The sequence below is a fragment of the Pleurodeles waltl genome, chromosome 7 (genome assembly GCF_031143425.1).
Source record: "Pleurodeles waltl isolate 20211129_DDA chromosome 7, aPleWal1.hap1.20221129, whole genome shotgun sequence".
NCBI lineage: Eukaryota > Metazoa > Chordata > Amphibia > Caudata > Salamandridae > Pleurodeles > Pleurodeles waltl.
In genome coordinates this window covers 490099026-490171114 of record NC_090446.1, presented here as the reverse complement: position 1 = coordinate 490171114, position 72089 = coordinate 490099026, and the positions used below count along the sequence as shown (strand labels likewise).

At 46.8% G+C, this 72089-nt stretch overlaps 1 long non-coding RNA gene across 1 annotated transcript; it reads right to left on the bottom strand.

Moving 5' to 3' along the window:
- Positions 1 to 14249: 14249 nt before the first annotated feature.
- Positions 14250 to 41758, bottom strand: LOC138247268 (uncharacterized). The gene is made up of 3 exons (XR_011194396.1): positions 41630 to 41758; positions 36986 to 37109; positions 14250 to 14792 (listed from the first exon to the last, which is right to left on the bottom strand). It is a non-coding gene; the product is annotated as an uncharacterized lncRNA (long non-coding RNA).
- Between the last annotated feature and the right edge of the window lie 30331 nt (positions 41759 to 72089).

The following is a 72089-nucleotide window of genomic DNA, read 5'->3' as shown; positions in this document are numbered from 1 at the left end:
GTCCACTAACTTTAGTAGAACTGGGCAGCAACACATCTAAGCTGATGATGATCCAGCTATTGAAAGACTCTAGCATGTCCCTAGTATTGTCTTACGTGGATGGTCTCAACCGGTCCAGCGTATTAGTCCAGGCCGTGGCTTTTAGATTACGCCAGCGTCTGATAGGTAGGGCTATGTTATGGAGGAGTTTTCTGGTGCTAGGAATAGCTAGTTCCAGGGTTACCAGGAAGTGATCGGACCAGGCCAAAGGACGGGGACATAAGGGTAATTTCTGTAATAGTAGAGAAAACTAAATCAATAGTATGGCCCCTAACGTGTGTCGGGCCCTTAATCAGTTGTACCAAGTTTAGGGCATCCATGTCAGAGAGAAGGGATATGATGACAGAGATCTCTGCCTCATCCGCATGGATGTTAAAATCACCCAGCAGTGTGAAATTAGGTTTAGAGCATACTAGCTCGGCAATATTATCTGTAAGGGATTGTAGGAAATTTTCCAGGGGACCCGTAGGTCGATAAACCAGGGCACCTGAGAGAGTATATTGTGGACTCAAAGTAATAGAAAAGTGCATACTTTCACAACCTATTAGCTGCATAGGATGTGAATTGACAGTTAGGTTGTCCCTATATATGATCGCAATGCCCCCACCTCTGGCGGAAGCTTGATCAAGCCTATTTATCAAATAACCTTTGGGTAGAGCCAGGTCAACATCAGGGGCCAAACCCTCATGGAGCCAGGTCTCCATCAAAAACAAGACCATAGGTGAGAGCTATTCAAGGAGCAGATGTATATCTAATTTATGTTCTACCAGGGAGCAACAGTTTGCTAATAAGAGGAGACGCTTGCTTCCCTCCTGGGCCACTAAGTCATGTTTATCCAGGACTAGTCGTGGAGACCAAGAGACTCATTGCAATGATCCTTCAGGTATGTGAGATCAAAACTATGAGCGCAGGCTCTCTAAGCGACCGGCCTCATGGAAAGGAGGAGGTCGGAGTGATACTTGATTCTTTCCCTTTTTTCAGGGACATGGAGGCCGGACCCTAGATCCATCCTGGTGCAGACGGGCGCAGATGGGCTTGCCATAGGTGTGCTCACTGCGCACGTCTGCTGCACGTAGCCTGCATCAGGGCTAAATATAGGCCAGAAAGACTGGGCGAGCGGCAACTAGACCGCTAACCCACTTAAGATGGCAGCTAGTGGTGTGGTCTAAGTGGAGAGGAAAAATGGCGGCCAGAGGCCAAGGTCAAAAATCCCTACCCCGAGGTCACTAAACACCGACCGGGGGGAGGGGAGCAAAGATTAGATCCTGATAGAGAGAGTAGCGTATGTAATAGTCCCTGCACTAGTCACCCAATATGGGTAGCAGAGGACAAACAGATTAAAACAATTTAAACACTCTAAATATAAAAGTATAAAATTCACATAGTATTAAGCAATATAAAAGATTTTAAAAAGCTTTCCAGAGCGCTTGTAGCGAAGCCGCTGTCGACTTACTAAAAGTGTCGTCCGCTGCTCGTAGCCTGCATCAGGGCTAAATATAGGCCAGACAGACTGGGCGAGCAGCAACTAAACATCAAACCCACTAAAGATGGCGGCTAGTGGTGTGCTCTAAATTGGAGGAAAAATGGCGGCCAGAGGTCGAGGTCAAAAATTCCTACCCCCGAGGCCACTGAACACGGACCAAGGGGGTGAGGGGAGCAAAGATTAGATCCTGACAGAGGGAGTAGCGTATGTAATAGTCCCTGCGCTAGTACACCCAATATGGATAGCAGAGGACAAACAGACTAAAACAATTTAAACACTCTAAATATAAAAGTATAAAATTCACACAGTATTAAGCAATATAAAAGAGCTTTCCAGAGCGCTAGTAGCGAAACTGCTGTCGACTTACTAAAAGTGTCATCTGCTCCACGTAGCCTGCATTAGGGCTAAATATAGGCCAGACAGACTGGGTGAATCGCAACTAGACCGCTAATCCACTTACGATGGCGGCTAGTGGTGTGCTCGATGCGGGGAGGAAAAATTGCAGCCAGAGGCCGAGGTCAAAAATCCCTACCCCCGAGGCCAATGAACACGGACCAAGGAGGGGAGGTGAATAAAGCTTAGATCCTCACAAAGGGAGTAGCATATGTAATAGTCCCTGCGCTAGTCACCCAATAGGGGTAGCAGAGGACAAACAGACTAAAACAATTTAAACAATCTTAGTATAGCGGTATAGAATTCAAACAGTATTAAGCAATATAAAAGATTTTAGAAAGCTTTCCAGGGTGCTAGTAGCAAAGCCGCTGTCTACTTACTAAAAGTGTCATCCTCTGCGCGTAGCCTGCATCAGGGCTAAATGTAGGCCAGAAAGACTGGGCGAGCGGCAACTAGACCGCTAACCCACTTAGGATGGTAGCTAGTGGTGTGCTCTAAGCGAGGAGGAAAAATGGCGGCCAGAGGCCAAGGTCAAAAATCCTTAACCCTGAGGCCACTGAACACGGACCAAGGGGGAGGGGAGCAAAGATTAGATCCTGACAGAGGGAGTAGCATATGGTATAGTCCCTCCGCTAGTCACCCATAATGGGTAGCAGATGACAAACAGACTAAAACAATTTAAACACTCTAAATATAAATGTATAAAAATTCATACAGTAAAGCAATATAAAAGATTTTAAAAAGCTTTCCAGAGCGCTAGTAGCGAAGCCGCTGTCGAATTACTAAAAGTGTCGTCCGCTGCGCGTAGCCTGCATCAGGGCTAAATATAGGCCAGACAGACTGGGGGAGCGGCAACTAGACCGCAAACCCACTTAAGATGACGGCTAGTGGTGTGCTCTAAGGGGGGAGGAAAAATGGCAGCCAGAGGCAGAGGTAAAAAATCCCTACCCCCGAGGCCACTGAACGCGGCCCTGGGGGTTGGGGGAGGGGAGCAAAGATTAGATCCTGACAGAGGGAGTAGCGTATGTAATAGTCCCTGCGCTAGTCACCCAATATGGGTAGCAGAGGACAAACAGACTAAAACAATTTAAACACTCTAAATATAAAAGTATAAAATTCACACTTTCAAGCACTATAAAAGATTTTAAATATAAAAAAATTTAAAAAGCTTTCCAGAGCGCTAGTAGCAAAGCCGCTGTTGACTTACTAAGTGTTGTCCTCTGCGCGTTGCCTGCATCAGGGCTAAATATAGGCCAGAAAGACTGGGCGAGCGGCAACTAGACTGCTAACCCCCTTACGATGGCCGCTTGTCGTCTGCTCTAAGCTGGGAGGAAAAATGGCGGCCAGAGGCCGAGGTCAAATATCCCTACCCTGAGGCCACTGAACACGGATCAAGGGGGAGGGGAGCAAAGATTAGATCCTGACAGAGGGAGTAGCATATGGTATAGTCCCTGCGCTAGTCCCCCATAATGGGTAGCAGACGACAAACAGACTAAAACCATTTAAACAATCTAAATATAAATGTAAAAAAATTCACAAAGTATTAAGCAATATAAAAGATTTGAAAAAGCTTTCCAGAGCGCTAGTAGCGAAGCCGCTGTCAATTTACTAAAAGTGTCATCCACAGCACGTAGCCTGCATCAGGGCTAAATATAGGCCAGACAGACTGGGCGAGCGGCAACTAGACCGCTAACCCACTTAGGATGGAGGCTAGTGGTGTGCTCTAAGCGGGGAGGAAAAATGGCGGCCAGAGGCCGAGGTCAAAAATCCCTACCCCGAGGCCACTGATCACGGGCCAAGAGGGGGGAGGGGAGCAAAGATTAGATCCTGACAGAGGGAGTAGCAAATGTAATAGTCCCTGCGCTAGTCACCCATAGTGGGTAGCAGACGACAAACAGACTAAAACAATTTAAACACTCTAAATATAAATGTATAAATATTCACACAGTATTAAGCAATATAAAAGAATTTAAAAAGCTTCCCAGAGCACTAGTAGCGAAGCCGCTGTCAACTTGCTAAAAGTGTCATCCGCTGTGCGCAGCCTGCATCAGGGCTAAATATAGGCCAGACAGATTGGCTGAGCAGCAACTAGACCGCAAACCCACTTAAGATGGCGGCTAGTGGTGTGCTCTAAGCAGGGAGGAAAAATGGCGGCCAGAGGCAGAGGTCAAAAATCCTTACCCCGAGGCCACGGAACACGGCCCAGGGGGTTGGGGGGAGGGGAGCAAAGATTAGATCTTGACAGAGGGAGTAGGTATGTAATAGTCTCTGCGCTAGTCTCCCAATATGGGTGGCAGAGGACAAACAGACTAAAACAATGTAAACACTCTAAATATAAAAGTATAACATTCACACAGTATTAAGCAATATAAAAGATTTTAAAAAGCTTTCCAGAGCGCTAGTAGTGAAGCCGCTGTCAACTTACTAAAAGTGTTGTCTGGTCCACGTAGCCTGCATCAGGGCTAAATATAGGCCAGACAGACTGGGTGAGTGGCAACTAGACCGCTAATCCATTTAAGATGGTGGCTAGTGGTGTGCTCTAAGCGGGGAGGAAAAATTGTGGCCAGAGTCCGAGGTCAAAAATCCCTACCCCTGAGGCCACTGAACACAGACCAAGGGAGGGGGCAAAGATTAGATCCTGACAGAGGAAGTAGCATATGTAATAGTCCCTGCGCTAGTCACCCAATATGGGTCGCAGAGGACAAACAGACTAAAACAATTTAAACACTCTAAATATAAAAGTATAAAATTCGCACAGTATGAAGCAATATAAAAGATTTTAAAAAGCTTTCCAGAGCGCTGGTAGCGAAGCCGCTGTCGATTTACTAAAAGTGTCATCCGCTGCGCGTAGCCTGCATCCGGGCTAAATATAGAGACTGGGTGAGCGGCAACTAGACCGCTAACCCACTTAGGATGGCGGCTAGTGGTGTGCTGTAAGCGGGGAGGAAAAATGTTGGCCAGAGGCAGAGGTCAAAAATCCCTACCCCCGAGGCCACTGATCACGGACCAAGGGGGGGAGGGGAGCAAAGATTAGATTCTGACAGAGGGATTAGCATGTATAATAGTCCCTCCGCTAGTCACACAATATGGGTAGCAGAGGACAAACAGACTAAAACAATTTAAACACTCTAAATATAAAAGTATACAAATCACACAGTATTAAGCAATATAAAAGATTTTAAAAAGCTTTCCAGAGCACTAGTAGTGAAGCCGCTGTCGATTTACTAAAAGTGTCCAAAACACACTGACATCAGGCAGAAATTGGGGGTAACATGCCAAAAAGAGGGTACTTTCCTACAACCCCTTCTTGAGAAAAACATTATTTCCAAATGGGAAAGCAATGGCTTCTGCACACTGATAGACTTTATTCATAGTGAATCCTTGAAGGTTTGGAGTGAAGTTGAGGATAATATTAGGCAATTTAAAGCTGCGTTAGAATGGTCTTATATCCAAATTTTTAATTTTTTTAAATACTTGGCGGAAGATCTGTTGTAGTCTAGAACTCGTAGGTCTCTTCGTTGATGGGTTGCTCTTTTTAGACAGCAAAAGGCCAACATATTATATCTATAACCTCGAGACAAGTGGTAGGCCAAAGAAGGTATCCAGCTCACAGCTGCTCAGTGGAATAAGATCAACAAATTTAATACCTCTTTACTGAAGGGTGCAAATCTTAGGCACATGCAGTTTTATACTAAATGGTATTTATATAGAACCCCAACTTTTATGCATAAAGTCTATCATCAAATTCCCGTCATGTTTTCACTGCTCATTAGAAGAGGCGGGTGGTTGGAGGCATACCATTTGAGGTTGATTTAAAATAAGGTCACTGTGGGACAAATTTGCCTGGTGTTGCACTGGTATGCTGGGAATAGAACAGCCGTTGAACGCTCAAACAACAGTACTTGGAGTCTCATCTGAAATTAAAACTAGCTCCTTACAAGCAAAACATCTCTTTATCTTTGCTCTAATAGCTAGGTCATTAATTTTGCAGAGCTGGCTCACAGAGGTTCTATCATCTCAACAATGGCGGTCTAAGCTAGGCAAAATTAAGGAGCGTTAGAGGAAATAACCTTTAAGATCTAGATCCTACAATAAATAAATAAAGCTTTGAGAGAGTCTCGGATGAGCAAATCATATATCGTAATGGATCCTCTCTCAACGGGGGAAATAAATTAAGTTTGATGTGTAAGGTGCAATGCTAACTTTGCAATGTTATGTGATATCTTTTTAAGGAGACAGATTGTTTTTATCTTAGATGATATTATATGCAAAATTCTGATTTAGGAATCTGTAATGAGTAATGACCAAGATGTTTTATGCATTTAGGGCCAGATGTTTTAAAAGGTTTTGCACTCGCAAACGGTGCGAATCGCAAAAATCGGCCGTTTGCGAGTGCAAAAACGTGGTCTGCGATGCATAAAAGGCATTCGCAGACCAAAAACAAGAAATCAGAAAAATTCGATTTTTTGCTTTGCGACCTGGTTTTGCGAGTCGCATTTTGCGATTCGGTATTTCCAGTAGGAAATTGCGAGGAGCAAAATGCGAATCGCAAACTCCGATTCGCAAAGAGATGCATCCAAAAATCGTAATTAGCTATTTTTCGCAGAATGGGATTTTTCACATGCAAAATACCACTAAGTGAAAGCAGGTGGTAACCAGGTGCAACCTATATAAAGAGGCCCAGAATGCCTCAGACTCCCTACCACAATGGCTGCTCTCTACGTCATGGCGAGGAGGATGAGGATCCTGGCAGGTTTGAGGAGAGGGAGGAGGAGACAGGAGCGCATTTTCAAAGTGCGCATTACACTGTTTGACCTGACAGAGGAGGAAATATATGAGAGGTATAGGTTGAACTCAGCCATGATTCTTGATCTGATAGCTGAGCTACAACCCATACTGCAGCGCAGAACACTAAGGACCCATAGCATACCCACCCATGTGCAGGTATTATGCTCCTTACACCTACTCGCCTCAGGGAGCTATCAAGGGGTTATAGCAGCGGCTGGGGGGGTCACACAGAGCACCCTCTCCAGATTTGTCAATGCATTTATCAACGCCATGCTAAGCAAACTCCAGCAGTACATAAGATTCCCCGACACCCCACAGGAAATACAGCAGACAAAAATTGACTTTTATCAGATAGCACAGTTCCCCCACGTCCTAGGTGCCATAGATGGCACTCATGTGGCAATATGGCCACCATCAGTCACAGAGTATATGTACCAAAACCGTAAACGCCAACATTCCATGAATATACAGGTGATATGCAATGCCACCTACATCATAACTGATCTCGTGGCCAGGTACCCAGGGAGCACACATGATTCATACATCTTTCGTCACAGCGGCATTCACACAAGACTGCTAGCTGGGGAGTTTGGTGAAGGATATCTACTAGGTAATGTCACTCTTTACACTGGCGCAGAGGTAACAAACCCATGTCAGATGGCTGAGGTACCCAACACACCTTCTGTTCCTTTCAGGAGACAGTGCCTATGCAGTGCGCACCTACATGATGACGCCCTACCTCAATCCCACCACACCGGCAGAACGGAGATACAATGCAGCACACAGGGCAACCCACAACGTGGTGGAGCGCACATTTGGCCTCCTGAAGAGTCGCTTCCGTTGCCTCCACAAGAGTGGAGGGGCACTACAGTACAGTCCAGAAACCACATGTAGAATAGTGGCTACTTGTGCAATCTTGCACAATATAGCTACAACCAGGGGCATACCTATAGAAATCAGTGACACTGAATCAGATGAGGATGACGATCCCATACCACCTCTACAGCCAGCAGACAGGACCAGTGCAGCAGAGGGGCGGCAAAGGCGTGCTGACATCACACACAACCATTTCAGACATGAGTATGTACAATCAAACTCTACTGACTACTGTAGCTATAGTGAGAAAAAAATATGTATTCCTTTACGGCAGGTTATGAATTGTGATGAATAAAGTAAAAGGGGGATTGTTAAAACGAAAATAAACAAATGAACTGAGTACAACACTATTACTTCATAGTGGGGACACCAGAGTCAATGAGGCAGAAGTCACTTCTTCCTCCCTCGCACACCACTGGGGTGCCCAGTTGAATCACTGGCACCCTGAATGTCAGGCTCTGTGACAGTGCTGCGCCTGGCACTGCGCCGTCTGTGGTCTGGGGCTGGTACGTGCACACTGCTGAGGCTTGAGGTGTCCTCCGTGTCCCCCAAGGCAACCTCACTGGGAGTGGCCGACCTCTGTCCCATTACTTGTTCGATCACAATGGTGATCTGGACAAGGTCCTGGACCACATCCCTACTGGTGTGTGCAGCCTCTACCTGGGCCGCCAAAGCACGACGGGCGATGAGGGCGGTGGAGTTGGCCATGCAATTGGAGGACCTGCAGTATGTCGCAAACATGGTGCGAAAACGGTGCTCATGTATGCGTCTACTCAGTCTTTCTTGTCTCAGCTCCTCGCACAGGCCACGCACTGCAGTGGTCAGCTCCCTAGTGTCCTGGGAGGCCTGTACCTGTCCCTCACGCAGCTGGTTGATGTTATCATTCAGGGTGTCCAGTCTCCGATGCAGTCCAACCGTATTCCTATTGTGGACTCTAAGGCTCCTGTCCAAACTTTGGATCCTTCTATTTTGCAGGCGCTGTTGCTGCAACATAGCAGCCTCAAGTCCACCAAAGAAGGATGTACCCTCAGCTGCCTCCTGCAGTTGCTGTAGTGACACTGGGGCACTTGGACGACGCGCTGCAGGACCCCTGTCCTCCGGTACCTTGCTGCGCATCCCAGATGCAGATGGTGTGCCTGAACTCTCCTGCTGCACATCAGAGTCACCACTGAGGTCTGGTAGTGGCAATGGCCTAGGCCTGCGGCACACAGTTGGGAGATTGCTGGACCCACTGGTGTTGTTGTCAGAGGGCAGCTGTGTGTCCGTATCCGCTACACCCGTCATTGCTGTGGCTGCTGTGCCAGGCCCACCTGCAACAACAATATGCAGCATGTCAGTTCTGTATGTTACATTATCTGTCCAGAAATGGCAATAAAACTATAGATACTGCTGTACATGGTGTAGTGTGTGTTGTGTTTCCTTGGGTGTCACTATGCTTGCTTACATTATCATGCCACTGTCTGTACTAGTTTGTGGACCACGACTCCCATAATGCATTTTTGTGCTGCTACTGAGATGTGGAGTGGACTACTTCACACACTACTTCACATTACATGCTAATTCCTAAGGGGCTTTTATGCATGCACATACAGTGTTCACACAACAAAATTTGCACTTACCTTGGCTGGTACTTGGTTGGGCCGAGGTGTCTATGTCAGTGACCCCTGTCACTGCTTCCGGTAGGAGGGTTGATTCCACCAGGTACTCCGGTGGTGTGGCAGGTGGCTCGGTTGGTGGTCCACCTCCTGTGCTCCTGGCCTCTGCAAGTCGCCTTGCCACCCTCTCCTTTGCCCGGGACCGCAGGTCATACCAGCGCTTCTTGATTTCATCAATGGAGCGCTGGGCCACTCCAATGGTGCAAATCTTGCTTTGGATCTCCAGCCAGAGTCTCCTCTTCTCACTCTCCTGGCACCTGGAGGGATGATTTGCCAAACAGGCGGTCATGGCTCCTCACCACCTCCTCTGCTAAGATCTCCAGCTCCTGCTCACTGAACTTGAGCTTGCGCTTCCTCTCCTGCTTCTCAGATCCTGGACCTTGGGGGTCCATTGTGGCTCAGATGATGCTGCTCCTTCACAGTGCTCCTCACAGTGGCTGGGCTGCTCTCACTCTGGATGCTGGCTTGGGTGTGGCTCTTGTACCTGCCCGGGATGACTCATTTCCTGCTGATGAGTCATCAGGCTCCTCCAGTTGTGCATTCTCGAACTTTCTCGCATTTTGCGATTTTTTACCGAATCGCAAAAAAATCTCAAATTGCGAGAATGCAAATTGCGATTCGGAAAATGGGCCTCGCAAACCACAAATAGCGATTTTTAAGAAATCGCTAATTCTGAATCGCTATTTTTTTACATGGCCAATTGCGACTCGGAAATTGCGATTTCTTAAAATTCGCATTTTGCGATTCACAGACCCCAGTTTTCATACATCTGGCCCCTAGTTCCTGATTTAAGTCAAATTGGTGCAGTGCAGTACTGTGCCAAAATAACAGTGCTGCGCTACTTTTAAAACACAGGGATGTGCTGTATTTACAGAAACACGGCGCAGCCTTGCGTTTCCCTCTGCGCCGGCACTAAATTAAGCAGCCTGTGCCAACGCAGGCATCCTTACACCATGGTGCAAGGGTGTCTGCGTTGAGGGGATAGATTTTTTATGTGCAGGATGATGTCCCGTTCTGCACATAAACAATCTGTTATTGCGATTTGGCACTTCTATGTGTGCTGCAAAATGCAGCACACTTAGAAGTCCCAAGCGTCATTTCGGAATGATTGTTTAAGTGCAGGAAGAGACACCTTCCTTCACATAAACAATCATCTGTGGCATTTTGCTTCTTCTACGTGTACTGCATTCTGCAGCACACATAGAAAAAGCAAAAAACAAGGTGAAATAAAAGCTTTACTCCTCGTTTTGCCATGCTAACGCCACCCCTGGAGTGGTGTTAGTTTTTGGCTCTCTCTCAGGTTTGCGACAACTCATAAATCAAAGGACAGCATCAAAAGCAATCGATGTTGCGGTGGAACGCCCACAGCAACACTTATTGCACACCCCTCTGACACAAAAAACTGCGTCGGAGGGGCCCATATTTACAAGGAGACATCATGCCACAAAAAGTGGTGTTATACTTCCTTGTAAATATGGAGAAGTGGTTAGCGCCACTGGAGCATCATGAAAAATTACACTCCAGTGGTACTAGGGGCTGTTAAATCTGCCCTTTAATGTTCTAGTGATTTATTTTTCCGAGAGTTTTCGGGAATTCTCTCAATAAAAAATATATAAAAATAAAAATCATGGTAATGCAGTAAGGCAATTTTTGTGTTTTACCAATGGAAATAAAACACTTACCTGGTGCAGCCGACCGCCTCGCACTCCTTTGCTTCCTGGTCCCAGCAGTCCCTGTGACAACATCAGAGACTCCATGTGCAATCCCCGCTCTGCTCTCATGCTATTACGAAGCATTAGTGAAGTGCAAGAATTGGCCTGAGCAGGCTGGTTTACTCCTTGCTCAGTCACAGGGAGTCTGTGCTGCTTCTTCAACCTGGCTGGGTTGGAGAAACCTAACTGTGCATGCCTGTTTGGCTGACCTAGAACAGCCGGCTAAACTGTCTTGTGCACTTAAGTGCACACCATTGCACTCTGTTGAGAAAAAAATAATATATATATATATATATATATATATATATATATATATATATATATATATATATATATATATCCATAGGTATGTACCACATAGATATCATACTTAAGTTCCAATTCTCTCCTGTATTTATCTGAATCCCACCAAGCTATCTATTCCTGTCCCTGACCAAGCTGCTTTTTCATGTGCTCCCCCTCTCATTCACATAATGATTCCCCTCCTTCACATTACTATTTCAGCACTTCCTTAATGCTTCCCTGCTGACCTCTCTGACAACTGCACCAGCTGTGCAAACAAACCTCTCTAAGCCATGTTAAGTTTAGCTCTGTCTCACACTTTAAGATCAGCCCGTCTGTTCACTTGTTTTCGCCACACTGCATTCAGTATAATTTTACTCTGTGGTCTTATAGTTTGTGTATATGCAGCATTTCTATTTTGTATATGCTTGCCCATGTTTGGACTATGTCCCCTTTTGGGGTTTTGCTGTGACAGCACTTTCAAGCATATATAACTGCTTGACTTAAATGACTGAGAGCAGAAGATGCTTCTTTGTAAGGCGTAAAACTGGGATGTGCATTTGCCTTCTGCCTTGGCCTGCCAATAAACATTGGTACCTCAACAAACATTTCATCTGTTCCGGAGCCTTGCCTGGTGTTTGTGTTCTCTTTGCGTTACTCTGAGGAGGGTTGGAAATGTTGTTTCACTAATGTACTCCTCCTCCCCCATCCCATAGCCCGTCCCAGCCCCTCCCTGCACACACAGGCTCAACCAGCAGTTGAAAAATAAAACAATAATAAACCATTGTTTTATCTTTCAGCTGCTGGCTCTGAGCCATGGGGTGACACTCCTCCACCATTGCGGAAGAGCTGCCGCTGTTATTAAATACTTAAACCCTTGAATGACACAACACTCACTTTCATTCATTAGTCAGACGTATTGGCATTGCCACTCCTTACTTAATCTCAGTATGCCCATTACGAATGTTTAATTTATGAAAGAATGATTGGTGGTGCCCAGAGTTTTGCTCAGAGGCCTGCTGCTCACGAATATGTGGGGTGCAAAATACCAAGACTGCTTTGTCTTGATGTCTTTCATGCCTGTTTCATCCATTAAAAGGCACTCCATGCCAATTATCCCAATCTTTCTGGTTCTTTTTTATCCTTGCTTTCTTTCTTTGTCACTGGTTTTTCATCTTTCTCCTCCTCCTTTCCTATTATGTTTTTTCCCCTCTCTTGCTGTGTGTCAAAGTCTAGTGAAGAAAAATAAGTTGAGATTCCTAAAAATTAATTCACCTGCAACTACCAGCTCAATGTATGCAATGCCTTTTGCCCTCATATTTTTTAGGGGGTTCTACAACAGAATGTACTATTTTTTTCAGTGTAGGCTTTTCCTTAAAGGCACATCTTGACTCACTCTCATTAATACCCAGGGCTCCTGGAATAATAATGTGCTTCTGTAATTTCTGCATAAGCATGGATATGCTGCATTTGCCACACAACCCTCAATCTGTTCATATTCTGCAGATTTTAACAAAAAATAGTTGATTCTAGCTCCAACGGATCAAATGTTACTAAAACATGGAGAAATTTGTTCCTTCGCACCAGAAGGTCCGTCTCAAAGGTTGACTAGTCATCTTTCAGTTGCTTATTGCTCTATTTGGCTGATAAACTGGTACTAAAAAGGTGAAAACTGTTCCCAAACAGTGTTACCATGTGTAAAAATGAGAAAATAATGGAATAATATAGAATGAATTCTTCTAGAACTGGGGTCTTGTTGTGACATAACTTCACAAATACCATTTTATAGAGTCCAACCTCACCACTCATTCCTAGTTCTCTACGCTCTCCCTCACCCCAGGGTCACTGTCCTTGAACGATCCTTTAAACTTCTTTCCCAGGTTTCAGAATTTGGGGGGCCAGCTCCAGCATCAACCCTACCTAACCTGTGAATATCAAGATGGTGCCCAAATACTCCACAGCAGGTGCACGCACTTCTGACCAGACCACAGAGGGGCAATAACAAAGCTTCGGCCATTTTGACTTTCAGTATGAATACCAACTATAGTCTTGGGCTATCTGGTCCGTGCACGCCTCCTCTCAGTGTGTGACATCCATATCCTTTGTAAAAGGCAGTCCTCGGGCATACATGTTAAAGCTGTGTAAAGGGTCTGAAGTTCAAAACTTTAATTCGCAAAACATGGTCACAAATTGTGCACCAAATTTTTGTAAATGGAAAGGTACTTTGCAAACTTACCTATGTACTAATGGGGCAGTTAACAAAATTCTGAATCGGAGTGGGTCGCAATCCAACGTACCTCATAAATATTCAAGACGTAAGATGCAATTTGGGACTCACTATGATAGTATGCCATCACAGGAATGGTGGCCTGCCGGGGTCAGCAGACCACCATATCTGTGATCACATTTTAAATAAAGTGAACTTTTTTAAAATGCAGTCCCATTTTCTTAAAGGAAACAGGACGGCATTAAAAAAACATATATGTTTTTATGTCTTTTGATTGACAAGTGACAGAGCTCCTGTGGACCACTGTCTGCTCACCAACAAAACTTTTTCAACATTCACAAGGGGGAATGATCCCTTTCCATTTCTGAATGGGTTTCCACCGCTTTGAGGCATTGAAAAGTGTCCTTGTATTGCGATTGAATTTTGGTCGAAAAACATTGGTACACACCTTAACAAATCTCTAATTGTAAAGGACACCTTACACACATCGCTTCAGAATAGCGATTTATAGTGGGTTTTTAAACCCATTTTGTGATTCGGTATCCTATTAGTCGCAAAATGGGTTTAGTACATAACATTTCAGGGTCGCAAGACCGGTGCTTTTATGAATTACAGGCGTTGTGACGCCCAATGGCTTTGTACATCAACCCCCATACTCATTTATTCATTCACTGTAGCTAAGGACACACACAATAACAGCCAATGCAAAGTCGCTTTCCCGCAGACACACAAGATTTTAAACAATATTTAGGCCTCGTCAAAAAACAGGAGACAAACAACGGGGAGAAAGGGCCTTTGTTTGAAGATGACCAAAACAAGGTTTATTCAAAATTAAAATTAGACTAGATATCTGCACAGTTAAAGGAGTACTAGGGGCTTAGACACGCCCGCTGAAGCAAAAAGCAAGGACAGCACTCAGCAGGATAAAGGGGGAGGCCTTGTGGCCGATGGCCTGATTTTTCGTTGTCACGGTAGTCTTTGTTGTGGTTGAAGTGGTAGTTCCAGTGGTTGTTGTGGCTGACGTGCTGTTTGTAGAGTTTGAGGCGGTGATAGTGTATGTGTTGGAATTTGCTGAATTGTTAGTTCCATTGGCTGTTGTGGGTGTGATGTTGATTGGTGCTGAAAGGTCGGTTCCAGTGGCTGACGAGCTACTTGGAGAAAGTGCGGTGGGCAGAGCGCCTGTGCTGGGAGGTGAGGCTGCTGCGGTGTCTGTTGAAGCGGTGCTTTCGCTGGCTGTATCGTTCGTAGTGACGGTGCTGTTCACGACTCGAACAGATGAGCCCACGAGCATCACAAGCACCACAAAGTACAGCATCGTGTTGGACATCATATGGTTCCTGAAAACACAAAAGTGAGATTTGTTTTTCCTTTTTGCTAGTGTCTGCAGGGCTCCGCAGCAGAACACAGTAGGTTCATGCTAAACAGTCATGCATACTTTTAAATATTCCCCAAATATAACGGTTTTATTTAGTAGGTCATTTATAGGGTGCACACAACAAATTGTAAATCACATAAAAATGCCAGGGGTGCTTTGAAACTCTATTCCACAAGTACCCGACATGCCAAAAGAAGTGAGTCGATGCGTTCAATGTGCTGTATTTCCTGAGTGATCAATGTAGTGTTAGAGCGCCACCCACGGGCCAGAAGGTAAATAAGTGAACAGGCGATTTAAATCATTATGGGGGTCATTCTGACCCCGGCCGGCGGCAGAAGCCGCCGGCCTGGCTGGTACCTCCAGAATACCGCTGCGCGGTCAAAAGACCGCCGCAGGTATTCTGGGTTTCCCGCTGGGCGGGCGGGCGACCTACAGAAGGCCGCCCGCCCGCCCAGCGGGAAACACCCTTCCATGAGGATACCGGCTCCGAATGGAGCCGGCGGAGTGGAAGGGGTACGACGGGTGCAGTTGCACCCGTCGCGATTTTCAGTGTCTGCATGGCAGACACTGAATATCTTGGTGGGGCCCTGTTACGGGGGCCCCTGCAGTGCCCATGCCATTGGCATGGGCACTGCTGGGGCCCCCAGGGGCCTCACGACACCCCTTACCGCCATCCTGTTCCTGGCGGCCAAAACTGCCAGGAACAGGATGGCGGTAAGGGGGTTCGGAATCCCCATGGAGGATTCCCCAGGGCAGTGGGAAACCGGCGGTACACCGCCGGTTTCCCGTTTCTGACCGCGGCTGTACCACCGCGGTCAGAATGCCCAGGGATGCACCGCCAGCCTGTTGGCGGTGCATCCGCGCTCCCCGGCCCTGGCGGATTTTACCGCCAGGGTCGGAATGACCCCCTATATCAGTGCGGTATTGCCCAACCCAGAGTAGTGGCCTTCTGTGAAGTGATAGTAGCATGGAATCTGTGGGGCATTAAGCAGTATTCTCTAAAGTCTGTTATTCTCTGCTGTGGTACTAGTAACAGCTTTGAACCACTTCAATAAATGTGGAAATATGTTTTAAAACAGTACTCTTGTGTAGACCTGCTGTGGTTCATCCGAAGGTCCTTGTTTATTCGCAACCTCAAAAAGACCAGAGCTGTCATGTGGCTACTTCCTGTAACCCACAATCTAACTTCATGTGCCAATAATTAAAGATAAACGCATTGACATTTGATGTAAAAAAAGAGAGAGAAAGAAATACCTATCTACTGGCTGAATTGCACAGTAAAAACCTGGAATCAATTCTGGCTTCTCACACTTGACCCAACTGGGTGAACCTAGACAAATATATTATTTCACCGAGCCTCCTTGTTTCAGGATGTGCGGTGCAAAAAACGTCTTGTGATTAATGTAACAGGATATAGGGGGTTATTCTAACTTTGGAGGAGGTGTTAATCCGTCCCAAAAGTGACGGAAAAGTGACGGATTTACCACCAGCCGTATTACGAGTCAATTATATCCTATGGAACTCGTAATACGGCTGGTGGTATATCCGTCACTTTACCGTCACTTTTGGGACGGATTAACACTCCTCCAAAGTTAGAATAACCCCCATAATGTTGCTTCATCTATAATAAGAACCTAGGCCATATTTAGGGCACATGTACTGCCTTGCTTCTGAGTTCCTGTTCACCTGGCAAGTGCCTCTTAACACAGCGAGACAATCTGATGTAGGTGAACCACTTCTGCATGCTAAGGAAGTACACTTTTTTGAAATTTTGAAGGGACTATTTTATTTTTTTCATGGTTGGTGCATGATTACATGCCTAAAGATTTAATGAGTCTGCTCGTTCGTGGGCTTTGAGAGCCAATCCAACCCCCTGGATCAGGTGTGGCTCGGCTCTACCTGTTAATCTACGGGCTCCCTCGCCTCTACTCTTGTTTTATTATGTAGCTACTTCTTTTATATGTTATTGAGTCCCTGGGTAACATTCATCTCATCACATCGCACGTTCCTAAGGTCAGCGTGCGCAAAGCCCATAGCCTGGTGGACCATAATCTCGTGTTCCCCACAAGACACAACTCGTTACCCAGACATATAGGGCTTCACTTTCCATCATGTTAACGAAGGGGAACATCCACCATTTCACACACATACAAGGTAGGCGTGGGTGAAGCCCATGCCATGACTCACCCTAACTACATGTGCTCTGAGAAGTACAGCCTCTTCCCTCGACATAAAGGGGGTTATTCTAACTTTGGAGGAGGTGTTAATCCGTCCCAAAAGTGACGGAAAAGTGACGGATTTACCACCACCCGTATTACGAGTCCATTATATCCTATGGAACTCGTAATACGGCTGGTGGTATATCCGTCACTTTACCGTCACTTTTGGGACGGATTAACACTCCTCCAAAGTTAGAATAACCCCCAAAGTGTTTCACTTTGTAACATCATAATGCTTTTGACACTGTGAATGTAATGCACACCTGAGGGCAGTCTGGAAAGAGCTGGCGTTCTGGCACTCCCTAATCACATATTCCCCGAGACAACCAACCGTTTCCCTGGGCAAATGGTGTTCCATGCAGCGACATTCGATTGATTACAAATATCTAACATTTCACAAGCACCCAAAGGACTGATCAGACACGATGAGGTGAAGCTTGCTTCGGTTCGGCTCCGCTGCTGACTGTCCTTCGAATGCCAACTCTCCTGGTTTAATGGGGGGTCCTTACACCTGAAGCCATCCTCAGAGACGTGAGTGCCTGCAGAAGCAGGTGGGAACCGGAAGGACGTACAGCGACAGGCAAGGAGGAGAAGCTAAGCCTAGATTCACAAAATGGCATCCAAGTTAGACAAGCATAATTTCATAAGATGACGGTCGCGTGCCGGCCAAGGCGAGCACCATTTTATTGCAGTGGTCTGACCCTCTGCCTTTAGTGTGCCTATGTGGTGAGAGTGCCCTTGGGTGGAGAGCTCTGAAGGTGGTCTCTGCAATGGTTTATTGAAGGAACTTCCCAGCTATTAGAAACTAAGACATGACAGAGGCTCTAATCTTGAACTCATTATCTCCAAGGGCACATGTCTGGCAGCTGAAGACCCCATTCCTGTGGAATCGCCAGACTGCCTAAATAGAAATTCCTTTCAAGCTATCCATTGCCTACCAAAAAACTTTGAGACAACTCAAGAGAGAAAAAATAAAATTCTATAACACTAAAAATATTGACCCATATTTATGGAAAGTTAGCGTTGCTTTAGCATAATTTTTTTGATGCTAAAGTGGCGCTAACTTAACTCCATATTTATATACCCGTCTAGTGTCAAAATATCAGAGTTAGGGCCATTATTAGGAAGCGCCTACCCACCTTGTGTCTCAGTGTGACAATGGGATGCAAGGTAGACGTTCCTTTCCTAAAAATGACACTAGCCCCCCCCCCCCAGCTCTACATTTACCTCCCAACACTGAAACAACGCGCACCTAGGAGGCGGACCTTAGGAGGCGGACCTTAGGAGTGGCGCTAAGCCCGATTAGCGCCATTATTTAACGCCTGGTCAGACCAGGCGTTAAAGAACTGGAAGGCCCATTTCCATGGGGAAACACCATGGAATGGGCACATAGATAACCACACCAACCCCCAGCATCACCACAACATTCCAGGTAAGTGTATGTGTGAGGTGTGCCACTGGGGGGCCCTTACATAGGGCCCCCTGGCTGGCACTGGGTATGTTGGGCATGTCCTGGGGACACTGATCCCCTGTGGTGGGCATTAGGGTTGTAGTAATGACTTCTGTCTATACTTAGACAGGAGTCACTTTTTGGCTGCTTGTGCATCAAAAAATGATGCTAGGCTGACTAGTGGCAGATATTTTGCCACTGATCAGGCTACCGTCATCTTTGACCCACTAGCGCTAACTCCCCTAACGGCATCTGTCACCGGCTAGTGTCTTTTTTTGAGCTGCTAGCCATTCTTTAGCACCATTGTGTGTCTTTTCTTAAATATGGTGCACAGATGGCATTAGGGAATGGCATTAGCTCATTCAGTTGTGCGTCATTTTTCATAAATATGGGCCACTGACTTTAATAACCTGGCTATGAGGGTTTAGGGTATTCTTCCCACCCCTGATCTTGAGTGGGACTTTAATTTTGGAATAGAAGAATACGAGAAGTGCATTGGTAATCTGATTAATGAATATGCTCCAATGAAATGCAAGAGTAAACTAGTGGTGTGCAAAATTTGTGTAATTTGCTTTTGAGTATTTCTGTGAAATTATGGCAAACCGACTCCAAGTGTAATTATGTGAAATGGAATGCCGCCATTTCGTGCTATACTCTAGCGTGAAATGCATCCTTACATCAATTTATAGTGTGAAAATGTATTTAGACAAGAGCACCGCGAACAACAGCTCTTGTTCTTGTGCATTCATGGTCAAATTTTACACAAATCCCCATAAATTGCAGCATTCTAAGTACATTTTTACCACAAAAACGCAAATTTATGCAAAATAGTGAAATGACTTAATTTGGGGAATTTTGTATTACATGCATAAAGTGAAATTCCCCAAATTAAATGAATTATACTGGTGTCATTTACATTTTGCCCAGGCCTAGAATAAACAGCCTAAGCCTTTCCTCCACTAGTTCTTGAAGGATCTGTTTACTGAAAGAAGGCATATAATGCATCTTAAGAATATCTGGAGACAAGGACCCTCGCCCTCGAATCTTACTTTTCCAATGGCAGCCAAAGAGAAACTACAAACTGAATATTGCTCAGCTAAATTTAGTCATATTAAATCCATGTTTGATACCGCTAAAATTCACATAAACCTACTTTTCAATATCATCAACCAATCAGACTCCCACACCAGCACAGCCTCCATACCAGCATCAAAGTGTGAAGAATTTGCGTTCTCCTTTCATAGAAAGTAAAGTCTATTGAGCTGTCAATGGCACCAAAATCCATTATCTAAAATGGTTGCACACTCATCCGCAAAGCCCAGTGACATGATCACACTGTAACACACTGTAACACAGTTGCTGAGTCAGAGTTATTTGATACTATAACTAAGGTCAGACCTTGCAATCACCTTCTGATGCTCTGCCTAGCTTACTGAGCAAGGAAATGGCCAAGATGCTGCTACCTTATTGGACAACCATAGAAGACTCTTCACTGAAACAAGGTATTTTCATTACAGCCTGAAAATTGCCCAAGCTTCCCCACCCTGAAATACCCCAATGCCGACACCAATGACCAGAAAAACGTTCATCAAATTTCTACGCTTCCTTTCTTAGGTAAAGTATTATAACGCTGTATAGAATAACAGCTATTGCTCCACATCCAGTCCAATAACCTCCAGTCTGGTTTCAGGCAGGATTGCAGCCCCGGAAATAGCCCTTCTTCACATTGTGAACAACTCTATCCACCTCCTCGACTCTGAGAACTCCTGTCTACTTGTGCTTCTGGACTTTTTGGAAGCTTTGATACGATTAACTGCCACACTCTGATTAGCATCCTGAAGGAATCAGTGGGCATTGATGAGACAGTCATAAAGTGGTTTGCCTCATATTTCTCTAACTGTTCACAAATAGTGAAAATAAGGAGCTCTGTCTCAGACAAAACTAACTTAAAACAAGGGGTTCCACAGAGCTCTACCCTCTCCCCAATCCTCTTTCATATATATTGTGAGAAAGTAGTCTTTTTCTAGCATGGTTACCTCCAATTTTGGCCTGTTTGTGAGTGTGTGTCAGTGTGTTTTTACTGTGTCACTGGGATCCTGCTAGCCAGGACCCCAGTTCTCATAAATAAAAACCTATATATCAGTGTGTTTTGCCTGTCTCACTGAGATCCTGCTAGCCAGGACCCCAGTGCTCATTGTTTGTGGCCTAACGTGTATGCCTGTGTAGTGCCAAACTGTGTCACTGAGGCTCTGCTCATCAGAACCTCAGTGCTTATGTTCTCTCTGCTATTAAATTTGTCTCTGTAGGCCAGTGACTTCATTTACCAATTTCAATTGGCACACTGGACCCCCCTTATAAGTCCCTAGTATATGGTACCTAGGTACCCAGGGCATTGGGGTTCCAGGAGATCCATATGGGCTGCAGCATTTATTTTGCCACCCATAGGGAGCTCAGACAAACCTTTACACAGGACTGCCATTGCAGCCTGCGTGAAATAGTGCACACACTATTTCACAGCCATTTTCACTGCACTTAAGTAATTTATAAATCACCTATATGTCTAACCTTCACTTGCTGAAGGTTAGATGCAAAGTTACTAAGTGTGAGGGCATCCTTGCACTAGCAAAGGTGCCCCCACATATTTCAGGGCCATTTCCCCAGACTTTGTGGGTGCGGGGATGCCATTACATGCATGCACTACATATAGGTCAATACCTATATGTAGCTTCACAATGGTAACTCCGAAAATGGCCATGTAACATGTCTAAGATCATGGAATTGTCCCCCATTCCAAATCTGGTATTGGGGAGCCACTTCCATGCATCCTGGGGGCTCCACCATTGACCCCCAGTACTGCCAAACCAGCTCTCTGAGGCTTGCACTACAGCTACAGCTGCTGCCACCACACAGACAGGGTTCTGCCCTCCTGGGGTCTGGGCAGCCCAGTCCCAGGAAGGCAGAACAAAGCATTTCCTCTGAGAGCAGGGTGTTACACCCTCTCCCTTTGGAAATAGGTGTTACAGGCTGGGGAGGGGTAACCTCCCCCAACCTCTGGAAATGCTTTGAAGGGCACAGATGGTGCCCTCCTTGCATAAACCAGTCTACACCAGTTCAGAGACCCCTTCTCCCCTGCTCTGGTGCGAAACTGGACAAAGGAAAGGGGAGTGACCACTCCCAAGTCCATCACAACCCCAGGGTTGGTGCCAAGAGCTCCTCCAGTGTGTCCCAGACTGCGGGCATCTTGCTTTGCGAGGTGTGGGGGCTCTCTGGAGGGCTCTGAGTGGCCAGTGTCAGCAGGTGACATCAGAGACACCACCTGATAGGTCCACACCTGATAAGGTAGCCAATCCCCCTCTCAGGGCTATTTAGGGTCTCTCCTCTGGGTTCTCTTCAGATTCTGCTTGTAAGTTTCTTTCAGGAATCCTCTGCAACAACTTCAGACCTCGGATCAACCTCAGCCTGCTCCAAGAAATGCTGTAACTGCAACAAAGTGTCTACAAGAGACACTTTTCTTCAACAACCTCAGCTCCACATCAGCAACTGCAACAGTCTCCATGGAGTGCACGCTCTGGGGACTCTCTGTCTTCATCCTGCACCAGAAGGACCGAAGAAATCTTCTGTGGAGTGAGGGAGTCACTCCCCTGCTCCAAGCAGGCCCCCGTACCCTGGGACTCGTCTCACAGTGACGAGCATGCTCCTAAAGCCACAGGGGGTGGACATCATCGACATGGACTGTCCTGGGTTCCTGCTGACACAATTTGGAGGAGGTAAGACCTTGCTTTCCCCAAAAGCGACGGTACCCCTGTGTACTGCGTCTTCTTCGCCTCCTGAGGCCTCTGTGCAGTCTTTGCAAAATTCCTGCATGCACAGCCTGGCCCAGGTCCCCAGCACTCCATCCTGCAATGCTCGACTCGCTGAGCTGTTCACCGGCGGCGTGGGACCTTCTTTTGTTGTGCTGCATTAACCGCGTTTTGCACCTCCTTTGTACCCAAGTCCTGCGGCTCCTAGGGGTGCTGGCTGGCATCCAGAGGCCACTCTAAAGTACTGAGAGCACTCTCTAAAGTACTGAGAGCCCCCTCTTCCTCCTCACACAGAGTTGAGGCCCCGAGGTCCCTCCTGGGTCCATCCAGTGTCATTTTGACGCAAAGTGCACTTTTGTCGTAGCCAAGGCTTGTTTGTGACTTCCAACACGAAATCTTGTCTGTAACGATCTTCACGCCGTGAGACATCTTTTGCATCATGCAGGAACCTGCTGGCATCTTCCTAGGGTGCATTCCTGCAGTCTTTGACTAACCGGGGACTCTTCTTTTGCACCCTCTTCTGGGTTGGCAGGGGTTTCTGTCCTTCCTGGAACCTCTTTAGACTTCTGGACTTGGTCCCCTTCCTTTGCAGGTCTTCAGGTTCAATAATCTAGCAGTTGTTCTTTGCAGACTTGGTTGGCTGCTGCAAAATCCTAACAATTAGGTGTAGTGTGTCCTAAGGAAACTTGCAGTACTTTACTCCTGCTTCTCAGGGCTCTGGGGTGGGGTAATTTACTTACCTTTACTGTATTCTTACTCTCCCAGCGATTCTGCACACACTACATTTGTCCAGGGGGGAATTTGTGATTCGCATTCCACTTTCTTAGTATATGGTTTGTGTTGCCCCTAGACCTATTTTCTCCCATTGCATTCTATAAGATTTCCTACTGTTTGCATTGTTTTATGACTTTTTACTTGTCTAATTTTGGTGTCTAGTGTATATATTGTGTATAATAGTTACCTCCAGAAGGAGTATTGTCTCTAAGACATTTTTAGTACTGTGTAACACAAATAAATACCTTTACTTTTGTTAACACTGAGTATTGGCTTTACTTGTGTATAAGTACTGTGTAACTATAAGTGGTATTGCAGGAGCTTTGCATATCTCCTAGTTCAGCCTAAGCTGCTCTGCTATAGCTACCTCTATCAGCCTAAGCTGCTAGAACACTACTACATTTCACTAATAAGAGATAACTGAACCTGGTATAAGGTGTAAGTACCCAAGGTACCCACTACAAATCAGGCCAGCCTCCTACATATATCTTGAACGTCCTGTCAAGAGTTTGAAAACAACACTAAGGGGGTGATTCTAACCCTGGCGGTCGGTGTTAAAGCGGCGGCCAACCCGCCAACAGGCTGGCGGTAAAAAATATGGGATTCTGAGCCTGGCGGGAACCGCCAACACAGACAGCCACCTTAACACTCCGACCGCCACGGCGGTACAAACAAACAGCGCGGCGGTCACCGCCAACAGACAGGCGGCAGACAATGTACCGCCCACACTATTCCAACTCACCAATCCGCCACCTTTTCCGGGGCGGGAGCACCGCCGATAAAAACACGGCGGAAACAGACTACGGACGGGAAAACGCTCACCACTACGCACTCCAGGAGGAAGGAGGACAGCATGGAACCCGAATTAAACATCCTACCTGCTCTCGTCTACCTTCTCATCTACCACGAGTACGAAGTCCGGCGCAGACGACAACGGTGAGTACTGCACCTACGACACACGGGAGGGGGAGGACGAAAGGTTACGGCCACACACATATGCGACCCCCCCCCCCAACTATGTACTCACCAATGCAGCGCACCAAGTCACAGTGACACCACCCAAACACCCCTGAAAAATGCTAGGACATAATCATATTTTGAATAAATATTTATGTACCAAAAAGCTCCAGAAAATTAGCGTACAACCATGAAAGATATCCACAACAAAACTAATGACACACACATCAGTGTATAACTGAAGTACCAAGTCCTGCACAACCTACGATTTCAGCATGTCCGTGGGCCAAAGTCTTGAGAAACAAGGGCAAAGCCCACACAGGAGACCTGAGTCCTTTGGAGAGAACACTGCAGGGGCATCAGATGTAAAAACTACAGGCACCTCAGGGGGAAGGGAAGGGGGGGGCACCACAGCCACATGAGTCCACGACGCCAGATCCACGAGGAGCCACCATGCCCACTGGACCATCCTGGGGAGTGCAAAGCCACAGTCTCTCAAGTCTCTGCAGTGGGTGGATTGCCCACTGGGCCATCCTGGGGAGTGCAAAGCCACAGTCTCTCAATGTCTCTACAGTGGGTGGGCTGCCCACTGGGCCATCCTGGGGAGTGCAAAGCCACAGTCTCTCAATGTCTCTACAGTGGGTGGGCTGCCCACTGGGCCATCCTGGGGAGTGCAAAGCCACAGTCTCTCAATGTCTCTACAGTGGGTGGGCTGCCCACTGGACCATCCTGGGGAGTGCAAAGCCACAGTCCATCAGGTGGATGACAGTCTCCACTGGTCAAGGAGGAGGCATGGTGGGCACAGTGAACCATAAACGGTGCTTGCGATGGCGGTGCCCAGCGGAGCGGTGCTTGAGAGGAAGGGCCCAGCGGAGCGGTGCTTGAGAAGAAGGGCCCAGCGGAGCGGTGCTTGAGAAGAAGGGCCCAGCGGAGCGGTGCTTGAGACGGCGGGGCCCAGCGGAGCGGTGCTTGAGAAGAAGGGCCCAGCGGAGCGGTGCTTGAGACGGCGGGGCCCAGCGGAGCGGTGCTTGAGACGGCGGGGCCCAGCGGAGCGGTGCTTGAGACGGCGGGGCCCAGCGGAGCGGTGCTTGAGAAGAAGGGCCCAGCGGAGCGGTGCTTGAGAAGAAGGGCCCAGCGGAGCGGTGCTTGAGACGGCGGGGCCCAGCGGAGCGGTGCTTGAGAAGAAGGGCCCAGCGGAGCGCTGCTTGAGACGGCGGGGCCCAGCGGAGCGGTGCTTGAGAAGAAGGGCCCAGCGGAGCGGTGCTTGAGACGGCGGGGCCCAGCGGAGCGGTGCTTGAAACGGCGGGGCCCAGCGGAGCGGTGCTTGAGACGGCGGGGCCCAGCGGAGCGGTGCTTGAGAAGAAGGGCCCAGCGGAGCGGTGCTTGAGAAGAAGGGCCCAGCGGAGCGGTGCTTGAGACGGCGGGGCCTAGCGCAGCGGTGCTTGAGAAGAAGGGCCCAGCGGAGCAGTGCTTGAGACGGCGGGGCCCAGCGGAGCGGTGCTTGAGAAGAAGGGCCCAGCGGAGCGGTGCTTGAGACGGCGGGGCCCAGCGGAGCGGTGCTTGAGACGGCGGGGCCCTGTTCAGCGGTGCTCTTCTCCACGGCGGGCCCTGTTCAGCGGTGCTCTTCTCCACCGCGGGCCCTGTTCAGCGGTGCCTATCTCCACGGCGGGGCCCTGTTCAGCGGTGCTCTTCTCCACCGCGGGCCCTGTTCAGCGGTGCCTATCTCCACGGCGGGGCCCTGTTCAGCGGTGCTCTTCCGCACCGCGGGCCCTGTTCAGCGGTGCTCTTCTCCACGGCGGGCCCTGTTCAGCGGTGCTCTTCTCCACGGCCGGCCCTGTTCAGCGGTGCTCTTCTCCACGGTGGGGCCCTGTTCAGCGGTGCTCTTCTCCACCGCGGGCCCTGTTCAGCGGTGCCTATCTCCACGGCGGGGCCCTGTTCAGCGGTGCTCTTCTGCACCGCGGGCCCTGTTCAGCGGTGCCTATCTCCACGGCGGGGCCCTGTTCAGCGGTGCTCTTCTGCACCGCGGGCCCTGTTCAGCGGTGCTCTTCTCCACGGCGGGGCCCTGTTCAGCGGTGCTCTTCTGCACCGCGGGCCCTGTTCAGCGGTGCTCATCCAGCAGGTCAAGGGAGCCAGACCTGGCCTCGACTCCCTGCTCAGTCGCCCTCGGACCGTGACGTTTCTGGACCCTTCGGGGACGGACTCCTGGCCTCCTTAGTGTCCTCCTTCCCAGCTGGGATGTGGCATGTGGGGTCCACCTTCTCCGCGCTCCTGCTGCCCTTCCGCTCCTTTGATAGGGCTCTCGGGCCCTTGCCTCCCCCAGATGGTGTGGGTGGTGAAGTGGCCGCACATTGCTCCTTGGGGGCAGCCCTGTCGGTCCTCGCACGGCGGTCCTTGGTTTTGCGGGTCCTCTTGCCGGGGGGGGGGGCTGGACGTGTCCTTGCTGCAGCTCGATGTGTCACTGCTGGCAAAGGGTGGGCTCCAGAACCCAGGCACAACAGTGACACCCGAAGCTGGGCTGGTGGTGGCTGCGGTGCTCTTGGGACTCTTTGAAGATGGATGGGGGAGGTCATCGGGGGGAAAGAGGTTAAGGTTAGCCAGGAAAAGTTTTTTAGGGCCAAGGTAAAGGGTAGGAGAAGTGGAGATGGAAGTGGAGGTAGAGGAGGTGGTTGTAGGAGAGTCAGGTGTGCTGTCATTGGGTGAAGGTGCTGGTGCTGTAGGCTGTCGTGAGGTGGATGGCTGTTGGGTGGGTGGCTGCCTGCGTTTGTGTGTCTTGGAAGAGGGGGTGACAGACACAGTGGGAGAGGACACAGGGGACGTGTACATGGCAGTGGGGGTGGTGACTGCACGAGTGTGGACTGTACTGGAGGGTGAGGTGGTGATGGAAGCACTGGCTGATGTTGGGGTGCATGCAGGTGTGAGTGTAGACATCACAGGGAGGCAGGAGGGAGACGAGGAGGAGGGGGACACAGGGGTGGCAGTGGCTGTTGGCATGTCTGCATCTGGGTGTTGCTCGGGTGAGTGTTTGCGGGATCTGTGGTGCTTGTGTTTGGATGAGCTGCTCTTGGGTGTTGAGGTGTGTGCAGGCTGGTCTGATGGTGTGGATGGGATAGGCTGAGGAACAGGAGACAGAGACAGGCTGGAGGCAGTCAGAAGAGGGAGGCTGGAAACAGGGACAATGGCTGCCGTCAGTGCTGAGGCCAGAGCAGTGAACGCTCGTTGATGGGCAGCCTGACCCGAATGAATGCCCTCCAGGTACGCATTGCTCTGTTGCACCTCCCTTTGCACACCCTGGATGGCATTCAAAAGGGTCGTCTGCCCAACAATGAGCGTCCTTACCAGGTCAATGAGCTCCGCACTGAGGGCAGCAGGGGCAACAGGGGCAGGGGCTGAGGTGCCTGGGGCGAAGGAGACGCGCGCCTTCCTGGGCGAACCGGCACGGAGCGAAGACTGAGGGGCTGCTGGGAGGGCGGGGCTGGTGCGCTGGGTGGCGGCTGTACCTGTAGAGGCGGGGGGCACGGATGTTGCCGCCACCCCTAGGGAGCTCCCATCCGAGGACGTGTCGCTTTCGCTGCTCTCACCAGCGGTCCCCGTCGTGGTGCTCCCCTCGCCCTCCGGATCACTGGTGCCCTCGGTGTCTGTTCCTGGGCCCACCGGGGCCTTGTGTCCTGCAGCTCCCTCGTGCTCCGATGCCATATCTCCTCCGCCTGATGATGCTAATGCACACATGCACAAGAAGATGAAGAGAAAGGGTGGGGGGAGAAAAAAGAAGACCAGGTTGAGTGCATGCAATGTCAACACCGTTGGCGGAGAGGACAGACACAGGTGCCTAATGCACTAAGCCGCGCATTCGGGGTACACTACTCAGTACTACTGACTAAGACAACAGGCCAAGAGACGTCAAACGCGCACATGGGAGATGCTGGACCTTCAATGGCTGTACTTGTCACCCTACCGAGGTGGGGGCCGGGGGCACAGGGCCATGCCTAAGGGAGAGGACTACACTACAGAAAGCGCCCTGGCCTAATGTCACCCACAGCCCTCCTCCCCCACCCAGACGCCTCCACTGCGCAGAAAGATAGGAGAATGTGCTGATACTCACCCCCTTGTGTCTGCTGTGATGTCTTAAAGCGCCCATCCAATTCAGGGTAGGCCACCGCCAGGATCCGGGACATCAGGGGGGTCATGGTGCGACTGGCACCCCTCCTAGGTTGGGAGGCCATCCCCAGCAGTGTTTCTGCCGTCTTCCTTGTTCCGCGGCGGATGTCCTCCCACCTCTTGCGGCAGTGGGTGCCCCGTCTGTTGTGGACCCCCAAGGTCCGGACTTCCTTGGCGATGGCACGCCAAATGTCGATCTTCTGATGGGCGCTGACCTATTAGACATGTACAGGGTGGAAAGGAGGAACTCATCAATGACCTGCATGTTAGATGTAATTGGCCCCCCCCCACCCACTTTGCCATATGGCACATGCTCTCATCTGTCGGGCGTTGCACTCCTCATTCGCCCCCCACCCCACCAACTTACATCCACCCCAATCCACACAGGCATAGCCCATTCCATTAGCACCCGGTGTACTCACTTGTTGGTCTGGAGGACCGTAGAGTAGCGCATACTGGGGGAGGACCCCATCCACGAGCTTGTCCAACTCTTCAGACGTGAAGGCAGGGGCCCTTTCCCCAGTCGCAGCAGCCATTGTATCTTCCAGACCGAGGTCACAGCAGCACTTGCAGTATAGGTCCTCTCCTGTGGATGATCAGGTCTCGAGTGATTAAGCAGATAGAAAATGGCGGTCACGTCCGCGGCGGTGCGTACCGCGGCGGTGCGTACCGCGACCGCCGGCGCACTTCGTTATTGGCTCCTGAAACCCATAGGCTTCAATGTTAACCAATGCGGCTTTGCGCCGCGGTCTGCGACCGCCTACCGCCACGGTGTCCCCGCCAGCGCATTGACCTCACATCCCATTGTCCCACTTCACAGGTCAGGCAGCCGCCATTTCAAGGGCCCACATGGCTTAATTTTGACTGCGACACACAGGCCTAGGCCTTGCATTGCCACACATACACGCCTTTCAACCCATTGCCATTCTTTAACTGTGCAAGCTGTCTGTACGTACCTGTGTTTTGGCTGACTCTGTGCTCCATGTTGTCCTTCCTAGGCACCGTCCGCTGGGACTTGCGATGAGAAGGAGGAATCCTCGCGTGTACCGACCGCTGGTGGACCTGTCGACAATGGAAGAACGCCATATAATACTTCGATACAGACTTGACTGTGCCACTATCCATGAACTGTGTGCCCAGCTGGAGCCAGCCCTGATGTCCCCCATCCGCCAACCCACAGGGATTCCCCCTCTGGTGCAGGTTTTGTCAGTCCTCCATTTTTTGGCCAGTGGGTCATTCCAGACCACAGTGGCCATGTCATCTGGAATGTCTCAGCCTATGTTTTCTAAGATTTTGAGCAGAGTGTTGTCTGCCCTGATGAAACTCATGCGGAGCTACATCATTTTCCCCGAGGAGGGTGACTTGCCTACAGTGAAGGGTGATTTCTATGCCCTTGGACACATCCCCAACATCATTGGTGCCATTGATGGGACCCATGTGGCTTTGGTACCCCCAAAAGACGATGAGCAGGTGTTCCGAAACAGAAAAAATTATCATTCGATGAATGTCCAGGTGGTCTGTTTGGCTGACCAGTACATCTCCCATGTAAATGCCAAGTTCCCAGGGTCAGTGCATGACGCGTATGTGATGCGAAATAGCAGCATCCCCTATGTGATGGAGCAGCTACAGAGACAACGTGTGTGGCTAATAGGTGACTCTGGTTACCCCAACCTGCCGTGGCTACTGACCCCAGTAAGGAATCCCCGGACAAGGGCAGAGGAACGCTACAATGAGGCCCATGGGCGTACTAGGAGGGTGATTGAGCGAACCTTTGGACTCCTGAAGGCCAGGTTTAGGTGCCTGCATATGACTGGTGGATCCCTAATGTACTCACCAAAGAAGGTGTGCCATATCATCGTGGCCTGCTGTATGCTTCACAACCTGGCTTTGCGACGCCAGGTGCCTTTCCTGCAGGAGGATGGTCCAGATGGTGGTGTTGTAAAAGCCGTGGAGCCTGTGGAGAGTGAAGAGGAGGAAGACTCAGAGGACGACACAGACAATAGGGATAGAGTGATACAACAGTATTTCCAGTGACACCCAGGTAAGAATCACCCACGCCATTTCCCAATTGCTTCTAGCCTCCTGCATCTGTACTTTCTGTAGTTCCCCACAGATGTTTTTCAGTAATTTTTGCCTTTCCCTTCCCTTCTCAGTGCTGTCTGACTCAGTACCTGACTTCTGCTTGGTTCGCCCATGAAATACAGCGTATTGACATTGGTATGTTGTCATGACTAATTGACAGAACAGAAATTGAACAGTAATATGTAATACATTTGTTAATAAGACAGCATGACTCAAAACAGATTATTGTGCAAAATGTGATTTATTTACAGTGCCAGATATCGGTACATGTGATTCTAAGGGTGATGGGTGGGGGTGGAGGAATATCCATGGCAGAGTCCAGTTCTCAGTCTCACAGGTGCATTGTTCTTTTGCCTGGGGAAGGATGGAGCATAGGCAGTTCATGGTTGGACAGGGTGGCAATGTGGGACAGTGGGAAGAGTTCAGGGGGTATGTCCTGCTGGCGGGGGTCTTGACATCCTACTCTGTCTTTTTCTTTGGTCTCAGGTTCCTCTTACGGGGTGGTTGTTCTTCAGCAGGAGGTGGGGTTCTGGGGGGCTGTCGAGGTGTTGGGACCTCCTGTCCACTAGCGCCGACGGAGGTGGTAGGCTGTTCCTGGTCCGGCCTAGTGACAGGGGCCCTGTGTGGTGCACCATGGTCCCGCAACGCGTCCTCTATCCTGTGGAGGGCCAGGACGATGGTCCCCATTGCGGTCCCGATGATTCTCAGCTCCTCCCTGAACCCCATGTAGCGTTCTTCCTGCTGTGCCTGGATCTCAGTGAACCTGGCCAGTACCGTCGCCATCGTTTCTTGGGAGTGGTGGTAGGCTGCCATGATGGTGGTGAGGGCCTCTTGGAGAGTGGGTTCCCTGGGCCTCTCCTCCCCCCCCTGTCGCACAGCAGCCCTCCGAGCTGCCCGGTTTCCCCCGGCCTCTGTCCCCTGGCCGGTGTGCCCGCTCCCACTGCCCCCAGGTCCCTGTTGTTGTTGGGGTGTTGGGTTAGCCTGGGTGCCCTGTAGTGGCGGACACACCGCTGATTGAGCTGTCCTAGAGACAGAGGCATGGGCCCGCTGGGTGGGAGCTGTGCTGGTGTCGGCAGAGGGGGTCGGGTCTGGTGTGGCCTGTAGCTGCCTGAGGGGAACCGACTGCCCAGAGGTCCCCGATGGTCCGGGCTGGTCATCAGGTTCACTGTCGACAGAGCTGCTATCCTCAGTGTGGGCCTGTTCCGGTGGTGGGATGGACACTTCTGGACCCTCCTGGCTGGTGTGTTGTCGTTCGGGTCCAGCATGGGGTAAGAGAGTTTGGTTATTGTTTCTGTGTGTGCAATAGCGTGCGTGTTATGGGTGCCCTTGTTCCCCAGTGCAGGCATTCCCTTGAGGGAGGTGTTGTGAGGGTTTTTAGTGGGGGGGAGGGGTTAGTGCAGTGGTCATGCATAGGTGATGGGTGCCCATGATTTGTGTTGGCATGCAGGAGTTGGTGTTGGGATGGGTGGGTTGTGCTGGTGAGACATTGTCAGGGAGGATATGTGCTGGGGGGTTGGGGGTGAGGGTGGGGGTGTGGGTTGGCATGCTGGTGGGGTGGGGGGGATATAGTAGTTGAGATGGGACTTACCAGAGTCCATTCCTCCGGCTACTCCAGCGAGGCCCTGAGGATGCAGGATGGTCAAGACCTCTTGCTCCCACGATGTAAATTCGGGAGGGGTGGGTGGGGGTCCGCCGCCAGTCTTCTGGACCGCGATGTTGTGCCTGGAGACCATCGATCGGACCTTCCTCCGTAGGTCGTTCCATCTTTTGCGGATGTCCTCCCTATTCCTGGGATGCTGTCCCACCGCGTTGACCCTGTCCACGATCCGCTGCCATAGCTCCGCCTTCCTGGCTATACTGGTGTGCTGCACCTGCGAGCCGAAGAGCTGGGGTTCCACTCTTAGGATTTTCTCCACCATGACCCGGAGTTCTTGGTCCGAAAAGCGTGGGTGCCTTTGGGGTGCCATGGGGTGGTGTGGGTGAGGTGTGGGGTGGTGTATGTGATGATGAGTATGTTGGTGTGTGGTCCTTTGTGCTACTATGTGGTGTGTGTGATGGTGTAGTGTGCCTCAGTGTGTCTTGCTATGGATTGTCTGCTGTGTCTCTCTCTCCTTCTCTCAGTAATTATGGTCGCAGGGGTTTGTGGGTGATGTGGGTGTGTGTTTTATAGTTGGTTGATTGTGTGGGAGTGGTGTGTGTATGTGTATCAGGTGTGTGTATTTCAAATTGTCCAATGTGGCTGTGTTTTGGTGATGTGTGTGTATTCTGACCGCGGCGGTGTGTACCGCCAATGGAATACCGCGTTTGAATGACCGCCGTGTGGATTCGTGGGTCGTAATGGCATGGGCGTATTTCTGTTGGCGTGACGGTGGAGGTTTGGTCATCTCCAGTTTATCGCTGCCCGCCGATGTGGCGGGCTGCAGTGGAGGACGGATTTTTGGAGGTTTGGCCGTTGTGGGTCAGAATGACCGTGGCGGTTGACCGCGGCCGCGGCGGTGTTATGGCGGTCTTATGACCGGCGGTAAGGGCATTTTACCGCCGAGGTCAGAATGACCCCCTAATTCTTTATCGTCACTATGATAGTGAGACGTACCTGAATATTTTATCCCCTGATGACATCTTTCTTCTCTCCTTCACCTTAAACAGGTTCCAAAATTATGTCCAACCACCACTTAAAACTCAATCCAACTACAAATGAATTTCTAATAATCTCTCAAAAAAATCCAACCTTCCGATACCAGAGTGGCTAGAATCCTTCTCTCTCCTAAACTGCAATCTGGCCACTGAAAAGAATGCCAAATTGTTGGGCTTTATCCTTGACAACCATCTAGACCCCTACAAGCAAATCTCAGCCAGGGCCAAAATTGCACGTCACCAGATAACACTGCTTTAGAGCCTCAGCCATTCATTCCTGAGCATGACTTAAAACTGTCTTCCATGCACTGTTTTTTCCCAGGCTATATTGTGGTAACTCAATTCTCTCTTGTATCCCTAAAGTGCATCTAGCTCCTATGAGAACAGTGCTCTACTTTACTGTTGGCTTTGTGACAAGCCACAAGAAATTCAACCACTTCTCTTCCATACTCTGCACCCTGCAGAGATACAATAGCCCAATTTAAGACCTCAAGCATTACTCGTAAAACCCTGCACATCTACACACCCTCCTACTTGTTGAAAAACTAAAAATCTCTGGAGCTCAGTGAGGATTAAGACATGCTGAATCGCTCCTTCCCAAACATCCAACTTTTAGGCAAGAACACTACATGACACAGGCATTCTCTGGTACTGCAACAAGGCTTTGGAACTCCCTCTCGTTAGCCCTTGGCACAATCTCTTGTGCATACACATTTAAAAAGGGATTGATAGATACTTGGTTTAAAGCGTGGATCATTGCACACTTTTATGTTGACTTACTTGTGTTTCCTGTTATGAACTATTTGTTCTCTTTCTTCTCTCATTGCTACTTATAGCTGATTTGCTATGATGGTTAGCTGATTTCATAAGGCTATGGGCAGGACTATACCACCTGTCATGAAGCACATACTTCTAGGCCTCCTCCCTTCTCCATCAAATAAAAAACTCAGTATGAAGTTCCTTGGGTTGGGTTTGACATTTGCGAAGTATCACATAGCAATATAATGGTTGAACCCTAACCCTCACCCCCCGTACTCAGCCTGGCTTAGGGAAATTATAAAGTGGGCCATAGCAGAAGACATTCGAATGAAGCATATACGCGCAGATGATCCATTTGCATATGGCCTCGTGGCATGGGCAACCATGTTGACAGACCTTAAAGACTGTAATGCTGACATGATCGGACACACACTAGTACTGTTTAGTGAAGTTCCACTGTACCAACAGATGTTCTATGACACTTTGTATTTTTGCAAGATATTTTCTCAGGAGAAGATGGGGAGTGGGGTGTTCTTCAAGTTGTTCAGATTTTATGGATGAATTGCATAGCATGCTTATATTGCCGACGACTCAATCATGCTGGTAATAATTTTGAAACATCAATAAAGATTATTTGAAAATAAATAAAGCAATAAATGAAAGTCTTTGGTGTGTTGTGGGCTGCTGCATAGAAAGGCCACGGCACAGGACTGTGTGCTGGGCTGCCATCTCTGCTGAGGACACTAGCTGCCATGGTCAGCTCTATGGAGCATCCGACCACAGTGCCTCATTTGAGGCGGTGGTTGCAGGTGTGGCCCACCGCCACTCTTTTTTAGAGACTGGAACTTATATTTCCATTATTGGACTTTGACAAAGAAAATGAGAGAGGAAGGAAGAAAGGGCGTAAAGGAGGAGTTACCGACGGAAAACGGGAAAAGTGAGAATGAAGAAATGAAACAGAACCTGAAAAGAGGGAAGACAAAGGGGAATGGAGTGCAGAGTAGTGGATGAAAGAGGTATGAGGTAGATTTCAATCATCACTAGACAGCCTGGTACTTACCAACTCTAACACGCAGTTGTCTGACATTGGGATTCTGATAAAAAGTTGGGATGCCAGCACATATTATTTTACAAACTGAGCACTCAAAAGTCAAGAGAGAGGACGAGCACCTCCAGTGCCGCTGACAGTAAAGAGAGCAATTTCGATGATCTGTTGATGTGCAGGGTGGCATAGGATCAGAAGGGGTAGGATGCAAAACAAAAGTTACGTAAGCATTGCTGGTACAGGCGAAGAACCTTGCCGGTGGTTTCGCCACTCTTTCCCAAATAGGTATGTCTGCGATTGTCACCTGTGAAATCCAAGGAATAGACCCTTCATTTTCCAAGCAGCCCTCAGCAGCAATTGAGAGCATGACTTCACAGGGGCTGAACCATACTGGGAACCTCTGAATCCAACTGTCCAAGCTCCCTTGGTTAAGCAAGGCCTATCCTGTTGGCTTAAAGGAATCCAGAAACAGCTTAGAATAAACAAGCACTGGTCAACCCAATATGTCCGTAATTTCGACATACTGGCTTTGCAATATGGTGTTTAGTCCTGTTACACAACATCCCCAATGTTGTGCAGCATGGTTCGGAAACGCTTTGCAGCATGGCAAAAAAAAGCATTTGACGCAGACAACCGAATCATTTTGTAGCATCTACAATAAAATTACGCGCATTTGTTTCTTTTTAGCTACAAGTCCGTGTTGGATCGGTCTTTAAAATGAAAAAAAACACACCCAAGTGCTTTTGTAATAGATGGGACGGAATAACACCGGGAAGTGGAATCAACACCCATTTCTATGATCAAACTAGGCTGCAACATTTTGGGAAATTCTAGCGCAGGAATCTTGTTGGTCTTGCCATGCTTGTTCCACGCACACCGCCAAAACACGTTTGTACCTGGTAGACGCACTTCCTCAAATATACAACGTCTCCATCACATCATGGACAGAATGATAGATGCAGTCGTGGCTTTGACAGATACGGAAAAGGCATTCGGTACTATGGACTGGACAATCTGGGTTTGCAGCACAAGGGTTTTGGTGAAGGAATACACCTTTGGTGAAGGTTGGATACAATTGTTACATTCATCCGTCACAGCACGTGCCAGACATCTGACTAAACAGCGCTGCAGCATTTTACTGATGCCCTCTATCCCTTCTTCTGTTTGCCTGGCTGTGGAACTACTGGCAGCAGAATCAAAGAGGTAGGTCTAACCCAAGGAATCAAAGTGTTGAGGTGTTTCTGTAAAGGTTTTTTTGTAATAACATATATAGAGCCGTTGAGTCCCACTAATATGATACAGGAAAATAGAGATATTGGGCAGGATGATTGTCAATATTGTGTACATTTTTAAATTTGGCAAGAAATGGATTGTATCGATGAGGAGCCCTTTTGAAATAATTAAACAGTATATTGTAGCAGAATGATGTTTCTAGAAGGTTTGTAATTGGAGACAAACGTGTATATGTTTCATGACTATTTATCAAAAAACATATGAAGCAGGATTGGAAATGTCTACCCTCTCCTTTCCATCTGTTTGCCCTCCATTATATAATTGTGATTCACAGGTTAAATTAACTCTGAACCATTGGTTTTAAGATTAGAGTATTTGCTCGAGGTTTAACACAGGACAAAAGAAAGACACAACTTGTATTTTGGATTAGGAAGTGTTATTTAATAAATGTATACCTAGTGTTAACATAGTTGTAAGTTAACAGTGGATTTTTTTTATATCTGCATGTGCACTGAACTGTATACATTAATGTACTGAATCAGTTGAAAAGTTTGTTCATTTTAATGACAAACAATACACAATGAACATGCACAATAAAACATCTGAAAGGTTAAGTTGCACTGCATAACCAGATGATCTGCATAACATGTATATAAAGTACACAAAAAACACACCGAGCATATCCACATACATACCACACAGACACAAATCGCACACAGCAGAACCTCGCAATGACATGCACACACTGGCACCATACACTACAAATTACATTAGAAAATGCACACACAGTACATGCCACACAGCACTACACACACATGTGCATTAATAAACACAATGACACAACACATTCACATTTACATAGACCACACACAGACACAATTTACCACAAAACAGTGTCTTGCTCTCTCTCTAACTCTCAGTTTCTCACTCTCTCTCTCACACATAAAACACACACACACACACACACTGCACTGTCGAGACTGCACCCACACACAGACTCCCTCCAACATACATACACAGAAACATAAATACGGACGTTGCTTTTACCTGTTGATCTTCACGCGGGATGAACTTGTGGCCTCCTGTATTCAGAAAATCCAAATTGGCCAAGTTACAGATTTGACTTCGTGACAGGGCCTCTGTCTCCAGGAGTTAATCTCCAACTTGCATACTGTACAGTAAACAGAGGAATGTGTATTTAAACTCCAACAAGCATTGACAGTGTCAATAAGTCTGCCTTTAAAAATGTTGTATGGTAGTATGAAGTAAATAGCATGGGCATGAATATATATTTGTGTGGAAGCAAAGAAACGTGGAATTATATTGGTGTAGGTTAAAAGGCTAGGTGACAATTGCAATGCCAAGCCAGAGTTCAACATCCATATAGGTTAATGACTGCCCTCCTGCCATCTGTGCTTCTGCCAGAGAAAAACAACATAAATTATCTACTTATCTATGCGTGTGCCCCTACAAATTCAAACTTAGGGAGCTGGATAAATAAAATGTTTATAGTTGTGATGAGTGGAAAGCACTTTTTGTGGAAGCATTCAATTTCTGCTCAATCAAAACATGTACTCCTAGCTTCGTAAATTATGCAGGGTTGACCTGTGTCTGCAGAGCAATGCTAATTGATACATAATGCTTTCCGTCATCACTAAGGGGCATATTTAAGAGCCCCTAGCATCTCCTTGCACCGCATGAGCATCGTTTTTTTACGCTAATGTTGCCCAACAAGGCCAAAATCCCCACGCCATGTTTACAAAGTGGCACAGTGCATGCATTGCACCACTTTGTAACCCTTTGCGCTACACTATGCCTTTACCAGGCATAATGTATGCAAAGGGGGCTCAGAGCAGGCATTAAAAGGAGGCACACCATTGATTACAATAGGCCTCAATGAGCTTGGCAGGATTAGCGTCAATATTTTTTGTGCTAATCCTGCAAAGCTGCGGACTAGCCTCAAAAATCCTGATGCTAGTCCCCCAACTACCGCCATGGTGCACCGTATTTTAAAGATGGCGCAGACATGGTGGTGTTAGGGGGGGCACTGAAGGGTGCAAGAAAAGTGGCGCTGCACTGTGTGCCACTTTTCTTATATATGCCCTGCAGACTGTAACATTCAGGGGTCGGCAGCCGATTGTAGTACAAACAGGCTGCACAATAATGCCCTTACACTTTTTGGTCCTATTGCACTCATATAAAACAGATCAACCACATATCATGGATAGCACCCAGTACTGTACCATTCAGTGGAAATAAATCACCCATCATCATTTGGACAGGGTTTAAAAAACTGAAGATTTGCAACGCTGGCCACAAGAGGACTCTAACTTATTCAACACTGCAGATCCGAACTAACTACATGATATGACTGCTTTTTGACATCTCATAATAACAATAATGTAAGGGATGATTGTAATGAAGCCCATCCCAACAAACCTATTGGCCATCTCCCTATCCAGCCTACGCCTACTCATGACTCTAAACAGAATATTTTTTTAGAATAGACAACCCTGTTTAGTAACCAGCTTAGTGCACCGTGATCATACGAAATACCTTAAAGGGCCCTGAAGAGCTGATCAAAACTGCTATCTTCTATTACTTGTAGGTCTAATTTTGCCTGTCCTAACATCGAGTTACACTTCACTATTTGGATTTCTTACCCACTATCTTTTCCCTCCTCTCTCCCATCCTTTGCCAATGATGAGTGTCAGGCTTCTCCTTTTAGTATAGGTATCCTGCATTTGCATCAAGTGCAGACACAAAACACATGAGACTTCATGTAGCCTCTGTCTAACGTCCATGCAGCTTTTATAAGTAGGCAAGGCCATTCATGCTGCCTATACTCAAATGGCCCCCATGTAGGTGATATATGTAGGCAAGGGTATTTGGGGTGTTACCACCCCCTAATAAATGTATTTTCCGATGACTAGTTGGATACAGGTGCTTTCAGTTGGATATGGTGAGGTACCTGACAGATTTCACGTGGAAGGTCTAGTTTTGCGTGCACACACTGACAAAAATACACACACACACCCTGCTTGCTGTATAATGTATTTTAACAATATATGCCAGAGTGATTGTCGGGAAATATGAAGCTCACAGCCCCCAATGTTGGGGGCTTATTTATGAGAGGCTTGTGCTGCTGGAGTGTCACTTTTTCTAACGCTCAAGCGGCAAACATTTCTGAACCATATCCATGAGGCCACGCAAAGCCACTTTGAGGGGCTCTGCATGGCCTCATAGATTATGGAGTAAGACAAAGCAGAGCAATTCTCTGCGGTGCCTTACTCTGAGCCAGGGAGGCGTTCCATGGGTGTTGCTTTGGGTTTTCCCATGCAACACCCACGGATTTTGACACTGTCCCAGATTTATCTAATCATGTAAAACTAGGCATGCGCCACAACCTTATGCCTCCCCAGGGGAGGCATAACAAGGAGAAATATTTGTGTGCTGCATTCTGGAAAATGCCTCTCTGGTTTGTTTGTTTACAGTGTGGTGCCCCTTTTTGCACCAAATCAATCCTGCATGCAACGCAGACACCCTTGCACAATGTTGCAAGGGTGCTTGTGTTGGTGCTAGACAGCCAATTGTGCACCAGCACTGGGGAAAGGACAGAAATGCACCATACTACATAAATACTCTGTATTCCTGCCCTTTCACATTGGCATAGGGCAGCAAAGCAAGAAGACTTGTGGCGTTGTCCTACGCCAGTTCCCCATAAATAAGCCCCTTAATGACCAAGCTGTGCCCCTTCCTACAAGAAGCAATTTCAGAATTTGGAAAGAGTTCAGAAGCAAAGAATTGTAATAACTGCAAGAACACATGGATGCCTAGGAGGCCAGCTGCACAATTATACCAAGCGGTTTTAATGATTTACTGGATTAGAGTTCTTTTTATGTCCAACTACAAAGTGGCTAAAGCAAAGAAATCAAGTTACCGTTTATCAGCTGACAAAATAAAATGATTAGTAAAATGGCTGAGGCCATGAATCTCATAACATGGGAAACTCTATTGTTGCGAACATGAAAATGGTTATGTTCTTGGAATGATGCACATTGAATTTCCGGTAATTTTCAAATTGCGTTGACATCATTTTTGATATGCTATGTGTAGTGTCTTGCTTATGATTTTTTTTGTTGCATATTTTAGATTGGAGTACTTCTGCTATCGAATGGAATTCCTGCCGGACATGCGTTGAGCTCTGATTTACACTTGGAGTTCTAAAAATACGTTAATCCAAGATATTAATGCTTTGACTTTATACAGCTTTTGTTTGATCATTGTGTTGAAGACTGGAGTACTTTGTGAAGCTGCAGCAACAAAAATGTCTACTACTCATTGCAGGGGAGCCTTCCATGCAAATAAGTTTAATTTGTTGTCTATGAGAAGAACATAGGTTTCAAACCCTGCTTATTCCCTTCTCTAATGTCAGAGCAGTGAAAACAAGTTTATTTTTTCGCTGCTCTGACAGAACAGCGAAAAACCGGGCTGCTTAACTAGTCTTCAGGCAGATGTGAGTAAGGCATGAGGTAAATGTTATTTTTTAAAAATATTTCCTTAGAAGGATGGGGTTGAAGGAGGAGTGTTTGCCCAACAAATCTCGTCCACCAGGTGGTTATATCCATGTGGCGTGACTGGAGTCCCTATGCTGCTGGGTCATTGAGGTCAAAGTTCTCAGAAGCTCCCACAGCAGCTCCATTTATGAAGTAAATAATGACGGAGATACACTTCAACTCAGATTGACCTTGCGTTGCCAGAGCTGTGTGTGTATCCTATTTCTGCGACATGAGAGGGCGCTGCAGGACTGTAGTGCATTGTCAGAACCGTGAATGTATCCAACCTCTGCAATCACAGAGGATGCCGCAGGACGGTGGTGCTTTGTAGGAACAGTGGGAGAGACCCAGTTCAAAGTTAGCAAAGCGTGCTGCAGGACTGAGGTGCACTCGAATACCTGTTGGTAGGTCGCAATATTGAACTGCTATAAAGCGCGCCAGGTTAAGCTTGGGTTCCTGCACTGCTTTAGAAGAGATTACTGCAGGAAATGACTGTGGTGCAGCCAGTGGCGCAACGCAAAATGAAGCCCTCCGCCCCCCGCAAAATGTGAAGAGGGGCCTCTGACTCTCCCATATCTCAGTGATGTTCATTAGCACAGCTGTGTGTAAACCCTGTATAGAGGACATTACAGGCAGGACCAATGGAAACATGCGATAGTGCTGCCGCGGCATTTTTCACATTATTGTAGATTTGGCGCATTTGCCACATAATCCATCATCTGCTGCACAACCTGCAGGTTTTAATAAAAAAATCTACCTCAAACTGTTCAAATGTTACTAAAAATTCTGCAACACGGCGCAGTGGACTACCCTTTAGAAGACTGGACTGGTCAGCTTTCTGAAGCTTTTGCAACATTTGGGTATTAAACTGATGCTAATGCGATGAAACCAATACACAGACAGTGTTAACAGGTGTAAAATGACTAAATAATGAAGTAATACTGTCACGAATGTGCAGCATTAGGCCTCATAATTTACATTTTCTTGCCGCGTAATTTACTCAACCCTGCCACATAATTTGGCCATCCCCTGCGGCATATTTCCAGTGGGCCTGCTTAAAAGGCAGGGCTGTAATGCACTGGCTGGGCTTTTTGCTGGTCCTAGCTCATTGTTGGGATCGGCTTCCCCTACTTACCTAGGCCTCATCTGCGCTGTCTGTCTGCACGCCTCTCTCCACAGGTGCAGTTGTGGCACCCAGCGAGGCCTTTTATATCCGTTTGGAAACTCCGGGCCATTTCCTCTCAAGTCAGGGACATTGGAGAGGAATCTAACTATAGCATGTTTCTGCTTCCATGGTAATCATCTGCACAGGAGTACACTCACCTGCTCTCGGCGAGGCAGAACAAAAGGAACCGCAGAGTGCTGGGGGTGGCGGCTGAGGGTGGTCACGAGCATCTCTTGCTGACAGGGAGGTGATGTCATGCGGACACCAGCATCTTGAAGAGACAGGGAACAGACGGGGGCGTAGCCCTGACAACACCTCACGGTCGACAACTCTCACTGAAATGTATTGTTAAAACGAAAAAGGGGGAAAAGAATGTAGGACGTTTTTAGAATGACCCTGAAGTCAGTTCATTGAACTGATTAGGTCACCCACCCAAGCCATTCTGGAAAGTGAGCTCCCAAACTGGGTTCTAAAACTTTCTCATATGTCTTAAGGTTTTCGGGGGCGGAGTAGGTGATTCACAAGGATGGCTTAAGTGAGAGGCCAAGCATTGTAAGAGATATGGAATCACTGAGTTCCGCCCAGAAAGGGAGGAAAACGTGATTTTTTTAAAGCAAACTTCACCTCCCCAGGCAAGATTTTGCTCCTGGCATGTGAGCTATTTTTTCACCAAGCATAGGCAACAAGAATTTTAGATTCTATTAACCCCTAAGTTGCTGTCTCCCCCACCACCCCCGTTTAGGCTCTCATAACTTTTTGTCCACATAAGCTATCCATGCCAAATTTTTTGTTTTTTCCCTGCAAAGGGCAGAAACAAAGGGTTTGTGGTGCTAAAATCACCATCTTCTCAGCTTTCAGGAACAGGCAGACTTGAATCAGAAAACCAAAATTTTCAACACAGTTTTGGCATTCTAGTGGGGCATATCCTATTTTAAATATTTTGTTAGGGAAACCTACCAAACCTATACATTTATGGAAAGTAGACATCTAGGGGAATACAGGATGGGGTGACTTGTGGGGCTCTTGCTGGGTTCTGTCACCCAAAATCTTTATGCAAACCTCAAAACCGGGCTACAAAGGCACTCTTTCCTCACATTTCAGTGCTGCAAAGCTCTGGAACCTGAGAGGAGCGAAAATATTCCTTACACCTAGCATTCCCACAAGTCTTCTGATAAAAATGGTACCTGACTTGTGTGGGTAGGCCTAGTGCCCCCAACAGGAAATGCCCCAAAACGCAACATGGACACATCACATTTTGATGTGTTTTTTGTAAAGTGCTTAGCTGTGGATTTTGGGTTGTAGCTCAGCCGGCACCTAGGGAAACCTACCAAACCTATACATTTATGGAAAGTAGATACCTAGGGGAATCCAGTATGGAGTGACTTGTGGTGCTCTCACTGGGTACTGTCCCCCAGAATCCTTTCAAACCTCAAAAGTGGGCTAAAACACTCTTTTCTCACATTTCGGTACTCCAAAGTTCTGGAATCTAAGGGGAGCCACAAAATTCCTTCCACCCATCAGTTCTCCAAGTCACCCAATAAAAATGGTACCTCACTTATGTGGGTAGGCCTAGCGCCCGTGACAAGAAATGCCCCCAAACACAATGTGGACACATCCCATTTTTCTAATGGAAACGGAGGCTTTTTTTGCAAAGTGCCTAGCTGTGGATTTTGGTCTCTAGCTCAGCCGGCATCTAGGGAAGTCTACTAAACCTATACATTTATGGAAGGTAGACACCTTAGGGAATCCATAATGAGGTGACTTGCGGGGCTCTCCGTCACCCAGAATCTTTTGCAAACCTCGAAATTGATAAAAAAAAAAAAATTCTCAAATTTTGATGCTGCAACGTTCTGGAATCTGAGGAGAGAATGAGAAAGTTGCCTCTTTCTAGCATGGTTACCCCCATTTTTGGCCTGTTTGTCAGTGTGTTTTGACTGTGTCACTGGAATCCTTCTAGTCAGGACCCCAGTGCTTATGGGTTGTGCCCTACTTGTCAGTATGTTTCACTGTTTTTGTCAGTATGCTTGACTGTGTTACTGGAGTCCTGCTAATCAGAACTCCGGTGCTTATTCTCTCCCTGGTTCCAAATTTGTACTTACATACTGGTAATCCAGTATTCCACTCCAAATTGTCATACTGGACCTCCTTATAAGTCCCTAGTATATGGTACCTAGGTACCCAGGGCATTGGGGTTCCAGGGGATCCATATGGGATGAGGCAATTCTTTTGCCACCCATAGGGAGCCCATACAAAGGTTTCTTCAGGACTGCCATGCTAGGCTGTGTGAAATAATGCAAGCACTATTTTCACAGCCATTTTCACTGCACCAGGTCACTTATAAGTCACCTATATTTCAGTCCTTCAGACCCTGAAGGCTGGGTGCAAAATAATTGTGTGTGAGGGCACCCCTGCACTAGCAGAGATGCCCCCACATCGTCCAGGCCCATTTTCCCAGACTTTGTGAGTGTGGTGATGCCATTATAAGTGTGCACTATACATAGGTCAATACCTATGTCCAGCTTCACCATGGGAACTCCAAATATGGCCATGTAAGGTGTCTAACAACTGGGAATTGTACCCCAATACTGATTCCAGTATTGGTTGCAGATTCCCATGCACTCTAGGGGCTCCACAGTGGGTCCCCAGTACTGCCATACCTGCCTTCTGAGGTTTCCACTGCAGCCCCAGCTGCTGCCACCTCACAGACAGGCTTCTGCCCTCCTGGGGCTTGAGGAGCTTCATCTTCTGGCCACCGGGACTACCACTGGACTCTCCAGGAACCGACAATCTGCAACTCAAGCAACAACTCCTCCCTGCAAACTTGTTTCTCTGGCTCCTTCCAGAAACTGCAACATTTCCATAGCTGTGCATCCTCTGGGGGTTAGTGAGTCTTTAGCCTACATGAAAAGTAAGAAGGAATCTCCCTTGGATTGAAGGAGTCACTCCCCTGCATCTGCAGGCACCAACTGCAATGATGAGCGGCTGCATGGATCCTCTCTCCTCTGGAAATGTATGAATCCTGATTCACAGGTGGTAGTCTGGAGTGGTCCACTTGGCCCTCTCTACCAGATTTCTAATTTGGAACATGGTAAGCCCTTGCCTCTCCTTGCAGGACAGGACCCCTGTGTACTGTGACACTTGCAGCTACCAAGGCTTGCTTGTCCCCCCTCCTAGGCTCCTTGTAGCCCAAGCCTCGAGCACTCTTCCCTGCAAAGCACAGTCTCCTGCCTGCTGCTCCAGCGATGTGGAACTCCTCTCCGGGTGTGTTGAGTGGGCCTCACTGTGATTTCTGTGCCTGCTGCCCGTGGGTCACCTGTGGGGCCTGCCTCCACTTCTTGTGACTCTCCCAGCTGCTGAGGGTCACCTCGGACTCCCCTCCATGAGCCGAGTCCCATGGGCCTAGCTGGTTCTCTTCAGCCTGGCAAAACCTTCTTCCCTGACTCTTGTATTTGCCAAGGCTTGTCTGTGGTTTTCCAGCACCACTGACTGGCCGCATCACAACTGCCGATGTGGAATATCACTTTCATCACTTCTGGAACTACTCTTCTGCTCCAGTGCTGCACTGCTGACTTTCTTCATCCACTGTCGACCTTGTCCTGCATCCACAGAAGGGTGGGTAGTGGCTCTTGCCATAGCCGGACCCTCCAACTCAAACTGGACTTGATCCCCTTCTTTTGCTGGTCCTCTTCTGTCAGGATCCATCTCTGTTTTTTCCAGTTTTGTCTGGGTCTTGCACAGTCCTTTTCCAAATTTCTCCTGTGGGTTTGGGGAAATATCAGGTAATTACCTCTTCTCTCCTGGTCGCTGGGGGGCACCCTGGTACTTACCTTTTGGGGTTCCTAGGTCCTCCAGTTTCCCTCTACTGATTCCACGTCCTTGGGTGGGGCCTGCCTTTCATATTCCACTCACTTAGTGTATGGTTTGGTCTCCCCCTAGGGCCTATTTCCTCTTGTTTTTACAATTTGCCATTGTTTTCAATGATAATCACTATCTTCTTATGTGTACATAATAGTGTGTTTACTTACCTCCTATTAGCATATTGCCTATGCAGTATTTTAGCATTTGTGTTACTATAACAAAGTACCTTTATTTTTGTAACACTGTGTGTTTTTTGCATGTGTGTAAGTGCTGGGTGAATGTAGTGGTATTGCATAAGCTTTGCACGTCTCCTAGATAAGTTTTGGCTGCCTATCCACAGTTACCTCTAGAGAGCCCTGGCTTCCTAGACACTGCCTACACTTCACTGATAGGGGATACCTGGACCTGGTATAAGGTGATAACACCATAGGTACTTACCACAAACCAGGCCAGCTTCCTACACCCCTAAGAGAACTGAATCAAATAGTCAGAACTGAAGCCCGCTGAAGATACTGGATCTTCATGCATTGAAGAGCTCCGTAATGTAATGGACTCGGGCATACAGCTTGGATCGAGGAAGCTAACAAGTCCACTATCCGAGCTAGGGACCTCAAAGATACCATCTGTTTCGACAGAGTACACTTCAACTCCCACTTGATGGATTTTACCTTCGGAGGGAAGCCACAACTGGTCTTTGATGGAGTCCACCTGAAACCCCAGGAACTCTGTTTGTTGAGAGGGAGTCATTATAGATTTTTTGAAGCTGATCACAAACCCCGACTCTTGGAGAAGACACACTGTTGATGAGAGGTGTGACAACAATTGATTCTTGCCTTGCACTAGCATGAGATTGTCATCCAGGTAGACAATCATGTGGACCCCCATCTCCCTGAAGCGGACCACCACCAGTTTCAGAAACTTGGTAAACACCCAGGGGGCTGAAGAGAGATCAAAAGAGAGATACCGGTACTCGTATCATCGACCCTTCCAGCAGAATTGAAGGTGCCGTCTGTGTGAGGGACAGATGGGAACCGACAGATAGGCATCATTCAAATTGAATCAAATCATTCAATCTTGCTCCTGAAGCAAGTTTCGCAAAAGATGGATGTTTTCCATCTTGAAATGTCAATATGTCACATAAGGAATGAACTTTCTTAGATATAAAACAAGTCTCTGACCTCCACCTTTTTATTAACTAAGAACACATTGCTGTAAAAACCCCTTGTATGCTGAGAGGTTGGCGAAATAGCCTGTTTTGCTAAAAGCTCTAGAATTTCTGACTCTGTAAAAGATTCATCTTGTTGGGAAAAAATGAGAGGAGGAAGCAGAGAGGTTTGAACTGGTTCCTGGGACATTTCTATACAATAGTCCTGAACAGTTTCCATCACCCAGCAGTCTGATGTAAGTTTGGCCCAGTTCTGAACAAAATGTTTCAACCTGCCCCCCAGCAGAAGAAAAGAAGGAGGATCAAAAATCCTTACCTTTAGATTGGTTATCTGAGGAGCAGAAACCTCTGTCGATCCGTCTGTATCGGCCTCTGTAACCTCTGGATGTGGTCGGGTAGAAACCCGCCTGGGCTGGATCTTGAACCTAGCCCCTGCATCTGGGGTCCTCTTGGAGGACCTTGCTGGTAGAAACAGCCAGTCGCTTGTCCACTGCCACAGCTGGCCTAGCCAAAAAAGAGGTCAAACATGCGCCTCAAAGAGATTTGGGAATTGTCTTAAAAGATGAAAGTGTTAACAAATCTTGAGATGTCTTTGACAAAGCGATCGCCAAATAACTGGCCCCCTGATAGCGGTCCAGGTTCAGCTGAAGCCAGTTCCACAAGTTGTGGATTGATGTACATCAACACCGACTTGCGCATTCCAAGGATAATGTGCAACTAGCGTTACCTAACAGGCAGATCACCCGTTGGGTCCAGCCCACCAAGACTTCTGGGTGGATATTAGCCCCTGCCTCCTGTGCATGAAGGGCCAGTTCAAGGATTTTAGCAAGCAGACCGGAGACGCTCAGAATCTAATTCTGGCAAGCCCGAAGGGCTCGGTCGATCCCTTTCTTGGTGCCTTTTTTAATTTCTTAAGGAAAGTAAGCATGAAGGTGTCAATATCGGGGTAAGAGCAGTTTTATGGAGAAGGTCTGGCCTGGGACATTCTGATTTAAGATGGGATCTGACCTCTTTATGGAATCCTTTGCAGAGGTTGAGGTGTATGTAAGCCGCCGCTGCAGGGGTGGGGGTGCAATCTGAGGATCTAGCATGTACAATCTCCGAAGGGTCAAAAGTGAAAGGAGTGGGGGGGTGTAGAAATGGTGAATTTATGTTTCTTGATATGCTTGCAGGCATGCGCAGCATGAGAAGAATCTGAGTCTGCGTCAGAGTCAAAATCAGGGGATGCATCGGTTGGAGGAGGGATTGGGCCTACCTCAGAAGTATAAGCATGGTCAGAAAAAGCTGCATGACCCACTTTGATAATGGCCCCTGAATGAGGCCAGGAGGCCGAAGAGGTGGTAGGGGTGGATGGCATGGGAGGGTTTTCAGCTGGCGGAGTACCAGATGCTCGTTTGGCTAAGCCATCAAGTTGTAGAGAATGGGAAGCAGAGCAGAACTCAGGGCTTTATCAAGAGTCTTTTGTACAGACTTATCAATAATTTCCTCCATGCCCTCCTCATAATAATAGTCCTCATCTTCATTGGAGCCATAACCTTCCAGGGCCTGCTCAAATGTCTCATACTCAGACATGATCATTGGAGGAAGGTACCGCAATCGCAAAAATCCCCAGAGGGAAGCAAGGGTCTTCGCACAATATTAAGGTTGAAAAGAGAGAGAAAAGTCCCTGAAATGTCAATTATTGCAGACCTGCCCAGCTCAGGCACAGGACGTCAAGGGGAGCAAGTAGCTGGCAGCAGGAATGAAAAAAGTCCATACATCACCGCTTAACTCTGGCACAGGACTTATAACAGAGAGTGAGCAACTCTGCAAACTAAGACAAATACGATCGCACCAGGTGACGGACTCCTTCTGAGGCCCCTGTCAATACAGCCCAGGGTGTGAGGCGGCACCAACAAGGCAGCTGAAATCACTTGAACGATCAGAGTGATCCATGCTGCACTGAAGAGGTCGCACACATGGTCCAAATGTGCTGCCCGTGTGACCACGCTTTCAGGAGGGGCACTTTGCCTAGTGCGGTTGCGCGAAGACGCGGGGTGACCAAGACCGAAAAAAACCAACAAAGGGTAGAATCGGGCGGACAACAACAATGCTAATTAGGTGCAACATGCACCTAGGGAAAAACAGAAAAGATCGTGAGCTGCAGCCCAGTCGCCTCAGCCGATCGGCAAACTCGCCGATCTGTACTGGATACCTAAAAGCAAAGAAACGGTTGTGTTCACATCCAACAAAGTACACAGTATGCATTTAATACAAAAACAACCATATTGATAATAATTTTTAGTGAAGCAAAATAGAGAGGCACTCATCTTGACTGTGGAGCAGGAAAGAAATAAGCAGTCAAGATGGTGCCTCTCTATTTTTTATGTGATTTTGTCTGATTATCGATGGTTTGAGGAGAGGTGGGGTTCAAAGCCTCGTGGGAGATTGGCTGCTATTTTTTGAATGGTAAAGTTTGAGAAGGATAATCTGAGCCGTTCCTGACTGTTAAATATTTGTTAACTTGGCATTGTTCAACAAACATATATTTTAGAACATTTTAAACAGTTCTCTTATTTAATATATAGTAATAAGTATCTTTCAGAACTCTGGTCTTATTTAAACATTAATACATTATGTTAAGAGCTAAAAACAAGATTATAAAATGTTATTATATCACAAAATACTTCAATTTGTTCGGAAAATTGGCATTGCTGACTTAGAACAATATATATCGTCTTGACTTTTAAGAACATCACTATTTTATTTTAAAAAAATCACAAAGGTCATGTACAAGCCTATAGCAAACATGCCCATGTTAAATAAAATGTGTTCAATAAATAAACGTTTGGAAATGTTGGCCTTCAAACCTCCAAGCTTTGCTATTAATTTGTTAAAAAAACAAGCCTAACTTAAGAAAAAATATGCACAAGGCTAATCGAAATTGATGAAAGGATTGCTGAAAACACACTGATGGCATGTCATACATTTAACTGTTGTTTACAAATAATGTTTTATAGGTGTCCAGAGCTATTTAGACACACTATGACGATGTATCTCTCCCTTTACTTAAAATATACAGATTAATACAGTTGTTGGACCACGTATGCCTGTTGTTTTCCTTATTGGGCCCATCCTTTAACACGAGGAGGGTAAGAGAAGACTTCATTACAACATGGTGTGATTCGAGTGACTTATAAATATCCACATATCCCACACCTTTTGAGAGCACAACTAGGTGGTTCCACTATTTTGTCTGATTTCCACTGGCACTCATTCAACTTCACCATGTGATGTCATACTATTGTGTGAGTAATAACTTTCTTATTCTATCTTTAGGTTCCTGTACTATAAATACCACACAGTCCAGTGGTTCCCAAAGTTTTTTGACCCCCGGCTCCCCTGACCTATTGGCCACTGGCCATGGCTTCCCATTATGTTACTTTTTTTTTGGCGGGTGGGGGATGTAAGCCCTGCCTCTGGAGCAGTTGCTTTTTTCACTCTAAAACATAATTGGGATGGAGCCGATGAAAGTACCATATTCATAAATATAACAAAATAAAAATGTAAATTGTTTAATTAAAAAAACAAAAAAAATTAATTTCTAAAGTTAGAAACAATACTCTTCAGCACTTGGGTGTACATTTGTATTTTTTTAAAACAATAGACTCAAACTGGGCCTAAGAATAGTGGCTAACATGACAGAGCAATTTGCTCAGTTGAGAAAAGCAGATTGTTACCCATGCGCAGGAATGGGTTTGCTCAATGAAAAACATAAAGGTGTTTACACAGAACCAGTGATAAAATCTGTCTAACAGTTTCCCCCTCAACTGGCAGGTTGCCCACATGCTGAGCACTGGAATAACCAAGTTCATTAGGTAATTAATAACCATGCTATGTATATCAGTCGTTTAACATGAAATATTTAATCCCTTTCCAGTAGGTGGCGTCCGAGCCTGTGAAATGCTGTCTATGTAACTAGCGTAGACCTCGATGAAAATGCCAAATTAGGGCTTAGGTATCTGTTTGTATATTTGAATTATGTGACTTTTGTGCAATTTAACAAACTCCAGTAACAAAGGAATGAACAAAATAAACGATTATTATATCAATTTACAGTTTTAAATTTTGATTTCCTATTAGGTCATAAGATTAATTGGCACCATCAGCACATAATTGTTTCATAAAGTGCATCTTTTCACGGTGCCCCTGGCTAGCTTTAATGGCGCACCGGGAAGCCGGGCACACAGTTTGGGAACCTCTGACATATTCTAATGTGACAGTGAGGATTAGGTATGAATTTTTTTCTAGGTCCTGATGAATCGCACTTAGATCTTTATGACTAGCACAGCGAGAAACATGTTGACATTTCCATGATAGGCAGTGTAGGGACTTCCAACACTGCTCTACTTGACACATAACATCACATAAGAGTAGGGAAATATAGTCATTACTCTTACTTTCCCCTCACCTGTTTTGTTTCTAACCTTGTCAGGGGGTTCACATTTTCAATAAAGATTCATCATTCGGTTCCCCTAGTTAATTTTAACAGTTTATTTTCACCAATCTTCCCTTACTGCATTCACTACCGGCAAAGATTTATAAAAGATTTCTGGCAAAGAGCCCCCTTGAGAGGTCCGTCAGGCATTGTAGTGCCAGCCTGACGAGGAGCAAAGCCCGATGATGAAGCATGTCACTGAATGGTGAGTGAGGGCTCTTGTTCCCAATTTTGAACACTCACAGGGATCAATTCACTCCTCCCTGAATGGGTAGAGAGGAATCACACTTATCATGGAACTGTGCATCCATCTTTTTGTTAGTTGTATGGGAGTATTATGCACAGGACCATAAAAAAATCTCCCACTTGATCAGCCCTTCTCCTATTGTTTTGGCGTTTTAGTACAGCAGCTAGCTTCGGGCATATATCTAATTTCTATTACACACTAATCTATTGTAACTCAGAGCAATCATGTTAGACCTCAAGGGTCTGAGTTTTGATGAGGACACTGTCCAATCTATTCTTCAGACTCCCTCAATTTTAGGAGAGGATAATAGTGGTCCAGCCAGTTATGCAAAGGAAGACTGGGATTGACTGTCATCTCTGAAAAAGGACTTAATCAAGACAATTTTACATGGTAACGTCATGACAAAGTACTTGAGAGCCAATATTGCCTCTAAAGGACTGATAGTCACAAATGTACCCTGTATTGTTTTACAAGACCTTCAATTTAGGAGCGATTGGGCACAAATATCCTGGAAATGTACCCGTGATTGGCTAGACCTTGTCGCGTGGGCTCTCATTATCCTAAATGAGACTACTGGATTTCTAGGCAGCAGGATCGATAACGGTGTGGGGGACTGAGTCTGACCCACGTGTAAGGAACTCTGTCACACTAAATCCGGTTGTTGCTCCGGCTAACTAGCAGTGCCTCATTTCTCCCACGGGGAAGAAATGATTGGGCAGCCGAGCGCATGACATCTTTGGAACTTCTCAGGGAAGTCGTGGTCACTCAGATCCAAACCAACTCTCTCATTCACTATATGGTCTCATATACAAATGACAAAGACAGTATAAGTTTTATATAATATTTTAATAAAACGACTGTATTTTAGATATTAAGGCGTGAGCCGCAATAACCAGAACAATACAACATAGTAGGATTGATATAGTAACCAGGAGAGTAAAACATAGAAATAAAGCTATCATAATTCCTAACCGTTTCTACTCTCCCTCTGCTTGTTCTATTTAGAGCACAGCATGTTAAGCTTTCAGCTTGCCTTTCTGTATCACTAGGGAGACGGACACACTCATACCTGAGCAAAGGCCTGTGATCTGGTTCAGCATCTGCAACGAGGCAGTCAGCGTCTAGTTGTGGTTCCCTGGTCGGAATCTCCCTCTCCATGTATTGGGACAAGGAAGTGATTTTATAACTAACATGTCATTGTGATCACAAAATGTTCCTGCGCAGGAATGGCAAGTCTAGACTCCTACCACGTCTATCGGCAATGTACCAGACTGTATCCTTGACTAAAGCACAGAGTGAATATGTTATGAAGAACTCCAGTGCTGAAGTAGGCAAAACAGTGTGATATGAATAAAAAACAACACCGTAGAACTGGCTATTCTGTAAAATAACAGTACGAAGCCTAATAGAAAGCATTTAGAGTAAAGTGCACAGAGGCTCTAAGCTGTTAGCAAATGAATAAAATATATTTAGGGCAAAGTGCACAGAGGCCTAAGGCCTGAAGCTAATGCGCAAAATATACGTAAAACTGACCACACTACACCCTCCCCTTGTCGGTAGCAAGTGGTTCTAACAACATAAAAAAAAAACATGACCTAAATTTAAACCCAACATTTCGACAAGATGAGAAGACAACAAAGTCATAAATTTAGGAAACATGTGACGATAGAGCGAATTGCAATATAGTGTCAATTTAGTCGGGAGAGAGAGAAAAAAAATCCAATTGTCAGACAGAAGCAATAGAACGTAGAAGCTCCTCCACTTCGAGATATGTCAATATCGGAAGATCCACGCCACAAAGTACCATGGAGCAGGTGTGTTCCAAAGCCCCAAAACCATTCAGGGCGGCACCCCATGTAGTGCCAAGGAAAGAGACAAAACCATCTTCCTCCAGGAAGGGAATCTCATAATCCGCTTCACGAAGCAAACGCAACCGTAGTGCACAAGTCTGGGAATGAGCCCTAATCGGGAACATCAACAGATCAAGATCAACCACTGGAGAGCGCTGCAGTGAGAGACAGAAAGCCAGTGCATGTTCAAACGAGCACCAAAGGCATCGAAACACGGGTTGCACACAATCCAAAACCGGTCGGAACGACAAAGACCAGTCACACTCCAAATGAGCCAGGAGTGTTGCTCCAAAACACTGCATCATGCGTTCACGACACAGCTGCGCTGACGGGAGCAGCAATACAGGATCTCATTGCGGCGGGACAGCCATTGCGAAAAAATAGCAACAATAGCAAAACTCCAGCCAATAAAGCCAAAGTAATTGGGAAACCCCCAAAAATGCTTCCGAAAATAGAGTGTATAGCCGAAGGTATCAAACCGAATATGGAAGAGAAGGTGTGAACGAAACCAACACCAACGGCTTTGAAAAAATGAGCAATACCAGCAGTGCTGGATGCATTAAATATACGTCCCACAAGTTCACCGAAGTGACTCGGAAAGTTAGTATTCAAAAGGGACTGTATCTCCGCCGATGACCTTGCCACTTGAAGTGCGTAGGTCTCGCTAGCAGATGTAAGGGCCACATGCTTTTGAAACAATAAAGCTTTCAGCCGACTCAACTTGTCGAAATCAACCTTGGAAGTAGCAATATGAGGCCAGATGTCCGCTACCTCCCTAAATTCAGTAGGGGGAAACAACACATTCCCGCAGCACGTAACGGCCTTGTTGACAACGACGATGTAAACTATTCCGGCACGCATGCCACAGCAGCGTTCGCTGTTAAGAACAATGTAACTGCCGTTAGAAAGCACCTGGAAAGTGTTTTTAATTACCGGGACCGGAACTCCCTTCAGATAACAAGCTAAGTTAGCAATCGAAGCATTACACACTCCGTGCAAGGACAGCTGTTTACAAACCATGGAATGGCTAACAGAAGTTTCGCAGTCGCTACCGCTAAGAAAAACTTCCCGCAAACCATTAACACATCTGTACTGAAAAGGAAGCTCCCACACCTCGTGTATGTAACTGTCACCCAATAGTTCATATCTACCCACCGGAATGTGCTTCAAACAAGAAGTAAATTGCAGAGTGGAGATAGGCAAATTAATAACCCCATGAATCAACCACTCAGCTGACGGAATCTCAGCCACCGTAAAAGGCAGTTTCTCCAACTTTTCAATATTTAACATAACATACGTCGCTTCCTTCTTAGCCATCAATTGTTGTTGACGAGTTAAATTAAAGGAGATAAAGATCTCTCTGGCACGAATGTGCTGCCATGGAACGCGACCCACCTTCAAGGTCTGAAGAGTCCAACCCAGCTGCATGATAGATCGTGTCTGACTCTGCCCATGATATAAAGATGACATGTCTGATTTTATAATGTCAATAGCAGAAGAGACAATGCTGTCAATCGTGTAAACACGGTCAGAAAGGGTATGCATGCCATTATCAACAACAGACAAAGTCTGCAGCAGATTTTCTCGATCAATCTGTCTTAACCTGGCTGCAGCCTCCTGCTGGGAAAGTTTCCAAAACTCATTATACACTTCGTATAAGAACCTTTTTCTCCGGGGCACCTTGGGACCTGACAAGAAATCTTGTAAATCAGTACCATTAGACAGTAACTTGAGGTGTGACTTAACTGCACCCAGCGTGGAGTACTTCAACCATTGTTGACAAAGTTTCCCCACACTGTAAGTAGTTATTATATCTGCATGTTCTGGTGAAATGTAACGAGGGTCTGCCCTACTAGTCCTGAACCCCCCAGAAGAGGTAACAAAACGTTGATGACACTGATTAGTGTCTACAGGCCACAATAACCACCCGCCCAGATGTAACGATGAAGCGTTAAGCGTACCATTCTGGACCCAATGCGTAAATTCACTAAAAGTAGAATTCACATAGTGCTGCCAGTTATTTAATTTAGAAGGGACAGGTATGCTAGGCAAAGTCAATTCTCTAATCAACGCCAAGCCCAAACAACTAGTCTGTTGTACTGTGTCATTGAGGAAAATCATTTGCACAGGGATAATGCATGCTCGAAATAATGTATCTCTGCCTTGCATCTGCCAATTTTTCGTACCCCAAACACTTTTCAAGTCAACAGTCTTCAACCAGTATTCATATCCTTCGACCGAAAGTTTAGATACAAACGAATTAGAATACAGTAATTTAGTATCGGTCAACAAAATTTGCTTATTAGAATACGGTGTCACTTTAAAATAGTAAGACTTAGCGCTTCGCTGATCATGCCCAGAAAAATATGCAAATTTATCATTATACGTTTTCGAACTCCCTGGTGGAGGAGTCGAGCAATTTTCCCATTGTACATAATGAAAGATGGACTTAGGGCTACTCGCTTTGTGAATAAAGTGGTGTCCATAATAGGTGTAGCAAAACATATCACCATGATTATCTTTAAATTGGTAAGCATCTTCATCGTCATAGACAGTATAATATTGCAAATCTTTTAGCATAGCATCTACTGTCTTCACATCCCAATCATCAGAAACAATGCCTGGAATAACAATATCATTCATTGATAACTTAAGAACATACGGTATTTGAATCAATTCAGTGGGACCATATATTTCAAACATTACTTTATCCCACACAATTCCATCCGGAATTGGTATCGCAGAAATGTTCACATTGGAAATGTCTCTTCGAACCATATGAGACGAAAAATGTGGTCTCAACACAGTCTCCACGTGCTCAATGTCTGATCGATCAGGAAGAAAATGACCATGTATTACCAGAAAAAAGGTAACCACAAATCCCAACCATAAAAAAATAGTCAGTACAGCCATAAAAAGCCACAAATAGTTCCAAGGAACAACAAAATATGTACGTTTAAGCCAACTTAGTAGCTTACGTGGACCTCGGATTGAAGACAGCGAAGACGAAGAGCTGGATACAGCCGCATCCGCGTCGTTGAAGCAGCCAGAGGCAGTTCTTGCAAAAGGTGCAACAGTGAACAAGGAAGCTGATGGAGGTTCTCTCCTAGGTACGCTATAAATCACATGTTCAGAAACATCAGTAGAACGTACAGCAACTTGAGAAAAAGAATCGATATCAATCGTCGACTGTGGAACAATCGCAAGATCATCTTCCACCCTCCCCAAGCTCGGAGAGGAAACATGGTCGGTGCTAATCACCTGCAGCGGGACTTCTTCCCCAGTAGTGAGAGGGATGCCGGAACTACTGGGTGTCCCTCTTGGTCTGCTGTGCAGAATCAGCCACATGTTGTAACTTGACATTATCAATGGAAACAAAACGATTTCCTTTGGCCCCTTGCAGCGGCGGCAAAATCACAGTTCTCGTGCCGCTCACCCCCAACACCGGGACAGGTGCTCGATAAGAAGGACCAAATTCTTTCTTTACTGCGACCTTTTCACGCACTAGATCCCCAATCCTGGGTATCCAACCAGTAGGTGTTACTGGCTCATCCTTAATTCCAGAGGAGGCAGCACTCGCAGAAGAGTTATCTTCACGAAATTGTTGTAAATCCTGCAAAACAGTGACACGATCATTTATGTCAAAGGGCGTATCTGCCGCCTCCACACCAGGACCATCTAGATCAGGAACATACATTCGTGTTCCGAACAGGCACTCATATGAAGTACGACCCCCCAGTGACCTTCTAGGCAAGTTATTAAGTGCTCTCTGTACTCCATACAGGTGGGCTAGCCAACTACGACCCGTACCTATAACCCTGGCTGTTAAGGATTGCTTTAAATCACGATTTAAACGCTCCACGACAGAATTTCCCTCGGGATGAAATGGAGATGAGAATTGGAGTTGGACCCCAACGAAGCCATGGTGTCCCTGAATGCCTTAGAGGCAAAAGCAGGGCCCTGGTCCGAATGAAAAGCCGCAACTGCAAATGTATCGACAAAGATACGCAAATCTTTAATAACAGTCCGAGCGTCAGCCGAGCGCTGTGGCCAGACCCACACAAATCTGGAGCACGAATCTACAGCAACCAATATGTATTTGTATGCACTATCTGGTGTCAGTGGACCACAATGGTCCAAGTACACACACTGTAATGGTCTATTTGATATCAGAAGAGGAGTCTGCTGCGGGCGTCTAGCCGACGATGCTTTAATTTGTTGACAGACGTCACAACAAAGGACATACTGCTTTGTCTCCTTATAGAGACCAGGCCACCAATAACGGGCCTGTAAAAGCGAAATCGTGGCAGCCACACCAGCATGCGCAGATACCACCCCTTCATGCGCTGCAGAAATTAATCGAGGTCTCTCAATCTTATTCGGTAACTCACGTACACCAACGCCTGGAATATTAACAACAGCATTTAGTGCACCACTCAAGCAGTAACTATATTTAGAAGGGAATCCTTTAGGAAATGGCGTGCCATCAGCCGTAGCTTTTATGGCAGCCGAAATCTCTATGTCTGGTTTTGAACTCGAACGAGTTACCATGGCTACAGTGGCGATAGTCACTGCCGCCTTTGCAGCCTCATCAGCCAAAGTATTCCCAGCAACGTGTATTCCAATGCGCTGGTGTCCAAGTGTATGTACAACATGGACTTTAGGAAGCGTCTCTTTCAGACCCGCAACCTTACCCCACAACAATTTATGTTTAATGATGTTGCCTTTAGAATCTCTGAACCCATTCATTTTCCAATAATGCAGATATTCATTGAAGGATTGCACACAGTAGTAGGAGTCACAGACCAGCAAGGTCAATATCGCCGGCTCTGCATGCTCCAACGCTAACAAAAGAGCTTTGAGCTCAGCCAGCTGTGCCGTGCAATCTCCCAAGGTTTTAGTATAAGTATGTCAGGGGCAGAAAACTCCCCCCTCCATAGTCCCGCTCACCACCGCACAAGCAGCAGAATACTGTTGTTTAGTCCCAACCGCCAGTTGCGCAGAGCCATCGGTATACATGACCACTTCATATTGGTCAATAGGTAATGTGCCAGCAGGAACCGGGTACTCTATTTCATATTGAAGAAATTCTTGAGTCTGCAGCTTAGGGTCAAATATGCAATCCACATCAGTGGCCGTCAAAGACGTAGCCCATTGTATCCACCGCGGGTGTAAAGCTTTCGAATTAGGAACACTCGCTTTTGTAACAGCCTCCAAGGCCGGAATTGGGGAAACGACAATAATGCGTTGGCCCTGGGCTAGCGGTCTTTCTTTGATCACAGCCATCTGTACTGCAGTGAGAATTTTCTCAGTCTGTGCAAAACGTTGTTCTGCAGCAGAATACAAGTGGGACTTGTATGCTATCGGGACTGTCTCTCCTTCATTAAAGGTGACATACGTAAATCCAACAGCCCCAGGAATCACCCTGATGACCAAATGAGTTTTATTGTCCCACGTGTGTAAATGTTTAACCGCTAAGAGATCATTCTGCAGCTCTCGCAGTATGTGTGTATGCTCAATCGTCCAAAATCTACTTGAAAAATTTGGGCGAATCAGTTCATATAAGGGTTTTATACGTGTAGCATAATCAGGAATGTAAGTTCTGCATAAATTCAGAAACCCCAACAAAGACTGGAGCTTCTGAACTGTATTAGGAGGCTGCAGTAAAGCACATTTCTCCAAAAAATGTGGCGCCAGGCTCTTGCCCTCACTCGATAACTCATATCCCAGGAAAATAACACTGAGGAAGGCAATCTTCGATTTCTTAAAATTAGACTTATAACCAATATCAGCAAAACCCACAACAATGCGCGATACGCGACTGAGATGTTGTAGAATCTCATCGTCCGTCAAATAAATGTCATCAACATATGATAACGCCTCAGGGTCCAACTCGTGCAGAAGTTCAGTCACACGAGCCGAGAACAGACCTGGGCTATTCTTATACCCCTGAGGTAAACGAAAAAACTTTTTCTGAGAGCCAAACGCACTGAAACCGGTATAGTCCCGACTTTCGGGTGCTATATTCTGGCAGAAAAATCCATTCGAGATATCCAAGGTTGTTTTGTATTTTTTACGCACTATATTATTCATAAGCGCAGCGCTATGTGAATTCTGTATAGCATATGTGCGTGTATGACTGTTCAAATGTCTGTAATCCACCACTATCCTATAGGAATGGTCCGGTTTAGCAACCGGAAATAAGGGATTATTCATCGGCGAGACACAAGGCTCAATCACACCTTGGTACTCCAATTGTGTAAGAATTTTCCGAACCGATGCCCTTGCTTCAAATTTAATAGGATATTGCGGCTGTAGCTGAGGTTCTCCTTTAATGGGAATGACATGATAAGGTGATTGTTTATCCCACCCCACATTATTTCTATATAGGGCGGGGGCTTGTGCTAGAGCCCATGATTTACCATATGACTCCGCTAGTTCTCTCGGAACAAGTGGTGAAAAGGAAGGCGCAATAACCTCCTCCCCAACTGGACAGTCGCGAACAAAGTCAGGTGGCCAATCTTGTTCGGCCAACAGGACATCATATGATTTCACCATATGGTCCCAAAAGATGGCGTGTACAACGCGGTCAATGTCCCCTTCTAATCGTAGAGTCACAAGATATACTTGATCAGGATCAGAGACTCGCATATCCGCCGTCTCGACTTGTATGAAGTCATCAGTTGCTTTCGCCTCCAGATGCTCTAGAAGACTCCGGCGAACTATTGTGACCTCTGCCGCGCTGTCTTACAGCGCTAACGCCCATGTCTTGTTCGTCAAGAGAACTCTCTTCTTGAGCGGCATGTCTAACTGAGACTGCTGCCACTTTCTTCTTTTTAAACTGCTGTTTTTGTTGCAGCGGTTTCTCTTCTTGTTTAATAGAAACCTCCGCTGAGCGTTGTGAATCCTGTCTCGGTTTCACGTACTCCGTCCTCCGCTCTGACCGCCCACCTCTCTCACTTCTTTTCTCCGAGGAGTCCTGAAAGTAACGAGATTGGCGCGTATCAGTATATTGATATCTATCAGGCGTCTTCAAAGTATCCCTATTCCTGAGATTATACTTATTTTGTGGGGTCTCCGGTTGCGGAGACTGCCCACCATCTTTCTTAGGTATTTGCTGTTTCTTATCCCAGCGCTTTTTCGCACCCTCAGGTTGCTGTTGCTTAGAATTATCCTTATTATTTTTACCCTGCAATTGTGGTTTCTGCGGTCGAGCCCCTAGGCTATCACGACCAATACTAGAATATGTTTCAGCTATTATTCTCGGAAGTTCCCGCTCCTGATTAATCTGCGGAACGTCCCGAAGACGCATTCGCACTGCTAGTGCTACAGCCTCCCCCTTGAGATTACTCAAAATAATAGAAGAAACCGCGTCAAAATTACCCATCAATTGCATGCCTAAATCCAAGGCAGGGGCAGCCCCATATTCATCCTGAATTTGTTTAAGCACCTCCGGCAAATTAGCCAAAGTCGGTGTACCGTGTGCTGTAGTATAGAGAGCGGCAAACACCGTGCCCCAAGTATTACAAAGATCCACCGTAGGAACCATCCCATACGGCAAACACATCGTCAAAATTCTATGCTTATCCTGAGGTCCCGTATGGGGAAATACTGCTTCCAGCGTATTAATTTTTTGCGCCAGCCAAAATGGAGTCTCCTCACGTTTAGCCGGTACCTTGCCCATTACAGAGTGTACAGTGGCCGGATTTATTCCCGGCACCACCGCATGTGGATGAGCTGGAGCAGCACGCGCTGCATTAGTATTTAATGTCTGCATCACAAACTGAACTAATCGTCTGTACGTTGCAGTTAATTCCACATATAAACGACGCACTTCAGCCACTGCCACATTTGCCACTCCAGGATATGGTGTATATGTAGCCAATAAAGGCCAGGTCGGACCATCATTACTCAACGGACCTAACCGTACTGGTGTTACTGAATGTGGGAGGGCGCCATCAAGCCAATTATGGTGTTCTTGATAAGATAAAGGTATTTCTAAGTATGCTTAAGCCCTGTATTGTCCAGGGACATTCGCAACAGTATATTCGTGAAAAGTATTTGTACCCCCATCAGCTGCTGGAAATACGACCCAAGAATAAAAAAGTTCTGTTCTATAGGCTGCATGGGCGTCCACCACAAAAGTGACCGGACCCCCCTGGACCGTCAGTCCATGTGCTATCAGATGACCCGTGAGCGGAAATCGCATATTAAGCGGTATATTTACTACAACTGGATTCGCCATTAGTATAACAATAATAGCTCTAGGACAGAGAAGGCACACCAATATCGGGGTATTTCCTTTCAAAGTTCAAGCTTGAACAACCAACCACTAAGTAATAGGATGTACCCAACCTGTGGTGGCGGAAACCCTCAGCCCCACGGACGTCTCCGCATACGGAACCGAGGAGTCAAAATATATACGAGACCGAGAGAGTCAGTCGGACCCAAACATTAGAGCCAGACCAAACGTTGGCGGCGCCATGTCACGTGGGCTCTCATTATCCTAAATGAGACTACTGGATTTCTAGGCAGCAGGATCGATAACGGTGTGGGGGACTGAGTCTGACCCACGTGTAAGGAACTCTGTCACCCTAAATCCGGTTGTTGCTCCGGCTAACTAGCAGTGCCTCATTTCTCCCACGGGGAAGAAATGATTGGGCAGCCGAGCGCATGACATCTTTGGAACTTCTCAGGGAAGTCGTGGTCACTCAGATCCAAACCAACTCTCTCATTCACTATATGGTCTCATATACAAATGACAAAGACAGTATAAGTTTTATATAATGTTTTAATAAAACGACTGTATTTTAGATATTAAGGCGTGAGCCGCAATAACCAGAACAATACAACATAGTAGGATTGATATAGTAACCAGGAGAGTAAAACATAGAAATAAAGCTATCATAATTCCTAACCGTTTCTACTCTCCCTCTGCTTGTTCTATTTAGAGCACAGCATGTTAAGCTTTCAGCTTGCCTTTCTGTATCACTAGGGAGACGGACACACTCATACCTGAGCAAAGGCCTGTGATCTGGTTCAGCATCTGCAACGAGGCAGTCAGCGTCTAGTTGTGGTTCCCTGGTCGGAATCTCCCTCTCCATGTATTGGGACAAGGAAGTGATTTTATAACTAACATGTCATCGTGATCACAAAATGTTCCTGCGCAGGAATGGCAAGTCTAGACTCCTACCACGTCTATCGGCAATGTACCAGACTGTATCCTTGACTAAAGCACAGAGTGAATATGTTATGAAGAACTCCAGTGCTGAAGTAGGCAAAACAGTGTGATATGAATAAAAAACAACACCGTAGAACTGGCTATTCTGTAAAATAACAGTACGAAGCCTAATAGAAAGCATTTAGAGTAAAGTGCACAGAGGCTCTAAGTTGTTAGCAAATGAATAAAATATATTTAGGGCAAAGTGCACAGAGGCCTAAGGCCTGAAGCTAATGCGCAAAATATACGTAAAACTGACCACACTACAACCTTATTATTAATACTTATAAAAAATTGGCAGATTCCATTACTATACAAATCTCCATAATGGAGACTTCCATTAAGGCAACAATACAACTTGCCCAGTTGAAGTCCCGGCTGGCACAAATTAATTCAGAACTCAATGAAACCAAAGAACATCTTACCCGTCAAAGATCACTAAATTACAGAAGGACATTAAGAAATTTAGCAGAGAAAAAGTGTACCCTTTCACAAAAGAGGAGTACCACTTGGAAGGAGGGGCAGAGTCCTCAGATGAATCAGGGAATTTCTCCAACAGACCACGAACACACTACTGTAGCTCGAGTTCAGATGGCTGGAGCAGTGACGAGGAGTGGAAGAAGAACACAAATCGCCAATATGCTCAAATGAACATGGTACCCATGACCCCTTACCCACAATTTCCCATGTGGCATCAACCTCCATGTCCTTTCTTCCAACCCCGCCCACAAATACCATTTAATCCTTTTTTAGGAAGAGGTAGAGGAAGAAGCAGAGGAAGAGGAAAGAATGTGCATTGGTAACCAGAAAAGCCACAAATGATAACCAGGAGCCCCAGCGGGTCACCGATAAAAAACTCTAGTTATTAATTTGTCTGGCAAAATGTTGACCTCTAGTGAATTAACAGTCTTGAATAAAGGTTTGGGCTTTGTCCCGACACCTAAAAGAGATCTGTTTCGACTCAATTGAGAATTAACTTCAATATTTCGGAAGATTCACCTACATTGTTTCTTTAAAGATCGTCCTACTATGGACTTGACAGCTGACACAAATCTGAGGAACCCGTCCACGTTTGTGCCTCCCCCATGTTAGTACCGATTGGGGTCTTAACTTTTGAAAAAGCAGTGCACAGAGAAACTGGACAATTACAACCTACACGGACATTTCAAAACTTATCTAATATTGAAAAACAGGCAATTTGTTCCCTGTCCCAGGATCCGGACATTACTATTAACCCTGCATGCAAAAGAGGAGCCATAGTGATTCAGGACACTACATTTTACAGACAAGAATGCATTAGACTGTTGAGTGACACCTCCTACAATGAACGGATAATGTCAAATCCAACACAGTGTTTACAACGTACCATCCGAGGTATGATAGAAGAAGATGAAACAGTTGGATGGATCACACATCGAGCAGCTGAGTTTCTAGACACAAAGGAGCCCCGGGTCCCTTATTTTTACTGTTTTCCAAAAATACACACAGGGACCACACCTATAGTGTCAGGCATAGGGTCTATCCTGGAACCACTATCCAAATTTTGTGACTTCTTCCGTAAACCCATTGTACAACAAACATCTACTTTCTTAAAAGATACAAAGGACACTTTGGTGCTGCTGGACCACATTAATGCTTGAGGTACCACAGATATGCTGATATGCCTTGATGTTGAGGCTCTTTACACCAACGTACCACAGAATACTACTTTGGAAGCAGTCCAGGAGATTCTTTCCTCTACAACATCGGCTCACAAGACCCAGATATGCTTTATTCTAGAATGTGCCAGTCTAGCTTTAAAAGACATTTTCTTCCAATTCAAAGAACAACTATATCACCAGATACAGGGGACATCTATGGGCAGTAGATTTGCTCCCAGCTTAGCCTGTCTCTATATGTATACCTTTGAGAAACGCCATATTTTGGAACCAACACACCCTTTCTTTTCTAATATTTTACTATGACAATGATATATTGATGACATACTTATAATCTGGAAGGGTGACAGAGACAAGGCAACCAGATTTGTCAGTTGGGTAAACACTTTAAACCAACACTTACATTTTACTGCCACTATTTCCAATGAGGAAGTAGCTTTCTTGGACCTCCGTATTATCCTGAAGGACGGGATCCTACATTCCTCTATCTTTCATAAACAGACAGATAAGAATAGCTTATTGTTATTTGACAGTCACCATCCTAAAATCTTGAGGACCAACTTACCTTCTGGCCAGTTTTTGCAACTGAGGTGCAACTGCAGTGGTATCTCTGATTTTCACACACATTCCGACACTCTGAGCCAAAAATTGAGGGACCGACACTATCTAACGAAGGTTATCTCACAGGCTATAATGAGAGGGCATGGAACATACCCAGAGAAACATTATTGACTGACTGACTTACTTGTGTTACAACGTTTACACCCTTGAGTAACCATATCAAGAAAATTATCAGTAAGAGATGGTCTGTACTGACTAGTTCAGGAGAATCTCTAGATCTCCCATTATTTGCATTCAAAAGAACTCAGAATGTCAGAGAGTTGCTTGTACATACCAGACCAAGACGAAAAACAACCCTAGATATTATTGTGTCACAATCCTGGTTAGGGGTCAGGGGACACCATCCCTGTGGAGATTGCAATGTCTGTCCCCTGTCTATGAATATTATGGAAATCGATTTGGGGAGGCCAAAATGTGGCATTTAAACAAAGACATGAATTGCCGCACAAAGAACTGTATCTATATGATTCAATGCCCATGTGACCTTCGCTACATAGGAATGACCACCAGGATGGTTGAGATACGGATTAATGAACACCGTAGTACTATCAGATGGCAATGAGCTTCAACAAAATTAACTATTCATTATATTGAACAGAATCACACGCCTGAAGACATGAAATGGGTTATAATGGAGAGTGTGACTGATAGTAGGAAGTGTGTAAAGAGGCTGTTTGAGAAAGAGCAACGATGGGTGTACAGACTTAGGGGTCTCAATGATGAGGTGCCTTGGTCAGAATTGATAAGACACTAGCCAAAGACTCTATTGTTGCCCTCTTTTTTAGGGCACATTCAACCCCTAATATTTTGAATCCTAAGGATCTTGTTGACCCATATACATGAGGAGGCTACAATTTACGCCTTAAGATTTACTCCAATACCATGTAGCAATTCTGATATGATCAGGACTATACACCGAGATGGCAATTACTTTCACATACATTTTTGTACCAAACCATGATTCGCTACTTACATTTAGGTGGTCATTACAACCCTGGCGGACGGTGTTAAAGCAGCGGAAACACCGCAAACAGGCCGGTGGACAAAAAAAGGGCATTATGACCCTGGCGGAAACCGCCAACAAAGACAGCCACTTTAACACTTCGCCCGCCACGGCAGTACAGACAAGCAGCGCGGCGGTCACCGCCAACAGACAGGCGGAAGACAATGTACCGCCCACAGTATTACAACCCGCCAATCCGCCACCTTTTCCGGGGCGGATTCAAAGTGGATAAAAACACGGCGGAAACAGCTTTTGCTATGGGAAAACGCTCACCTTAACATATCCCACGAGGAACGAGGAATCCATGAACCCGGAACTCCAAATACTCCCTGCCCTTGTGTTTCTGCTCTTCTACGACCAACAGCTACGTAGGCGCCGCAGACAACGGTGAGTACTGCACCTACGACATGGGGGAGCGGGTAGGCAAAAGTTAGGGGGACACACACCAAACACCCCCACCCTCGCATATTACAACATACACACCAATGCATTCTCAAAAATCTCAGTAACAACCCACAATCCCCCCGGAAGAATGAATACACAAAGCGAAAATCGGTCAAACAATGTAATGTGCCAATATACATGTCATACAAAAATATACAGATATATATTTGAAAATCAGTCAGAATTATATACAATACGAGACGTAGTGCAGATATGTACATAACAATGTCCGTGCACCATCAGTCCAAAAAGTACATGGGCGAGGCCCACAAACGATACCTGACCACAATCGGAGAGAACACTGCCGGGGCATCAGATAGAAATACTACAGGCACCTCAGGGGGAAGGGAAGGGGGGGCACCTCAGCCGGATGACTGCAAAGCCAGATCCACAACGGGGCTCCATGCCCATAAATGCCCTCCTGGGGAGTGCAAAGCCACAGTCTCTCAAGTCTCTACAGTGGGTGGGTTGCCCACTGTGCCATCCTGGGGAGTGCAAAGCCACAGTCTCTCAAGTCTCCCAAGTGGGTGGGTTGCCCACTGTGCCATCCTGGGGAGTGCAAAGCCACAATCTCTCAAGTCTCCCAAGTGGGTGGGTTGCCCACTGTGCCATCCTGGGGAGAGCAAAGCCACAGTCTTGCAAGTTGATGCAGGTCTCTACTGGTACTGGGGGGGACTGGTGCCCAGACTGGATGAGTCTCCCCGCGAAAGGTCGTGTCCTGTCACTGTCCCAGCTGCACATGGGAAAAGGATGCCTGATGTGGCGGCCCATTCATTCCTACCCGGTGCATTGCCCTGTTCAGCGGTGCTTAGCCATGGCGGTCTTTGCCCTGTTCAGCGGTGCTTTGCCATGGCGGTTCAGGACAGTTCAGCGGTGCTTTGCCATGGCGGTCTTTGCCCTGTTCAGCGGTGCTTTGCCATGGCGGTTCAGGACAGTTCAGCGGTGCTTTGCCATGGCGGTCTTTGCTCTGTTCAGCGGTGCTTTGCCATGGGGGTTCAGGACAGTTCAGCGGTGCTTTGCCATGGCGGTCTTTGCCCTGTTCAGCGGTGCTTTGCCATGGCGGTTCAGGACAGTTCAGCGGTGCTTTGCCATGGCGGTCTTTGCCCTGTTCAGCGGTGCTTTGCCATGGCGGTTCAGGACAGTTCAGCGGTGCTTTGCAATGGCGGTTCTGATAAGGACATTGATGTGTGGCATGACGTTCTATACACTGAACATTGGTGTGTGGCATGACGTTTCATCATTGCCCAGCGGGGCTGTGGCAGCCGGGGCCCTCATGGGCACTGACTCCGGTGGTGGCGGTGGTCTCCTGACCAGTGATGATACTTGGGCCCTCCTGGGCTGTGACTCTGGTGGTGGTCTCCTGACCAGTGACGATACTTGGGCCCTCCTGGGCTGTGACTCTGGCGGTGGTCTCCTGACCAGTAACGACGGTGCTGGCGGTTGTGTCTCGGCCGCCGGAAATGATGGCGCACTTCTCCGCCGTGACACTCACAACAGGCTGGGCAGACTTCCTCTGGCCCTTCCGCACCTTTGCTGGAGTCACAGCTGACTCTCCAATCCCCTTGGAACCCATGTCAGTTGTTTTCCCACCTGGAGTCTTAACACGGTCCCGTCGTCCACTCTCCAATTTTATTGCCTTTACAGGGGGTGGGCTGCCAGTGCCTTGGCTCCGGGTCCTACTGCCTGCCCTGGTGGCCGGTGCACTCCAAAAACCTTGAACAGGCACCACTGGAATTGGAGGCTTTTTGGCTGAGGCGCTATGACGGGACTGATGAATTGGAGGGGGTAGGGGGGGGCAAAAAGGTCAACTTTACAGAGGGACAGTTTCTGACGAACACTGGGATGGGTAGCTGGAGGGGGTCTGGGAGTGGAGGAAGAGGAGGTGGTTGTCGGAGGTGTCACTGTAGTGTGGTCAGTTTTACGTATATTTTGCGCATTAGCTTCAGGCCTTAGGTCTCTGTGCACTTTGCCCTAAATATATTTTATTCATTTGCTAACAGCTTAGAGCCTCTGTGCACTTTACTCTAAATGCTTTCTATTAGGCTTCGTACTGTTATTTTACAGAATAGCCAGTTCTACGGTGTTGTTTTTTATTCATATCACACTGTTTTGCCTACTTCAGCACTGGAGTTCTTCATAACATATTCACTCTGTGCTTTAGTCAAGGATACAGTCTGGTACATTGCCGATAGACGTGGTAGGAGTCTAGACTTGACATTCCTGCGTAGGAACATTTTGTGATCACAATGACATGTTAGTTATAAAATCACTTCCTTGTCCCAATACATGCAAGAGGGAGATTCCGACCAGGGAACCAGAACTAGACGCTGACTGCCTCGTTGCAGATGCTGAACCAGATCACAGGCCTTTGCTCAGGTATGAGTGTGTCCGTCTCCCTAGTGATACAGAAAGGAAAGCTGAAAGCTTAACATGCTGTGCTCTAAATAGAACAAGCAGAGGGAGAGTAGAAACGGTTAGGAATTATGATAGCTTTATTTCTATGTTTTACTCTCCTGGTTACTATATCAATCCTACTATGTTGTATTGTTCTGGTTATTGCGGCTCACGCCTTAATATCTAAAATACAGTCGTTTTATTAAAATATTATATAAAACTTATACTGTCTCTGTCATTTGTATATGAGACCATATTGTGAATGAGAGAGTTGGTTTGGATCTGAGTGACCACGACTTCCCTGAGAAGTTCCAAAGATGTCATGCGCTCGGCTGCCCAATCATTTCTTCCCCGTGGGAGAAATGAGGCACTGCTAGTTAGCCGGAGCAACAACCGGATTTAGGGTGACAGAGTTCCTTACACGTGGGTCAGACTCAGTCCCCCACACCGTTATCGATCCTGCTGCCTAGAAATCCAGTAGTCTCATTTAGGATAATGAGAGCCCACGCGACATGGCGCCGCCAACGTTTGGTCTGGCTCTAATGTTTGGGTCCGACTGACTCTCTCGGTCTCGTATATATTTTGACTCCTCGGTTCCGTATACGGAGACGTCCGTGGGGCTGAGGGTTTCCGCCACCACAGGCTGGGTACATCCTAATACTTTGTGGTTGGTTGTTCAAGCTTGAACTTTGAAAGGAAATACCCCAATATTGGTGTGCCTTCTCTGTCCTAGAGCTATTATTGTAATACTAATGGCGAATCCAGTTGTAGTAAATATACCGCTTAATATGCGATTTCCGCTCACGGGTCATCTAATAGCACATGGACTGACGGTCCAGGGGGGTCCGGTCACTTTTGTGGTGGACGCCCATGCAGCCTATAGAACAGAACTTTTTTATTCTTGGGTCGTATTTCCAGCAGCTGATGGGGGTACAAATACTTTTCACGAATATACTGTTGCGAATGTCCCTGGACAATACAGGGCTTATGCATACTTAGAAATACCTTTATCTTATCAAGAACACCATAATTGGCTTGATGGCGCCCTCCCACATTCAGTAACACCAGTAAGGTTAGGTCCGTTGAGTAATGATGGTCCGACCTGGCCTTTATTGGCTACATATACACCATATCCTGGAGTGGCAAATGTGGCAGTGGCTGAGGTGCGTCGTTTATATGTGGAATTAACTGCAACATACAGACGATTAGTTCAGTTTGTGATGCAGACATTGAATACTAATGCAGCGCGTGCTGCTCCAGCTCACCCACATGCGGTGGTACCGGGCATAAATCCGGCCACTGTACACTCTGTAATGGGCAAGGTACCGGCTAAACGTGAGGAGACTCCATTTTGGCTGGCGCAAAAAATTAATACGCTGGAAGCAGTATTTCCCCATACGGGACCTCAGGATAAGCATAGAATTTTGACGATGTGTTTGCTGTATGGGATGGTTCCTACGGTGGATCTTTGTAATACTTGGGGCACGGTGTTTGCCGCACTCTATACTACAGCACACGGTACACCGACTTTGGCTAATTTGCCGGAGGTGCTTAAACAAATTCAGGATGAATATGGGGCTGCCCCTGCCTTAGATTTAGGCATGCAATTGATGGGTAATTTTGACATGGTTTCTTCTATTATTTTGAGTAATCTCAAAGGGGAGGCTGTAGCACTGGCAGTGCGAATGCGTCTTCGGGACGTTCCGCAGATTAATCAGGAGCGGGAACTTCCGAGAATAATAGCTGAAACATATTCTAGTATTGGTCGTGATAGCCTAGGGGCTCGACCGCAGAAGCCACAATTGCAGGGTAAAAATAATAAGGATAATTCTAAGCAACAGCAACCTGAGGGTGCGAAAAAGCGCTGGGATAAGAAACAGCAAACACCTAAGAAAGATGGTGGGCAGTCTCCGCAACCGGAGACCCCACAAAATAAGTATAATCTCAGGAATAGGGATACTTTGAAGACGCCTGATAGATATCAATATACTGATACGCGCCAATCTCGTTCCTTTCAGGACTCCTCGGAGAAAAGAAGTGAGAGAGGTGGGCGGTCAGAGCGGAGGACGGAGTACGTGAAACCGAGACAGGATTCACAACGCTCAGCGGAGGTTTCTATTAAACAAGAAGAGAAACCGCTGCAACAAAAACAGCAATTTAAAAAGAAAAAAGTGGCAGCAGTCTCAGTTAGACATGCCACTCAAGAAGATGGTTCTCTTGACGAACAAGACATGGGCGTTAGCGCTGTTAGACAGCGCGGCAGAGGTCACAGTAGTTCGCCGGAGTCTTCTAGAGCATCTGGAGGCGAAAGCAACTGATGACTTCATACAAGTCAAGACGGCGGATATGCGAGTCTCTGATCCTGATCAAGTATATCTTGTGACTCTACGATTAGAAGGGGACATTGACCGCGTTGTACACGCCATCTTTTGGGACCATGTGGTGAAATCATATGATGTCCTGTTGGCCGAACAAGATTGGCCACCTGACTTTGTTCGCGACTGTCCGGTTGGGGAGGAGGTTATTGCGCCTTCCTTTTCACCACTTGTTCCGAGAGAACTGGCGGAGTCCTATGGTAAATCATGGGCTCTAGCACAAGCCCCCGCCCTATATAGAAATAATGTTGGGTGGGATAAACAATCACCTTATCATGTCATTCCCATTAAAGGAGAACCTCAGCCACAGCCGCAATATCCTATTAAATTTGAAGCAAGGGCATCGGTTCGGAAAATTCTTACACAATTGGAGTACCAAGGTGTGATTGAGCCTTGTGTCTCGCCGATGAATAATCCCTTATTTCCGGTTGCTAAACCGGACCATTCCTATAGGATAGTGGTGGATTACAGACATTTGAATAGTCATACACGCACATATGCAATACAGAATTCACATAGCGCTGCGCTTATGAATAATATAGTGCGTAAAAAATACAAAACAACCTTGGATATCTCGAATGGATTTTTCTGCCAGAATATAGCACCCGAAAGTCGGGACTATACCAGTTTCAGTGCGTTTGGCTCTCAGAAAAAGTTTTGTCGTTTACCTCAGGGGTATAAGAATAGCCCAGGACTGTTTTCGGCTCGTGTGACTGAACTTCTGCACGAGTTGGACCCTGAGGCGTTATCATATGTTGATGACATTTATTTGACGGACGATGAGATTCTACATCTCAGTCGCGTATCGCGCATTGTTGTGGGTTTTGCTGATATTGGTTATAAGTTTAATTTTAAGAAATCGAAGATTGCCTTCCTCAGTGTTATTTTCCTGGGATATGAGTTATCGAGTGAGGGCAAGAGCCTGGCGCCACATTTTTTTGAGAAATGTGCTTTACTGCAGCCTCCTAATATGGTTCGGAAGCTCCAGTCATTGTTGGGGTTTCTGAATTTTGGCAGAACTTACATTCCTGATTATGCTACACGTATAAAACCCTTATATGAACTGATTCGCCCGAATTTTTCAAGTAGATTTTGGACGATTGAGCATACACACATAC